Here is a 66042-nt window from a genome sequence, read left to right as displayed (position 1 = left end):
AGCTGGGAAGTTACAATGGTTGACTTTTCTTTCAGTCTACATCTTCAGCAGGTAGTCTTCTTCCAGGTCCTGCTCTGTTGGCTTTGCCTCTCTAGGGCTGCCGGGGAACAACCTCCCCATGCTCCTCACTACAACATAAGAAGATAAAGACAGATCACACCACATGAAGAAACAAAACAGGGAAACAAGTGACTTCATAACCAATCTTTAAATAAAATACCTTTGGGTTGAACAGGGTCGGTCCAAGATTCACCTGAGCCTGTCTCACTTTCAGCTCCTGTGGGCCCATCAGCGAAAGGCAAGTAATCTGTTGCAGAACCTTCATAACCAGAGCCTTCATCTAGTGGATGGAACCAAGGTGACTCCCCATCTTCACCCTTCATTGGTGCTTCATCCTCTACCACCTCCTCGTTCTCTTCCTCCCTAGATGGACTCTCACCCTCAACTGATTTTGCCTCTCTGCAAACAGAATTGAAGTCACATTTAGAAAAATGTTTAGCTTGTTTTTTTTTTTTATTACTTTGCTTTCTGTTCTGTTTCTTTCAGGTTTTAGAACAAAGAAGATTAATGATTTCTATTTGCTTTATAACAAATAAAACACGTGACATGGCAGGGAAAGTCAAGATTATCTTTCTGCTGATTGTTTGATTTACACTGCTGTTGACAGCTCACAAACCTACCTGGCTCCAGTCCTCTCACCTATGCTATTTCCAGCCCCCTGCTGCTTACAGACATACCACCCAAGTTAATTTTATCTTGATTGCACCACTGGAGGTTAAAGGGGAGTGCGCAGGTTGGAAAAGTTTAGTAGCCTTATTTAGCTTCAGTAAGAACAGAGGGAAATTCTAGGCTACAATAAGTGAAAACACTTTTTTTTCTTTCTTTTTTTTAAGATAATTTCGAGTACATCATTGCCATAAAGCTTTGTAAGGGTGGTCAGAAAGGGGAGCCTGTATTAATCTTGGGCTGGCAGACCAAAACTGAAAACTGTAACTGAATTTCTAGAGTTTTATTTTTGCATGCTGCTGTGGTGAGATTCAGGATCCTTCTTGGGGATTTGTTAAAAAACTTTAGAGTCGGTAAGTTTATGTTTTCAAGTACCTATGTACCAAAACGCAGCTGATTTCAAATATAACATACTTTTAAAGCCTGGGCAAAATAGGGAGTCCATGATTTTAAAATACTGTAAAATACTGTTTAAGGAACTGCTCCAGCTTCTTAAAAGTGACAACCTCATCTTCTCTTTGTTCACTTTAAACTGTGGAGAGGCAACCTTTGAATTCCTAATTTAGGAATTGAATTATGTCTTAACAGTCAGCAGCAGGTACTAACGTAGATTATTGTTAGTAAAAACAGACATTTGATCAGAAATAAATAAAAAGGTCAGAAACAACAGCCTGAAGAAGCTGCTTTTTCTTTTTTTTCCTGCTCTCGGTGGAGGAGGACGCTTTTTCTTTGTCTCCCGCACCCCTCCCATATCTGCCCTGCTTCAGCTCTGTGTCTTGTCTTTTTTTGGAGCCTCTTTTTGCACATCTTCCAAATTCTTCCAAATTATGGATTTGGTCAGCTGGTCTCTCAATGCAATTGATCAAATTTTCTCGACGAGAAGACAGGGGTCGGGAGAGCCCACTTCCCTGGACGGGACATTTTTCTCCGGATACACAATGGACTCCTGGCAGAAGTGGAGGATTGTGTGTCTGTCGATAATGTCAGTCGAGGATGTGGAAGATGTGTATATAATTGGATGTTTGATATCAGAATTTCTGCTTTTTGGAGTCAGCGGTTACCTGGCATATCGAGAAATTCGGAGAATGTCAGCAGCTGCTCTGGCCATTGTAAGGCTGCCTGGCATGTGTGATGGGATCTTCAGAGCGATCAACACTCAGACTGAGATGTTACGTGAGCTGAATCGCAGACTGGATGTGATCCTTATACAGGATCGCAAGCGGGTTGCGGTTCCTGGACTCAGGGGTGAAATGGTATAAATCTTGGAGAAAGTTGTTCGCTTGGATCTGGCAGAAAGACCAGGAATTTGTCTATTTGGATTCGCCTTTGAGAAGCACCAGTGAGACTCTCAAGGCTGACGGAAAATTAAGAGTCAGCCTAACCCAAATAATTATTGTTTTTCTGAATCTGGCTCCCCTGCACGGCCTTGATGGCTGGCTATCTTCAACTTCTCCTGGAAGTTATGTAAACATGACGCTCTGGTCCCTCTACCCCCTCCCTTCCCTGAGGACACCTGTGGACCTGCTCAGAACTTTGTGGCCGGTTGATGAACATTCCAACGAACCATCAAGGACAATGGCCTCTGTGACAGTGCTTCATGGACTTACTTGCACACACTCACTTGCACACACACACATGCTCAAAATAAACATATGCACCCCTCACACCACCTTCACCGTTCCCAGCATGATGTTGTTTTGTAAATTTGTTGCTTCTTTGTGCTGAGGTGTTTTGCAATCTCAAACTGTATCCTGCTAAGGATAAAGTGTGAAATATGATTTTTTTTTTTTTTCCCTCTACTTACCTAATGTGGCCTCTTTTCTCATCTAGCAAGGGCAGCGCCTGTGAGCGGGCAGCAAGGCCTCGGTGACCCGTCCCCCCATTGTCTTGTGTCATGATGTATGTTTGGATGGGTTGTACTGGAATTCTAATTTCCCCTCGGGGATCAATAAAGTATCTTTGAATTGAATTGAATTGAAATGCATTTTGAAAGTGCTGTTTCTACATAGCTGCAAAATGTTTCTATATAATTTAGCTGTTACTCTTCAAACTTTTGTATCTGACTACCCCGTGACATACGTAGCAATGAAACAATAGACCAGAAGCAGCAACCCATGAAGCGTTGCAGCCCACTTCCTCCAAACATTTCCTCTGACTTCCTGTTCAAAGTTAGCTGAGAAACTGTGGAGGCCTGAAGTGTTCTGACAAGCTCCAGATCTCATGGAGAAAAGAAAACATTTAGAAGAGCAATCTTTAGTCTTCTAGGAAAAGTTAGTTCAATAGAATTTTTTATATTATTTGATTACCTTCTGACCTGTAATCTAATTTTACATTTCCAAGGAACTTCTGTAGCACAGCAGGATTGATAATGTCTGTATTTATTTCTTCGTTAGCATTCACAGATTTACAGCGTTGATCCGGAAAACAAATCCAAATAAAATATTTGTACTCTACATCATTAACTGGGAAAGTGTTTTGTTTTTTGATTACACTCCTGAATATTGGTTGGTTTGTCAAATCATCACTGTAGTTCACACAGTGCACTCTGATGATTAAATCTTGAGTCTTAACTGGACAAAATGTAGTCTGTGCTTCTGTTTTTGAGAACCTCCTTCTCAAAACTACAAGTCTACTATCAGAAAAAGATTGGTGGTTAAGAGGAACTTATAAAGAGGAAACTGTGGGTTAAGATCAAGATTGATGAACCTTTTTAAGCAATTACACTTCAGAAAATTGCAGGGTGTTGTTGAAGCTCAGCCAAAAAAATAACAGTTTAGAAAATATAGATCCAAATGATGGGTTCTTTCATTGCTTTGAATAAAATAACAAATATATATTTACTCCTTCACATGTCTGATCTCCCAGATTTGGAGGATTTTATCAACCATTTCATGTGAACTGTAAAGGAACCCTTAACACAAGTCTTCCTATCCTTTCAGAACACAGAATACATTTTTTTTTAAGTTGGCTGTGATAAAAACATGCTTTGAAGTATGATGATTTGACTTGTGTCTGAAAGATTTTCGTAAGAGTTGCTGCTAAGGAAGTCAAAAATTGTTAAATCTCTTAGCAGGCATCCTGTAATGTTTAGCACACAGCATCAGTCTTTTAGGGTGTCTCTACCAGCTTTGCACATCTAGATATTGAAAGTGTTGCCTGTTCTTCTGAACTAAATAGCTCAAGCTCAGACTAGATGGAGAGCGTCTGTGAACAGCAATTTCAAGTCTCGTCACAGATTCTCAATTGAATTTTGATTTGGACTTTGAGTAGGCCATTAGAGCACATGGATATTCGGTCTAAACCATTCCATTGTGGCTCTGGCTGTATGTTTAGGGCTGTTGTCCTGCTGGCAGGTTAACCGTTGCCCCAGTCTGAGGTCGTTTGCAGCCTCTAACAGGTTTTCTTCCAAGACTGCCTTGTATTTAGCTTCATCCATTTTCCCATTAAATCTCACATTCCTCCCTGTCCTGCTAAAGAAAAGCATCCACACAGCATGAGGCTGCCACCAACATGTTTCACAGTGGGCATGGTGTGCATAGGGTGATTTTCATTGTTACTTTTTCATCCCATATAGCCTTTGCACGTCTCATCTGAGCAGAGCATTTTCTTTGAAGTGCCTACATGGCTTGTGGCAAACGAAAGATCTTACTGCTTTCTTTCAACAATGGCTTTCCTTTTGTCATGTCATTTTGTCATGGAGTGCAGAACTAACTGCTGTTGTGATTCCCCCACGTGCACAGTGGACTTTTGTGGTTGCGACTTGACAAAATGCAGAAAGTAAAGTTTCAAGGATTATGTATAATTTTGCAATGCTATATGAACCTGATACTTTCTTAAATCACAAATAGCTTTTTTTACATCATGTCTCATGCAAGAATTATCAAATGATCATCCTACTCAGTAACAGATAAAAGTTAACCTAATGATGTTATACGTAGCCTAGACAGAAAAAGAAAACAGCAGATATGACAGAAACATTAAAGTAAGACATAAAATGAGTGCATTTTCACCCACAGCTTTATGACTCAAAGCTGCTTCAGATCCTGAACTGATATGTGCAGGATGCAAAGTCTCAGTTTGCATCCACAAAGAACTGGTCAGCAAAAAAGTTCCTTCATTACAACCCTACACTTATATTAAAATTGGAATCACCACAAATACATTTGTTTAATAAAGCATATTTTAGGGTTTCTTAATGATTTGAAAAAAAAAAAAGCTACTTCTATTTCCTAATGAAATGTAGATGGGCTAGAATTGATAATCTCCAGTAAAAAGATTTTTAAATTTTTAGATTATGTATAAAAGAAGCAAAAGAAGCTTCAGATTGACCTCTTTAAAGTGTAACTACTCATATTCTTTATGTCAATCAGAAATAAACTAGCTGCTCTTGAAATCTTTTCTGTTTAACTCCATCTCTACCATTTCTGGTTTTCTGTCTCTGTCTTTTGCCCTCCACATTGTCCTCTATTTTTGCCTTTCTTGGCCATGAACCTCACACTTAAAACCACTTTCAAGCAGAGATCACATGAATGCACACACACATACACACAGACAGAGATCAGGCTGCCTGAGGAGCATGTTAACCAAGGTAAAAGCTCCAATGCAACATCAGCATTTCTACATTTTACATCTGTGTTTGGGTGACAGCTGGACTGTATGGTGATTTTTGTTTTTCATTTGGTGAATTTACTTCTATAGAGAGACTCTCTCCTTCATCTAAGACACCTGTAATTAAAAGCAAGTTGCCAATCTAAGGTGTGAGCATTCACAGAAATGTAGAATACTCACAGATACTCTGCCTCAGAAGCCGGCAGCTTGGATGGGAGATCTGGGCTCCACGGCATCTCAGAACTCTGGTGGGTCACACAGTTGGCATCGCCGCCTTCAGGATTGCATCTTAAAAACTTATAAACAGCTGTCTTTGGTGCTCCTACAAAGATGAAGTAAATTCACAGATGTTTACTTTCCTTGTTGGCTCATACAAAACATTTAAGACACAATCTTATTTTACCCATTTGGATCCTTTCATTTATTGAGAATTTCAGGAGATTACAACATTATTCTGCAACTATGTAAAAAAAGGGTTGCTTTCACTGAGCCTTTATTGATTCTCTTCAGTTATATTTTAAAGAGGAAGTAACACCATCTCAGCTTTTTCTCAACACATTGCTGCAAGCTGCTCATGGAGTTTATCTGTTGCTGAAATTTGTTCGGTTATAATTGCACAAACAGCTTTTAATTGTTTAATCGCTACAACGGCCAAGATTTGTATTTCTACACAGAAATGATGTCCAATCCTCAGAAGCACCATGCTCTGTATCATTGATTCAAGTGTGCAGTCTCTTGGCGATTTATGCAAGCTTCGTGGCTCTTGAGAAATCTTAGGCTCGGTGAGGCAAACCTAGTAAAAAACGGATTTCACATGAAAGTGTTTTGCAACTCACTAATACTGCTGCCAGAGGCAGAGTTATCCCAAACGTATATTAAGCCCGAAGCAGAATTGAATGTGGCTGAGATTCCACCACCGGACCCCTGAAGTCCTGTTTAGACTGTCCATATTTGATCTTTTATTTCTATATTGCATTCTACAGCATGCATTTAACAATAGAGCTGACGTTTAATTGCATTCACAAGCAACCGCAGAAAAAAGGGAGTGCTGGTCTTTTTCAGGTATAAGATGGTGCTATCTATAGCAGACCTTTAGATATCCACCATGGATCAATTTGTACTTGTCATGGAGGACGTTTTGTACCCGGTTTGAGTAATTTCCTATTTTCTTATTATGGTCTGCTGTATGAAAATGTGGTTGCATGACTCCAATAAAAGATTTCTAGACAGGACGTCAATCAGAGTTAGTGTGCTTTGATCAAGGGTCATAATATGTCATATTTCATGAAGAGCAGCTTGCTCAAAATGAGATCAAAATAAGTGGAAACAGAGTTTAACACAACCCTAACCCCAGTTTCCAGATAGTAATATATACATGTAAATTTAAATACATGTGAGATTAGATCACCATTTATCTCTATAACTCTTAGAAAAACAAAATTACTATTAAAAATTAACTGGTACACAATGACGTGCATACATGGTTACAAAATGGCTTGTTTACAGACATAAGTAGTAAATCTGGTTACATTAAGCTACCTTTAAATTAGGGGAGAATGTTTAACTTATCTTTTAAAATACACTACATTGTTTCAGTGAGAATTCATTTTGTGCTGGGCCCCTGCTCCAGCCATGTAGGGGGCCCTAAAAAGTCACAACGTTACCATATTTTTTGGGCCAGCAATCTGTGAAAGATGTTAGTGACACCTCACATTTGGACGGGTAGGCCTACATATTTAAACTGTAGGCTTCTTTGTCAAAAAGTTGTGTAATATTCTTCTTTGGATATTGCTAGGTATGTATTTTTTTCAGCAACTAAAAGAAAACTGCTAAGTAAATTGCAAAACTAATGATAATAAGATTAAGTTGGACTTCATGTAAAGTTTGGCCTTAGACCATGACATAAAAAACCCTCTTGCATATTAAATTTGATCTAATAGGGGTTTCCTCACTGAGTTTCCATTCTCCTTACTGGGAGTCCTAAAAATGTTCCCCTTTACAAGTTCGCAGATCTCAACAAGCTTCATCGAAACCCAACTCGGAAACTGAAATGTGTTTGTTATTTCCGTTTGAACGCGATCTGATCTAGATCAACAGCGGAATGAACATATTTTTACCATAAAGGTGTGTTATTGTAAGGCAGACTGCCAGAATGTAGGACTGTTGGGTTTAAGCGAGTTTTTCCCTCTGCTTTTATGAGCGGTGGGTGAACTGAGTCATAGTCATTTACGGTAATCCAATTATGCTTGCGCAAATAATGCGTTACGAGGGAGTTAAAGCAGTTATTTCTTTTTGCCGCCTAATTTCTGTGTGGAGTAGCTCATGTTTACAATCTATTGGTGTTTTATGTATAAAACAACATGAAATCAAATAGAAACTGCGTATACTGTTTACAGCGCAAGTTGCCCATAAAGGAGTACAACTAACCCTTCTTTCTGCGCATTAAAGAGCTGTGAAGTCGCTAAAACCCATTAACGGACCTACCTTTTCCGTTATGTAAGGCGAGGCAGGCCACAACCAGAAGAAAAACCAGTTTCATCCTTAAATTTTAAAGTTATTTTTTTTTAAAAAAACAAGACGATGCAAATGCGCTCCTGTCTGAACCGAAGCCTCTGCGTAGCGAGGAACAGAAGTGTAAACTATGAACAACCTCAGGCTGACAAATTCCCCGTAAAAACAGCTCAGCCCTCCGTGTGCGTCATGGTTTCCTGAAGTCTTCTACTTATTCAGAACATCCTCAGTGGAAACTTCTATCTTAGATGTCACATATCACGCTTGGATTGAGGAAACCCATGAAGATAAGATGCCAAGATTCAATCTGTGTTTTTCTTCTGCTTGACAACAGGAAAGAGAGAGGAAACGATAATTGGACTTAATTGGCCACCGGCTCATTTTTAAAAACTTAATTAAGATAACTGTTATGGTTGAGAACTAAAAACTCTTAGATATGTGTTTTAGTTCAGCTTATTTTTTTTATTTACAGCTTTAAAGGTCATTTTAACAAAATCCTAATATGTCAGAGTTGTGAAATCCTCTTTTCATTTTCTGTCTTTACTTTCGGCATAGTTTCAGAAAGTTTTAACATAAAATGCAGATTGGACAGAGAAATGAAACATTTTACACTAAACGTCAAAACGTTGGCATTATTTATTGATGAGCAGAAAAAAAATGCTGGTCATTCCTCCCTGTTAGAGTACAAAATAATATCTAGTTGCTAAATGTCAGAATCGGGTGAAAAATGTATACATTTGTAAGGGTTACCTTCTTCAAATTCAGAATTTCACATCCACTAAGATGCCCAGACAATAATGTCATATCTTTCCAAGCTTCTGATTGGTTAGTTCACAACATTTGAGTTAACGTTAGGCAGATCTGTGGATGTATTTTAAGGCAACAGCTCAAACACACTGCTCTTGTGTGACATTATGGAAAAATCAAAACAAATCAGCCAAGATATCAGAAGGAGAATTGTGGAACTGCACAAATCTCGATCGTCCTTAAGTACAATTTATAGATGTCTGAATGTGCCACCTTTACATATTCAAACAAATATATGGATGTAAAAACACTCTGGGAATGTCCAGCAGTCGTACGGTTCAAGAATGGGACAGCTCTTTGTCCCAGAGATGAACAAGTTTTGGTGTAAAATGTGTACCCCCGAACAAAGCAAAAGATCTTTAGAAGATGCTGGGTGAAACTAGTAAGCTTCTGTATCTACAGTGAAACGAGTCTTGTACCAACATGGGCTGAAAGGCCCCTCAGAGAAGAAGAAGCCATTTGTTCAGAAGCAACATGAAAAGCCAGATTACAGATTGCAAATGCATTCAGGGATTAAGAGAATGGTTTCTGGATACATGTCCTGTGTCTGATGAAGCTAAAACTGAAATGTTTGGCCATGATGAGAATCATTACAGTCAGTCAGTCTTTTTCTACTGCTTCTTCCATAGTGGGTCACGGGGAAGCTGGTGCCTATCTCCAGCAGTCTATGGGTGGGAGGCAAGGTAGCATCATTACATGTGGAGGGAGGAAAAAGTAGGAAGACTGAGAAAGACTTTTTAAAATCCTTGTTATTTTCTTTTTATTTGATGACAGAAGTTTGTTGTGAAGTTAAACAATGCAAATTAAATGACTGACACATAGTTATGTTAACAAAATAACTGTGGCAGAGGATTTGGACCCTAAATGTCAGTGGTTTAATTATCTAATTTAGCTAAATCATAGTTTTTTGTAAATGTTAATAGATCCACCTTTTGCTGAAATCAGAGTTGCAACTCTTTTGGGGTACATCTTTGCCAGCTGTGCACACCTACAGACTGAAACATGCTTTTTTTTCTTTGCAAACTAGCTCAAGTGGATGGAGAGTCTCTGTGAACAGAATTTTTCAAGTCTTGCCACTGATTCTCAATCAAAAAGATTTAAGATTTGGACTTTGGGTCATCCTGTCACATGAATAAGTTTTCTTTTATACCATGTAAATTGTGTGTATGTTTAGAGTTGTTTTCCTGCTGGATGGTGAAAATCTGCTCTAATATCAGGTTTTTTAGCAGCCTTCCACCTAAGCTGTGGATCTTTGCAGCTCCTCCATAGTTTCCATGAGCCTTTTGGCTGCTTTTTTGTTATTTTTAAAATTATGTGGGTATATTTTTTAATTCTTGTTGAAAACATCAAAAGTGGTTCTGGGCCCAGAAAACTATCACTGCCACTCACTTTGTTTGGTGTTCTGCTTTTGTATATTATATTGAGGTAGACCTGGCCTAAAAGGGGGTTTTTCCTCTCCACTGTCGCTACATGCATGCTCAGTATGAGGGATTGCTGCAAAGTCAACGCCAGTGACTGACCACTGTCTCTACATGCTCATCCAGGAGGAGTGAATGCTACAAATCTCTGACTCGATGCAATCTGCTGGGTTTCCTTAGACAGAAAAACGTTTTATCCAATTTGAATAAATAACTAACTCTGACGGCACTGTTCAGTGGTTAGGATTAATTGGAATGTATGAACCTGACTGTTGTGAAGTGCCTTGAGATGACATGTGTTGTGAATTTGTGCTATATAAATGAACTGAATTGAATTGAATTATATCTGTTTCCAGAAGCAAAGACAACTTAGAGATAGAGAGAGAAAGAGAGAGAGATATATTTCTTTCAGCTGACACATCACTATGATGCTGAGGGAAGTGGTAACATCATTTGCTATCATTTTCCTCCAGGAAATGACATACTAGCCTGCCCAGCATCACCTCTTTGCACAACCACACATACACATAAACACACACTTAATTGCAGACTCTCTGCATAGCTGGCAAATTCATGAGGTACATATTGCATGCATCCTTTAAAGACTCTTGTTTTTCAAATGGTTCAGTAATCCAATTTTAAAGCTGACATCTATCAGTTTCTTAATGTTTTTCTATTTGACTTTTGTGTCATAATTGTAGATAGTTTGACATCCACTACTTTGCACTTCCCTGTAGTAGTCAGTATCGCACAATATCTAGAATAGCAATTTTCTCACAGTGTGGTTTTTGTTCCCACAGTATGTGGGATCAAGTCTATTGTCTGAATAACCAGTTTATAGTAGTGCAGACAGTGCTATTTTCACTCTCTCGGATAGAGCAACACAGCATCCACATATTAACATACATAACACAGAGAAGAGGTTTTATCAGGCACATTTAGCAGCAATAACTTTAAGTGACCATGTTCTGACTTCATCAGACTCTCACATCATTGTAGAGGAATTTTGGCCCACTCTTCTTTACAACAGCTCCAGTCCATTTCAGGTCAGCTGTTGGACAGATGGCTTCACATTTGACTCTGGAATATTTTGATATACAGAGAAATTTGTAGCTGATTCAATTGCTGCAATTTGCCCAAGTCCTAAACCTGCAAAACAAGCACTCATCGTCAGCCCTCAGCCATTATTTTCACCTGTCTAAAGGACACTGCTCCTGAAGTCATTCAGATGCAACTTTGTAAATTTAAGAAGTGCCGCCTTTAATATTTTCGTTGACGGCAACATTTCCATATAACCCACGCTGGTTGAGCATTGCTTACAAAAAGGTAAGAAAGACTTTGAGCTTCTGAGATATGGGTTTCGCTATGAATAGCATGGTTAAACCTTGTTAACTTGCTTAGGAACTGTCTTGAATGTTTTCTATTTGTGAGTATTGCTTTTCACTGCAAAATGATGGAACTCATTGTTTGGATATGTATAATCCTCCTGAGATGGGCAACAAAACTTGCTTCCTTGCTGATGTGTTTCCCTTCCAGCATTGTGTTAAAACAAACCTTTAGGACCAGCAATCTGCCAAACCCCTGCTTTGTTCATCCCACCTGCTGCCGATCACCTAATCAGCTACTTAGCAGCACCTGGCTGTTTCTTTCCTTTGTCAAACCCTTTGGAAGAAAGACTGTACTTTTCTTATTCTGCAATCTGCACACACACATATATATAGATTAATAGTTGATAGTACATGTAATTTTTTTATTTAAAGTTTTAGATATTCTATTTGCTGTATTAGTTCACTTTCTCAACCAATAGAAGCTGGTAATTGTGTATGAAGAACTATTTGTGGTATGTTTTAATAAAACTTGCTATAAGCAGCTATTAGTCACATTTTCCATTTGTAAAATTAGCTAATTTTACTTGGTGATTTGGGGGTGTTCTTAACTTAAACAAATTCAGGAGCCTTACTTCTGGTTTCTGAAACTCTTAACGTGTAATCCACCAGATAATTAACACTTCAGTTTGTCATCTGCCTCTACAGTGGCTACTGGGAGGATTTGTGGCTTCACTAAGATAGATACTTCAACTTTAGAATGTAAACATCAGTGATGTACACCATAATATCACAAGACTGCAGTGGTGTCAAGTCCAAACAATGTCTTCCACTACTAGCACTTGACCGCAAACCTCCAATGCCTGCACAGAGGAAGTAGCATCAGTCTGCAGGAACTCGTAATTTGCTGGAAATTAGTCAGGACGTCAGCCCACACATCTGACCTCTTTTGTAAATGCTCCCCTTCAACATGGAACAGAAATTCACGATAAGGTAATGGCACTTTATATTTGATGGCGATGCAGTTTAAATTCAGTTACACAGTCGTAGACACTGTGCACTTTGTAAAATAGGTTCAATTTGTTTAGGTTTATAAAACAGAAAACGAAGACGACACCAAACACTTAGCAGCAGCTATAAGAAAGGTTAACATTACAAAAAGGTGAACATAAGTTTATAGGCCATCAATAAATAGTTACTCTGTTTAAGATAAAGAGTCCTTATAGCTGAACTCCGAGGCATACGCCACCACTGTCAACAAAAGCTCAAGAAATCAGTTCTAATTTGCTCACAACTATGAAAACAAGCCAAAGAAGTTTGGAGATTCTGTTCTATAATTTAAATAATCAAAACTGCAACTTTGCCAGGTAAAGGATCAGCAAAGGAGAAAGAATGAAATATACGCTGAAAAGAGCACCATTCCTCTTGCACAGGAAACCCAGAGCATGTGGTGGGTAAGATGGAGTTTATCACATCAGGAAATCCTGGGAGAAAATGTTACTGTCTGTTAGAAAAGTAGAAGTCTGGGTGTCAGTGGACTTTCAAACAGCACAAAGATCCAATTATATCTCAGTCTACCAAGGCTTGGTGTCCGAAAATGTTCTGGAAGATATGGTTGTGTCCATCAGTCCTCTGACTCAAACTACATGGTTTCAGCACATAAACCCAAGAAAATGAATCAACCAAAGGCCATACCCCTAATGGTGTTGACACAAATTTCTCAGGAGTGCTCCCAGAGCTTGTGTCTGGCTAGAAGTCACATATATAGAAGCAAAGGTTGCAGCACAAAGTACTAACGATGCTTGTCATGAAGTTTCATTGTTTTTAAATTTACCATTCAAATTTTTCTATTTCTTGTTTGAGTTTTTCTTTAATTACAAACTGCTGCTACTTTGTGTATTTTGCCAATAAACCTAAATTTCAGTACGGGTTGAATAATTTTAGTTGTAGTTTGTAATATTTCAGAACATGTCAGTCTTTTTTATTTGTTTAAATGTTTTGTTGTAAATTGTTAAATCAAGATAAAATTTACTCTGGAAAAGTTTAATCTGATTTAATGTCAGACAGCAGGAAAATAAACTAATTGGTTAAGTCTTGGTATTCTGTGTTTGTAACTATCTGGTTTTCATCTGTAGATAATAATCAAAACAAATCTTAGAGAAGTCACTCATTGTGTACTTAAAAACTAAATAAATGCATGTTGAAATATATGACAAAATCCTTCAAATATCAATGCAGAAACTAAAAATTAAGCTTAAGCAGCTGATATTAACATTTTACTGATAAACCTAATACAGGCTGTGTTGTCCAGAGAGGGTTTGACATTGATGCTAGGAGGAACACCTTAATCTGAAGAGGCACACACATCTGTATCCAGTTAATTTCAGCATGTTTACAACAAATTCATGCTCTGGAAATATTCCAAACCATTGTTTCACTCTCTTATTTGCCATCTGCTACATATCTGAGCTGCGATCAAAGATGAATTAACCACAATATTTATTGCACAATATTGAGAGCACATTGCAGCAGTTACAGGCTGAGATGCATTCAAAAGCAGCATGCTAAATGCACAGAAAAATAAGCAATCACCAAATTAAATACATAAAGAACAAGAATCAGAATCTACATTTTGGCTTCTTTGACTGCAGAGAGTTCATCAACAGTGACAAGATACATTTTGATTGGTTAATTTAAGTTAACAAGATCAGTTAAGCAATATATCAGTCAATGAAGAGCGACATTTAAACTTGGTCCTTAGTTGTTTGCAGCCATCCTTGATTTAAGACGGTTGATTTTTAGAGGGAGGAGGCCAACCATCTCCGTACTCAGCTCCAGCTCCGTCTCCACAGCAGCGGCTGCTTCAGGATGCGCCTCGCAATACTGCACTACGTACCTAGACAGCGGTTTTAGCATTAGGAAAAACTACAACCGACGTGGGAGATCAATTGCTGCATATAAAAATGTATGTGATCTTACTTGTAGTTTTCCAGAGCTCTGTTGAGGTTTTCCAGTTGAACTGGGGGTGAGGAGCTGATCAGTTTGCTGTGAAGTCGGGCCACTCTGAATCGGGCCACCAGAGCTGGTCTGAGCACCTCCTCCTCCAGGTGTTCGGGTTGCTTCCCTTCTGGTGAGCACAGAGAATCTAGGAACATTTGGAAGTACCTGGACAGGAGAGGATTATAAATCATTTAGGAATAGGTCAAAGTCACAGAGACACTACGTAAATGGACACTTACTTAGCAGAGGCAGAGCAGAGATGGTTGAATTTCTTAATGGTGTGACTATCTAGGGAATGGTTATCTGCTTGTCTGTTGGCCAGAGTCAGCTTTAAGTCCATCATTTCATTGTAGGTCTCAGCCAGCTCAAACATCAGCTGTCTGCGGATCAGCAGATAGTATCGGGAGTTCAAGTCTACAGAAAAATACACCAATGGAACATCAATAAAGAGACCAAACTCTTCAAAGGCAGAACAAAAGATTAAACTGTGGGTCACGAGATTGGTACCGTTGCAGATCGGCTCCAACATGTCAACCCTTCGCTTGTGCATTTTGCAGCGACGCTCCAGATCTTCCTCAAAGAAGGCCAGGGCCCTGAACAGAGAGCTGTGGTCCTGCAGAATCTCTATGTGGTCCGTCACATATCCATCCATTTGAAAGTATTCCTTAGCCTTGGAATCACAGATAGGATGGACACACTAAATCTATTAGACACACATTTCATATGGCCTTACGTCATTTTACATGCAAAGCTTCAATGAGGTAACATAATGTAAAATGCATGGCTATAATGAGACCCAAACTAGATGCATATTTGACAAAAAAGGAAATGATCCAACTCTATAAAACTTTATGTTGTATTTTCAAAACGTCCCTTGTTTACATGTATATGTTTTAAGTATATTGGTTGGATGGTAAAAGAGGATATTAACAAGCTGATGTCTGCAGGGTTTGTCCTTAACAAATATGAGTACTATGAAGGCCTGTCCCCTAAAGTTGCTGTTCATGCACCATACCTGCATCACATAGTTCTGTCCCACCAAAAACACAGCTCTGGCCTCAGTGAAGCCCAAAGGCAACAAACACATCACCTGTAAACAGGAACATAAAGTAACTTTGATGTCGTCTACTACAATGAGATGAGGACTTCGGTGCAAAATGGCGCCCTCTAAAGAGAAGGTCATCTAATTTTCATCCACAGATTGTCCCTCCCCCCTACCCAGCATGCTCATGTTATTGATAAAATTTCTTACAAAAACATTAAACATGCAGAATCTTGTGAAAGTTAAAACAAAGATTAAATCTAATCCTTACTGAGAAACTTTTGGCAGAACATGACCTGATGCGAAAGAGTAACTTAACAACTTGTAAATATTACATATTAGGTTTATCTCATGCTATTCATTGAATATTTTAAAACCTATTTAAAAACCTATTTTAAAAAAAATGTATAAACTTCTATTTCTAAATATTAGTGTAGAGCTTCTAAAAAAACTGTTCAAAAAATAATATACAGGTCCTTCTCAAAATATTAGCATATTGTGATAAAGTTCATTATTTTCCATAATGTCATGATGAAAATTTAACATTCATATATTTTAGATTCATTGCACACTAACTGAAATATTTCAGGTCTTTTATTGTCTTAATACGGATGATTTTGGCATACAGCTCATGAAAACCCAAAATTCCTATCTCACAAAATTAGCATATTTCATCCAACCAATAAAAGAAAAGGGTTTTTAATACAAAAAACGTCAATCTTCAAATAATCATGTACAGTTATGCACTCAATACTTGGTCGGGAATTCTTTGGCAGAAATGACTGCTTCAATGCGGCGTGGCATGGAGGCAATCAGCCTGTGGCACTGCTGAGGTCTTATGGAGGCCCAGGATGCTTCGATAGCGGCCTTTAGCTCATCCAGAGTGTTGGGTCTTGAGTCTCTCAACGTTCTCTTCACAATATCCCACAGATTCTCTATGGGGTTCAGGTCAGGAGAGTTGGCAGGCCAATTGAGCACAGTGATACCATGGTCAGTAAACCATTTACCAGTGGTTTTGGCACTGTGAGCAGGTGCCAGGTCGTGCTGAAAAATGAAATCTTCATCTCCATAAAGCTTTTCAGCAGATGAAAGCATGAAGTGCTCCAAAATCTCCTGATAGCTAGCTGCATTGACCCTGCCCTTGATAAAACACAGTGGACCAACACCAGCAGCTGACACGGCACCCCAGACCATCACTGACTGTGGGTACTTGACACTGGACTTCTGGCATTTTGACATTTCCTTCTCCCCAGTCTTCCTCCAGACTCTGGCACCTTGATTTCCGAATGACATGCAGAATTTGCTTTCATCTGAAAAAAGTACTTTGGACCACTGAGCAACAGTCCAGTGCTGCTTCTCTGTAGCCCAGGTCAGGCGCTTCTGCTGCTGTTTCTGGTTCAAAAGTGGCTTGACCTGGGGAATGCGGCACCTGTAGCCCATTTCCTGCACACGCCTGTGCACGGTGGCTCTGGATGTTTCTACTCCAGACTGTACATGATTATTTGAAGGTTGACGTTTTTTGTATTAAAAACACTTTTCTTTTATTGGTCGGATGAAATATGCTAATTTTGTGAGATAGGAATTTTGGGTTTTCATGAGCTGTATGCCAAAATCATCCGTATTAAGACAATAAAAGACCTGAAATATTTCAGTTAGTGTGCAATGAATCTAAAATATATGAATGTTAAATTTTCATCATTACATTATGGAAAATAATTAACTTTATCACAATATGCTAATTTTTTGAGAAGGACCTGTATAATAACCATATGTTGAATGTAAAATGAAATGCTGGAATATAAGGAATGTTGCTCTGAGCAGCTCACAATCTACACTTCAGAGTCAGGGTTGTTGACATGGATGTATACGCAACAGAAAATGATCATACTTATGGAAATCTATTGTACAACATCAGGAGTTCAAACAAAGGGATGATTAAAAGCATCAGATACATACAAACCTTTTCTTCCACACTCGCAATAGAATCAAAGGTATCCTCAGATCCAAACAGCAAAGCGCTCTTCCTGCCCTTTTCTTCCTCCTCCTCCTCCTGGCGTCTTGCTCTCTTCAACTCATCTTGACGATCAGTATCCAACTCACCGATGTTATCCTGAAAATACGATCAAAAGAGTTTTTTTTAAGATTCAGTTCATGTTTATAGCGCATAAACCACAACACATCAAGTCAACTTTAAGAGACGATGTAAAGAGACAATCCAACGATGTTTTTGGAGATTCACATGCTCTGGATGCATCTACAGCTGGTTTCTGAAGGTGTGTACTCGCACAACTGTGCAGTACCTCCAGCAGCTTCTTGGCATCCTGCAGGAGATTGAGGCAGTATTTGATCCAACATCTGGCGATGTCTGCTCTCTTCTGCTGGAGCTGCTCCCTGCGCTCACTCTCTGACTCACCTGTGGAGAGACAGAAACAGGAAGAGATGTAAAGATGTCCCTCGGTGGAGGAAAGGAATGATAAACAGGCGGGGATAAAGTGGGCAGAAAACTGTGTAAATTCAAGGTTCGGTCAAAACACAGTTTTAACTAAAACTGCTTCAGTTCTTTTTATTTGGTTCAAATTACTGAAGTATAAAAACATTTTTATATATGCTGAATTAATTCTGAGCAATAATCTCAGTTTCTTACTTAGACTTAGGCTACAACACAAAAATAATTGTGCTGCATGTTAAGCGTACCATTTGCCTATCAGTGAAGTGTTTTCATGAGGAGATATTTACTTTCTCGGGCGGCAGCTTCAGAGGGAACCTCTCCAGCCAAACCCGATATAACAGTAGCTGCTGCAAGGCAATGTCTGCCTTCCATGTATTGGCCCTGAAAAATAACACAAGCACATTTAGGAGAAAAAAACACGGTTACAGAAACATTCTCAAAACAAATCTGATCCGCTTTAAGCCCCCCACAAAGAAAAACAACAAGTTAAAACAAATTCACGCAGACCATTTGGGCTGATTACATTTCAGATTAAAGTCATGCATGCCCCACCTTTGTGATATAATACTGAGACAGTGTAGCAGCATTCAGGGCCCACTCCATTGGACTGAACTGGTTTAACTGTAATTGTCTCTGCAGTGTGCTGTGGCAGTAGGTGGCAGCACGCTCATTTTCACCTGACACATAAAACAGATTGGTTGACATCAAACAAGGCATGACCTGAATACTCAGCTTTATTATTGTTACAAAATTACATTCAGTTTCAATTTACAGGCATTTTATCTACATATTTCATCGACACTAATCAATAACTACAAAATCTGCCTCAGTAGAAAACTTACCAAGGTTTCTATAAACTTGAGCAAGGTAGTACATGGTATGGGTGTAAGCCAACTCAAACCTGGCAACAGGGAAGATGCAATAAGAGACACAATGACAAAGCAAAAATCTACATTCACATGCACAAAGCAATGCAGGAGTAGTAATACTCCTTCACTTTTCTTCACTTTGTTTCGCATCACAACCGCAAACTCCAACGTTTTGTTTCAGGATTTTATGAGGCAGGCCAGCAGCAACATTGGTGAACATTAGTGAACAAACAGCATCACACAGACCAAGGAACACAGAAGACGTTTAAAGAGAAGTTAAAAGTCAGTCAGTCATTTTCTACCACTTATTCCATAGTGGGTCACGGGGGAGCTGGTGCCTATCTCCAGCAGTCTATGGGCGAGAGGCAGGGTACACCCTGGACACGTCGCCAGTCCATCGCAGGGCAACACACAATCAACCATGCACAAACTCATTCACACACCTAAGGGCAATTTAGAGTGACCAATTAACCTAACAGGCATGTCTTTGGACTGTGGGAGGAAGCCGGAGTACCCGGTGAGAACCCACGCATGCATGGGGAGAACATGCAAACTCCATGCAGAAAGACCCCCGGTTGGGAATTGAACCCAGGACCTTCTTGCTGCAAAGCAACAGTGCTACCAACTGCGCCACCGTGCAGCCCAGAAGTTAAAAGTAGAGTTAGGTTATAAAACAATATCTCAAACTTTGAACATCTCATGGACAAGGCCAGGAAAGGAGAGCGTTAATCAGGAAGCAACTCAGAGGCCCATGGTTACTCTGGAGGAGCTGCAAGAGATCCACAGCTCAGGTTGGAGAAACAGTTAACAGGACATTATTAGTTGTGCACTCCACAACTGTAGGCTTTATGGAAGAGTGGCAAGAAAAAAATACGTGAAAAGAAGGATGTAAGAAGTCCTGTTTGCAGTTTGTCACAAGTCATGTAGGGGGGACAGGAAACGTGTGAAGAGAAGAAGCAGTTCTGCTCAGAACACAAAAAATGAACTATTTTTGTGGAAAATGCTACATGCAGAGGTGGGTGAGTAGCCAATATTTGTACTCAGGTAAGAGTAGCATTACTTCAATATATGTTTTACTCAAGTAGAACGTAATCATCCCAAAAAATTATTTGAGAGTAAAAAAGTGGTATAAAGGCTACTTAAGTACTAAGTACCACTGAACACACCATCCACTGTGAAACATGGCTGTGGCGGCATCATGCTGTGGGATTCTTATCTTCAGTAGAGACATGGAAGCAAAGTAGATTTAGAAAACGAGCCTAAACATCGTTAGAGCTACTATGGACTGGTTTAGATCAGAGCATATTGATTTGTTAGAATGTCCCAGTCAAAGGATGACTCAGGATAGATCAGTCTTACTGCAGATTAAAGTAATCATCCCTATTTGAGCATTTTTGGGCTTTAACATGATACAAACTGAGTTAAGCACCTGGGCTGGGGTAATAATGAACCACTGCATTTGCATTGAATGAAAAGTAGACATAGGTTTCATTTTGCTTTGATGCATTGAAAACACAGAATAGTTTATTCTAGTTGAAGGCCTCAGAGAAATCAGAATTGTTGTGTGAATTTTCAATAAAACTTTATTTTAGGGTAGCAAACATTATGTCAAAATTTCTCTTTTCAAATTTTAGAAATTGGAAATATTAAAATAATGTTATTCTTCTTCCTTGAATATTAGTACTAATGATGCTGCAGCTTAAATGTGAAACAAAAAAATATTTGAAGCTCTATATGAACTTCCTCCTCCATACCTAACACTGTATAGCTATGAGAGTAGAAGTTTTTCTGCAACCGTACATCAAGCCTTCTCTCCAGAAGCGAGCTGTCTGCCATTAGCAGGATTCAGTCATTCTACACCAACCGCAGTGAGGTTATTGGACCAGCGAAGCAGGAGACATCGAAGGTCCAAACACGAACAGGGGCTGTTCCAAGGTGCTGCTGGCGACTCCAACAATGGTCTTTAACTGTAGACGGGTTCCTAATCCACCAAGCAAGCACGAGAGACATCAGCCCAAGCCAATGGGATACAGCATTAGAGCTGCTCCAACGATCACAGGATAAAAGGAAAGGAGATCATGCAATGAAGGACAGTGGCCCACCACCCAATCAAAAGAACTGTAAGTTTATCACTGAAGAGTGAATGAAGAGGACGGGTGAAGAACACTGACTCTTACCAGTGCATAATAATCCCTTGGGCAGAGCAACGCTTGTTTTAGAAGATCCAGGACAAAAGATGATGCCTCATATCCACATTTCTCATTATGTTATCATCTCATTGTGGTATTATTGTTTTTATTTATTTTTTTGTGGCCATCCTTCTACCATGTGGTGGCTAATGGACGTAAGAGTCGTGTTTTATAAACTATGTTTGTAGGTTTCATCTGGTAGGGTTTTTGCTCACACAAAGGATGACGACTATAATTTTCTTTTACTATTCAATCTCATTATATATATATGTACACACACAGTACAGACCAAAAGTTTGAACACACCTTCTCATTCAAAGAGTTGTATTTGTTTTTATGACTATAAATATTGTAGCTTCACACTGAAGGCATCAAAACTATGAATTAAAACATGTGGAATTATATACTGAACAAAAAAGTGTGAAACAACTGAAAATATGTTTTATATTCTAGGTTCTTCAAAGTAGCCACCTTTTACTTTGATTACTGCTCCACACACTCTTGGCATTCTGTTGATGAGCTTCAAGAGGTAGTCACCTGAAATGGTTTTCGAACAGTCTTGAAGAAGGTCCCAGAGATGCTTAGCACTTGTTGGCCCTTTTGCCTTCACTCTGCGGTCCAGCTCACCAAAACCATCTCGATTGGGTTCAGATCCGGTGACTGTGGATGCCAGGTCATCTGGCGCAGCACCCCATCACTCTCCTTCTTGGTCAAATAGCCCTTACACAGCCTGGAGGTGTGTTTGGATCATTATCCTGTTGAAAAATAAATGATGGTCCAACTAAACGCAAACCAGATGGAATAGCATGCCGCTGCAAGATGTTGTGGTAGCCATGCTGGTTCAGTATGCCTTCAATTTTGAATAAATCCCCAACAGTGTCACCAGCAAAGCACCCCCACACCATCACACCTCCTCCTCCATGCTTCACGGTGGGAACCAGGCATGCAGAGTCCATCCGTTCACCTCTTCTGCACCGCACAAAGACACGGTGGTTGGAACCAAAGATCTCAAACTTGGATTCATCAGACCAAAGCACAGATTTCCACTGGTCTAATGTCCATTCCTTGTGTTCTTTAGTCCAAACAAGTCTCTTCTGCTTGTTACCTGTCCTCAGCAGTGGTTTCCTAGCAGCTATTTTACCATGAAGGCCTGATTCACACAGTCTCCTCTTAACAGTTGTTCTAGAGATGTGTCTGCTGCTAGAACTCTGTGTGGCATTGACCTGTTCTCTAATCTGAGCTGCTGTTAACCTGCAATTTCTGAGGCTGGTGACTCGGATGAACTTATTGTCCACAGCAGAGGTGACTCTTGGTCTTCCTTTCCTGGGGCGGTCCTCATGTGAGCCAGTTTCTTTGTAGCGCTTGATGGTTTTTGCGACTGCACTTGGGGACACTTTCAAAGTTTTCCCAATTGTTCGGACTGACTGATCTTCATTTCTTAAAGTAATGATTGCCACTCGTTTTTCTTTAGTTAGCTGCTTTTTTCTTGCCATAATACAAATTATAACAGTCTATTCAGTAGGACTATCAGCTGTGTACTGTATCCACCTCCTGCACAACACAACTGATGTTACCAACCCCATTTACAAGGCTTGAAATCCCACTTATTAAACCTGACAGGGCACACCTGTGAAGTGAAAACCATTTCAGGTGACTACCTCTTGAAGCTCATCAACAGAATGCCAAGAGTGTGCGGAGCAGTAATCAAAGCAAAAGGTGAAGAACCTAGAATATAAGTAAGTAAGTAAAATTTTATTTATATAGCACCTCTCAAGACACAGATCACAAAGTGCTTCACAACACTAATACAAAGTACAATTGGAATAATATATTTATAAATGTAAAATAGAAGATAAGATAAAATCAAAAATAAACTAACCAAACGCAAGCCTAAAAAGATGAGTTTTTAGCTGTTTTTTAAAAGACACCACCGAATCCGCAGTCCTTATGCACAAGGGGATAGAGTTCCAGAGTCGGGGAGCTACTGTTGCAAAAGCTCTATCACCCTTAGTTTTCAGCCTTGCGTGATGTACTGCCAGTAGGACTTTATCGCATGACCTCAGAGACCTGGGGGGATTGTACGGATATAAGAGTTCACTGATATAAGTTGGGGCTTGACCATGAAGACCTCTATAAGTCAGGACCAGAATCTTAAACAGAGCTCTGAATTTAATGGGGAGCCAGTGCAGCTGGATGAGTAACGGTGTGGAGTGACATATTTTCAGTTGTTTCACACTTTTTTGTTCAGTATATAATTCCACATGTGTTAATTCATAGTTTTGATGCCTTCAGTGTGAAGCTACAATATTCATAGTCATGAAAATAAAGAAAACTCTTTGAATGAGAAGGTGTGTCCACACTTTTGGTCTGTACTGTATATGTTTTAATTGTCACTCACTTACTTGGGTTTTAATCAGTGTCGATCACACACGAAACATGTTTCATGTATGATCGAGAAGGTGAAATGTTGATGAAAACTTTGCTGCTTTTTGATAAGAGCCCTTGTCATAACAAGATACTCTGCATGACATGTAGTAATCACCCCTCTCCCTGTCACTTCATCTATGGCCTAATGTATAATCAGGGCCCAGAGCAATGGATCAACAAAAGGCTCAATTTGTCCCAGAGAGGGTTCCAGGGACGAAGAGTCCCAGATAACCATGCCACTGTGTTAGGGCTTCAGTTCCAACAATTATTGTGTCTTGAACCAGTTACAAAGGGATGTTTGCTGTTTGTCCAGGTAGAGCAGTTTTGACAGGGTGCTGGAATACATGTCTGACTGCACAACAGTTTAGACCTAAATTCAACAGAGAACCTGTGGCAAGACTTGAAATCTGATTTCCATTCAGTCTGAGAGTTTGAGCTATTTTCCAGAGATGAAATGCCAAAGATTCTGTATTTTGGATGTTTAAAGTTGAGATGCAGACTTGCAGATGTCACTGCAGCAAAGCTGTCCCAACATAAGTATCGACTCATTGGGGCTGAATACAAATGCACGCCTCACTTATATGATTTCAATTTGTAAAAACGTTTTGAAAATCATGCATCCTTAACCTTCATTTTCTTAATTATATGCTTCTTTGTGTTTGCATACCACTTAAATTCCCAACAAAATGAGGTTTGTGGTTGTAATCTGACAACACACGAGAAACAGTTCAAGCTGTATTAATCCTTTTCAGGGGGCACTGTAAGGGCAGGCAGTGCACCTGGATGCAAGATGCTACCTCTTAGTTCTTTCCTGATGTGTCAGCAGGTTCTCCTCCGTACTGAAGTACTCCGTCATGTCAGTTGGAGGCCTCCCATCCTGGATGAAGAAAACAACAACAATCATAGGTGTTCATGAGAATTATAACTTTAATGGGACATTGCTCTTCAGACCAGCCTCACCTCCTTCATGTAGCGTTGGTAGATGGACTCCGCTGTTTCCAGGAAGCCATGAGCTGTCTCTGTCTCATCACGGCCGGCCCAAAGGATGCCCAGCTGGTTCTGAGAGCACAGAGAACCAATACATCAGCACCAGCTCATAAAATCCACACAGCATGCAGCAGTCTTCCCCAAATCTAGTATATTATATTTATTATGGAGAAACATTTATGAAAAAATAAAGGGAGACATTATTTTTACCCTGACATGGATGAACAGGGATACATTCTCCGAGGACACCCTGCATCTGTCCAGCATTTTCAAGCAGTTCATCAGATGCTCCTGCCCGGCTGGCAGCTCCTCCGTGTCCACATGATTAACCCCCAGGTAGTACTCCACAGCCCCGAGCTTGGCTGCCCGCATCCCGGCTGGAGAGTCACCGCTGAGTCCCTGGCTGAACGCATCCTCCCTCTGGCCGTCCACTGGCTGGTCTGTGGGCCGTTGCTCGCAGTTGTCTCCGCCGGTGTCTTCCTCTCCGTCCCCGGCCTCGAAGCTCTTTAGCGAGCAGTAGATTTCTCTTAGACACTCCCTGGCTTTGTATTTGGAACGGAACGGGTCGTTTTCGGGGTCATTTCGCGACTCTGTTTCAGTAAGAAGTTGGGCGTTGGTGAATTTTTCGCAAATGGATCTCCACTCAACGCTGTTAATGGAGGCCATGTTTGTTTTCTAAGGCCGTATGACACAGATTTTTTGTCTCCATCTACTGGAGTAATAGAGTCATTCTTCTTCTTTCGGTTTTATAGCAAGGTGCATACCGCCACCTACTATATCGGAGTATGAAGCATGAACTATGTTCAATGGCATTACGTTATATCATAAAGAAACAAAATCCTGTAATGTCTCCCTATATTTTTCAGATATTGTATAGCAGCTTTCTGTGTTTCCTTTACCTTTTCATCATACTGTTCCTAATAAACCTTCATGGTTCCAGTTCCTTCCTGCCTGACTTATCTTTTGATTTACTCTAGTCCTCTCATCCTTATACTTCCTACAATGTAATGATATATGTTCTGCACTTTCTGTGACTTTACATTCCAGATATTAATCTGTTTGACTTTTACCTAATACAAACAATGTTTTATTTAATCTTAACCTGGTTAAAACACTCTCCTCTTCTCTTCTTTCTAGTCACACCCTTGGCATTAATAGATTTCTGTACACTATAATATTTCCTTGCACTTTAATCAATGCCCCATCTGTCCTGCCATTTCTTCATCATTTATTTTTTAATCTTTGCCTTTGGTATATTTTTAATATTATTCATCCTGGTTGATCTTTTAGCAATTTTTTCTGCTCCCTCATTCCCTTTTATACCTTCACAGGTAAGTACCCAACAAAATCTCATATCTAGGTGAAGCATTAGTAGCCTATATAAACTTTGATGAATTTCTAGCATTAGATCTTCTCTGTTAGATTTCATAGTCTGAATACTGTAAAGGGCTGCTACAGAATCAACACAACATACCACTTTATCCGGTCTTACTTCTTTAACCCATTGCAATCCTTCAATAATAACCATAATCTGTGTTGTATACAATGATGCCTGATCAGGCAATCGTTTCCCAATACTTACATTAATTGTTGGTATGTATATTCATGTTCTTATCTTATCTTCTTCATCATTGGACCCATCGGTATAAATGTCTACACCTGTAATATTTGTTTATTATATATTGATTTGCCAGATGTCCTTTGCAACTCTCAGGCCGCTCTTTCTTTAGTTTCATCATATTTAAATCTCAGTTTTTGAAAACAACCAGATGGCGATGTTACTTATAGGTGTAGGGGAGTTAAAGCATTTATTCTCTATTCTATATTCTCATAATTTAGCCTTTATTACCCATCCAAAACCATTACCTTTAAAAGAACTATATTCCCAGCACTCCTGAATACCACTCCTTGCAGGGTTTTCAAACCACGTTAACGGCACCAGTATGTAAGCATGAGCTTATCTCTTCTCAGATCTGAAGGCATTTCTCCCAACTCAACCTGTATTGCCTTAGTGGGATAGATTTTATTGTACTGGCACAAATCCTCAATGCTTTATTGGTAAATGTTTCCAATTTCAGTAAATGTGTTTTAGCTGCTGCTCTATATACAAAGCACCCATAATCTATTGTTGATCTCATTATAGCTTTATAAATATATATCAATGATTGTTTATTCGCTCCCCAGTCTTTCTCTACTATTATTCTCATCGGATTTATGATTTTGTTGCATTTTGATTCCACCTTTTCGATATGTATTTTCCATGTTCCTTTTTGGTCTAACCACATTCCCAGATATTTAAAATGATCTACTGTTTCCATATTGTGGCAATATAGTTTCAAGGTTTGTTTGTCTATTCCTTTCTTCTTGGTGCATATCATATGGCAAGATTTACTTGGACAGAGCTTAAAGTCCCAATTACATAACCAGTGTTGGATCTTACTTTTTGCTTCCTTAATTTTATTTCTTACTCTTATGGGATTATGTGCTCTTATCCAAATGCCCCCATCTTCTGCATACAAAGCTGACCCAATCCCCAGGTTGAGATTCATAAAGTTATAATTTATCAACATTAAATAACACTGAAGTAATAACAGTCTCTTGTGGAATTCCATTATTAATTTCATATTCCTTAGATACTTCTGATCCCACTTTAACTCAAATTTTTCTTTCTGACAGGAAATCTAATACCCAGTTATAAAACATGCCTGTAATTCCCATAATGTTCAATTTTATTAGTAACCCTTCCCTCCACATTGAGTCATAATCCGTTTCAATATCAAAGAACACAATTCTCATTAATTCTTTCATTTTTAATGTTTTCTCTGGCTCATTGCTTACTTTCACAACAGCATCTACGGTAGAATGCCCTTTTCTGAACCCACTTTGGTACGGTGCAAATAATCCTTTTTCCTCTAGGGTGTAATTAAGTCTTGTGGCTAATATCTTCTCCATCCACTTGCATAGATGGGACGTTAGGGCAATAGGTCTATGATTACCAGCATCTTTCCTAGATTTATTAAATTGCAGTATTAACGCACTCTTCCAGCTTTTTGACATTTTACCTTCTTTCCATATCTTGTTAAATAACTGTAATACTATCTCTAGCACAATTTCAGGTAAATTCTGGAACATGACGTAACTCAGCTGATCTTCTGGGGCAGTATTTCTAATACTATTTAACACTATTACTAATTAATTTAGGGGCTGCACGGTGGTGCAGTTGGTAGCACTGTTGCCTTGCAGCAAGAAGGTCCTGGGTTCAATTCCCAGCCAGGGATCTTTCTGCATGGAGTTTCCATGTTCTCCCTGTGCATGTGTGGGTTCTCACTGGGTACTCTGGCTTCACTCTAAATTGCCCTTAGGTGTATGAAAGTGTGTGCATGGTTGTTTCTGTGTTGCCCTGCGATGGACTGGCGACCTGTCCAGGGTGTACCCTGCCTCTCGCCCATAGATTGCTGGAGATAGGCACCAGCTCTCCCGTGACCCACTGTGGAATAAGCGGTAGAAAATGACTGACTGACTAATTCATATTGATTTCTGCATCCATGGCACTTTTCCTCACTTTCTTTTGGCTGCCATTCCTGATATATGCACTTTAATCTTTCTTCAACCAAGGTCCCTCATTTTCAAAATCATTTCCTGCTGCTTCTTACTTATAGCTGAGATTAAAATTATTTTGTTATCCAAACATTTAGCATATTTAATCATCCCTATTTCCTTCTCAATTGCTTTGGTCACCTGGACTAAATAAATTGACCTCTCTCATTATTTAAAGTAATTTTGGTTTTCCACTCTTACTGTTTGCCATCATCAGGCCTAACACTCCCACCAGGGTTTAGCTTTTATCTTCTTGATAGTTTAGCTTGGAGTACTCTCTTCTTCAATACTTGCTTCCGACCATGCATTTTTCCATGCCCTTAAGTTTGGCTAATTTCCATATGTGAGATTCCTCTATCACCATCACCATCAGAACTATGGTCCATTGCTACAGTCACGGTAGTTTGGTTACAATCCACTCCGCTAATTGCTTCTCGTGTGCACACATCAGTACTTCCAATTTCCGCTACCACCACCGCTCTGATGCCCTCTTCATGCTCAGTTTGAACCTCAACATCGTAATCTAGTCATGACTGCCAAATAACATTTTAAAACTTTTTTCAGTTCACCTTCAGACAAAATTTTGAGATATATCCTTTTATTAGGATTCAAATCCTGCTCATTCACATCCAAGTGAAAAATTAAACACAAAAAATAAACAAATATGGCAGATTTTAGATTTGTAGAAGATTTGATTTGTGTTCGCAAACACTTTACAGGAAATAAATCAGCACAAAATGTCATTGTTCATGTTGAAACATTATTCATTTTGCCAAGTTTGAAAAATTTACAAGTATAGCTTGAAAAAAATAAATTCTGAATATCTTTTAAAAGTAAATTTATTTTACTAATTCAATTTAAAAAAGTGAAACTTAACATATTTTTATGACATAGTTATATTTTTCAAGTAAATTTTGATTACAGCTTATTAAATCTTTAAATCAGTTTTAAGAAAAAATAGATAATGCAAAGGACCGAAAATGGATTAAAAAAGGACTAAAAATGTTTGTTTACACAGAAATGGTAAATTGCATCAATGTTTTGGCCTACACACTAATGGGAGAAGACAGCCAACTTGATAGTTGTCCAGCAGGCAGTCATTGATACCCTCCACAAGGAGGGTAAGCCACAAAGACCAAGAAGTGTGAAAGAAGCTGGATGCTTAGAGTTCTGTGTCCATACATATTAATGAGAAGTCGAGTAGAAGGAAAAAGTCCATTAGAAAGGGCCACACAACCAGCAGGTTGTATCCAAGACATACGCTACAACTATCACATTCTTCGAGTTATGCCACTTCTGAATAAGAGACATCAGAGGCGTCTTACCTGGACTAATGAGGAACAGGTATGGGCTGTTGCTCGGTGTTTCCAGGTGAAAGTACATTTTGGATTTCATTATTATATTAAGATCCCAGAGTCTAAAGGAAGTGTGGAGAGGCACAGACTCCAAGCTGCTTGATGTCCACTGTAAAGTTTCAAGCCAGTGATTATTTGGGGAGCCATGTGAACTGCTGGTGTTGTCCACAATGTAGATGAAAGACACCAGATCCAACAATGTAGATGAGCTGAAAGCAGCTTTTAACACAACCCTGGCTTCCTTAACACCTCAGCAGAGCTAATGGCTGATAACATCTATGCCACACTGCGTAGATGCAGGAGGACCTCTAACCAAATATTGAGAATGTATACTGCACAGAAAATGGACACACTTTAAGGAAGGCCAACAGTTCTGTATTAAAATATGCATAAATCTTCACAGTATGTGGTATACTGTATGTATTGAAATGCATAAGAATGACCAATGACAATTACTCTACAAAATTGGCCGTTATGCATCATTAAAAGAAGAAAACCCCTGAAAACATTGTTTTTCCAGTCCAGTTTATTTAAACAAGTCTAAAGAATCCAAACAATCACCAGGAAAAATTAGAGCAATCATACAAGGACATTAAATGTGACCTGGATGTGACTACATGTGTGGTCAGCACTTAACAGAAGCCCCTTAGTTGGATCAGTCTTACAGGATGATAATGTGAACAGTCTTAGCTTTTTAACAAAGCCTTATGTTTTCCATATTTACATCTGTTCATTCAAATATTTTCTAATTCTCACTTTTTCTCATAGTGAAATAAAATCATCCCAAACTGAAACCATAATCACAGATTAATTTTGTTTTCAGCTGAACACATTTCCATGCATTTAAAAAAAAGGTGGCAATATGGATGACAAAGTTTCTCCAGAATTACAATCATATCTCAAACTGACCTCCAATCAGTTAAAATGTCCATGTTTTAAAAGGATACAGTGTAACAATATTATTTTACTAATGGTGTATAATTAATTAATAATAAAAACTGAATGTGTGAGTCTATTTTAAAAGTTTGCAGCAGCTGTGTATAAAGCACCTGTCGCCAGTTTAATTAAATTAGATCATACTCCATGTAAAACCTTAAAATAATGAAATCACAGCAGTTGATCTTAATTACTGGAGAAAAACTTGTATTTTTTATTGTTTTGTGCATTAAAGTGAACATTGAAATGTGATCAATTATGGTACAATCCAGTTAAAACAAAAAACTGGCATAGGTGCAACAACTTCGCAGATCAGATAAGATGTTTAATGAAGGAGTTACGGAGTCCCAATTTAGTAGGTTGTTGAAGAAGCCTTCTGCAATATTGCACTGATTTCACCTCACCACTAAGATCCGATCTTCTTCTCCATGCTGAAATAAAACAAAAACACACCATACAATTGTATGGGTTAGAATGCAGTTTTTCTCATTAAATGTCATATTATTATATGCTCTAAGTGTGTTCTTGTCAATCGTATAATATCACTATTGCTTTTTGTCACATATTCCATGTGAAGTGATCCAAGGTTTGAGCTAGAGCTGCGCAACTGTAACCAGAATTATAATATGTGCAATATTGCAACTGCTTTGGTTCAATATCTGGTGTGCTATAATAATTTCGGGTGCCATGCATTGAAATGTGCTTCTCAATAATAAATGTTGCCAGTTCGACAGAGTTTCACTGTGTTTTCTGAACACACCTGACATAGATACTAATGCTACTGCTTTGGTAAAAAGTCTTAATGTTGAAAAGATTTATGAAAAATAACACAGAGAAACCATCATAGCCATTGCATAGCAAATAAGCAGGAAACGAAGACACCAAACTGCATAAAACAACATTGCAATATTGGATTTGAATAATATTTTGTTTCATTGCCTTGCATTTTATTAAACAAAATGAAATTTTCGGCAGTAAAAGAAATATTCGGAACATCGTGTACATATAGCTCACTTGTATTTGATGAGACGACTTCCCTGGATCAGTTGTGCCGATTCGTTGGTCAAATGGCAGGCAAAGAGGAGCCAGTTGCGAGGCTGAACCTTGTAAGCAAATCTCATGAAGAGCAGAGAGTAACAGCACAGAGCTGAAAGCAGAAAGGAAACATGCAAACATCAGTTTATTAACGTATCTTCCTCCTATAAACCTCTCACTGTCCCTAAACTCTCTCTCCTGCATCTTAATTAATCAGCAGCACAAAGTTTGGCCATAATAATTTGAGATTTAGTAACTGAACAGGGGAGGTTCTAGATCAGTTGATGCAAATCTGGGTTCTAATCCAGAAAAAAAAAAAAAACTTTTTTTAAAAACTAACTGGACGGTACAACTCTGGTCAAAGTGAAAGCCCTTAGTTTAGAGTCCGAAACAATTTCTCAATATAGCTATAACCTGAACCAGGATCAGATACAAGAAAACAACTGTGTGAACCAGGTGCTATCTGTCCATGTGTTTGTATTTCTTACCGAAGGTCATCCTGCCACTGATAATTTCAGGGCTCTTCTTCATATCTGAGATGGCAGCGATGGGAAGACCCCAGTTTGCAATAGGACCCCAGAAATGCTGCAAAAGTAACATTTTTCTTAGGCTGATTAACCAGGACAACAGAACTGTAAGCACTGGTATTTTCAATAGTCACCACAAACATATTTTTATTACAAATACTGAAAAACCTATTAATAAACATCTATAGAGCTGCAAATGTATGAACACCACTATATGTCAGGGTGGAAAACCTTAAAGTGAGATAACACTGTAGAAAGACACTGATGAGGAGAAACTCCGAAAGTATAACTAGACAGAAAGAGCAGGACTTACCGTGCTGTCATGTGTTTATGTTTTCATTTTTAGGTCCGACATGGAAGAAAGAAAAACAAACTTAAGGAAGACAGTAGACAAAAAATTTCAAGCAATTACTGTCAGATAAGAAAGGATTTTAGTTTCCGATGTGTGTGATATAAACCTAGCCATTCAAACTCTTGAGAAAGTGACACAAAGATGAACATTCTGTGATGAAAAAGCAAACAAAAGCAGCTTCTTGCATCACAATACCCTAGTTTGACCTTTACTCTGGATTTCAGGAATGACCCTGGTTTGTGGGAAGTATTTGCTTCCCACGGTAAAGCAACATATAGGCTTGAATTTCCTTACAATGTCTTGTTTTATACAGTAACTAAAGTAGTTCTTACGAAAAAGCGAGTCAAACAGGGGCTGGGGTTAACTTGAAAGCACAACCCACATAAGCATTGTTTTCAGGACACAAAACAGGACTTTCCAATGACAGCTTCACACTTACCCTCTAGATGTTTTGGAAAACATTTCTGAAACAACTCAGTATGGCTTAAAATCATAGTGTTTAGCAAACACTAGTATTTCCTACTATTAAAATAATGATACACATTTCAAAAATAACAATTATCCTAAACAAACAGCAGAGAACAAGCGCCCTTGAGTTTTCAATACAAATCCACATAGAAAGCAATACCAAACACGAACATATAAGAGGTAAATGTATCATTTACTGTCGTTAATGTGTAGATTGGGTTATTTAAGTACATTTCAACCAGCTGGCATTTCTCAGAGTTGCAGCTCAACAGTCAGCTAGCTTAATTAGCATCCTTGCTAACAGTGAATATTTCACTTTTTTATATACGAACCTCATCAAATAATCCCGGAACTCTTTACTCTTCAGGTGGTCGATGGCCTTGCGTGCAATTGTCCCAGCCATGGTTTAAAGTTAAAAGCTGTATTTGTTTTAAAGGAGACGTGGACTGTCCCTGACAGGACTGAAGGGCGACTGAAAGCTGGAGAGCTGAGCAACCAGAGGACGAAAGATAATATCCGGGGGTGTTGTGCCGAATAGAGTTGCCCTGTAAAAATGCCTGTACCTGCTGTCAAGTCAATATGGCGCTTCTACACCGCGTTTTACGGCTAACGGGTCATTACCTCGTGGTGCGTTCAAGTACACCTCATTCACTAGATAACTTGTATCGACGCAACTGTAAAACGAGTTTAATCTTTTTTTTTTAAATGCCAAGTCTATTGACCGTTTTAACTCTATGCTGCATTCAAGTCAAGACATGTACTAGATTATCTATTTTAAGACCGCTTAATTTGTCTGATAGTGATTACTATTTGTTTTTTTTAGCATCTGAATATTACAAAACTGACACAAGTGTTGGTCAGATTGTTCCTTTTTATAAAGTAGGTGGACCCACTATCAAGAATGTTATTACTAAAGTAATAATTAGGACCATGGTGACCTTTGCTGATTTTTAAATAAAATGTTTAATAATTTTTTAGGTTAATCAATAATAAATCCAGTATACGACAGGAAAACACATATCAACGGGAGGACCAAGCTCGACACAACACCGGCAAAGCGCATGCGCAAAAGTAGAAAAGCTGAGTTCTCTTCCGGTTCACGGCTTCGACTGCACGATGGCTGTGCGTGGTGAAAATGTGTCTCAGACTACCGAAAAGGCAGTCTATCAGCTTGAAGACAGCCACCAACAGAGCGACTCTGAAGGAGGAACTATTGATGGAGTCTCAGATGAAGGAGAAAACACAGACAACCACGATGGCGACGAAGCGGACAGGGAAGAGGATGAAGACGCCGTCGGTGGATGGGCCGACGCCATGGCAAAGATCCTGGGGAAGAAAACTACGCTGAACAAAAGCAGCATCCTGGTTAAAAACAAAAACGCAACGGAGAGAAAGGAGCAGCTGGAGAAAAAGCAACAGGTTGACAAGAAGAAAATGTGGGAAATGATGTTTCGAGAAAAACCTGACATCGTGCGGGATCGTGAGACTGAGAGAGCGCTGCAGAGGACCGCCACCAGAGGGGTGGTGCAGCTCTTCAACGCTGTGAGAAAACATCAGAAAAACACGGGTGAAGCGCTGAGAGAGGTGGGCGGCTCTGAGAGAAAGAAGGCAAAGATTATATCTTCTATCTCAAAGAAGGACTTCATCGGTGTTCTCAGGAGGACAGAAGAAGGAAACAGAGTCTCTGTCAAGACTGAGAATAATCTTCCTCCAGCTTCGGAGAAGAAGCCCGCGTGGAGTGTCCTGAGAGAGGATTTCATGATGGAAGCCAGCATGAAAGACTGGGACAAAAATAGTGACACAGAGGAGGCTGATCCCAACAAAGGAGTAAGGAAGGGTTCAAGTGATTTGGATTGAATCTTCCCGTACAGAAGGACTGAATACTGACGCTTCTGATGCCCTGAGACACAGTCTAATAAAGGGGGACACTGAACTGCAATATAATGCAAAACTAATCGTTAACATCTCAGTTTGGATGTTAATTTGCAACATTTTATTATTTCGTTGTCACCTTCTTTGTTTATGACCCAAAAGAATGTAAATATTCTAAAATCATCGTTTTCATTAAGCACCACTGCAAAATAGATTTGTAGCATTGGGTATTTCTATGTTGTGATGTTCTACAGGATGCTGCTGAAAACATGTCGGATAAAATCAAAGAAATGCAAACTTTGTATCCTCAGTCTATTCCCTGGTTAATAAATGACTCAAACTTCATTTAAAAACAGATTTATTCTTTTTTTTTATCCAGAAAGTGTAAAATATTGTTCATACATGCTGAAACGTATACAAACAACCTCTTTGTTTGATTAAATACCCCTTGGCAAATTATTTTTGACTATAGCAGGAGCGTCCAAAGTGTGGCCCTTGGAATAGCTTTTATTGTTGCCCCTGACCAAAGTTCAAGGAAGGTACAAATATGGCCTTCCAGCAAAAGGAGAAAATGCAGGCGGATGCTTTTCTTATATCATTTTTTTTTTTCAGGATGAGATTTCCAGCTACAAATTTGTATCTTCTTAATATAACAGTAGGTAGGGCCAAAGATATCCAGATACTTTTTACTCCAAAGGCCTGGGGCATGCCCATTCAGTAAACATGTTGAATACAGCATGGCTTTTAGAAAGAAGTCCTGGTTTGTCTTACTGGGATTAGTTTGAAAACATTTTCTAGAGCACAAAAAGAAAATATTTAACCCGAAAAGTTAGGAAACTACACATTTTATAAAAGCAAACATGTAAAAAGAAAAGAATTCACAAAATAATTTAGTTTGAAAAAAATAATTGGCCCCGAGTTGTTTCAACTGTCCTATTTTGGCTCACGGTGCAAAAACTTTGGACACCTCTAGAATATAGAGTGATTTATTGTTTCTACCAAGCTTGTGGTAGGTTTTTGTTTCGGTCTAGTTCATTTTAATGGCTTGGTTTCCTGATATGGACCAAGCTTTTAAGCATAGTTTGTGTTCGATTGGATTTAGGTCAGGGTTTTGGGAAGGTCATTCCAGAGATGTATCCTTGTTAAAACACCATAATGTGTCCATGAGTCCAGTAGAGGTTAAACACATTGTGAAGTAGACCTCCATTATTACATCACCTTTATGTAATACAAATGTACCAGTGTCTGCATAAATACCCACATCATGATTCTGCCAAGACCATGCTTGAAAGTACAATGTACTTGGGTTTGAAAGCCTTCAATCGTGGCCAAAAAGCTCAATCTGTCTCATCTGATTAAAAAACTTTAAGAAAGATTTCCATGTCGGCAGCTGCAAATTGCAGTCAAGTTTAAAAGTATTAATTTAGCAGAAGATGTCTTTTAAACTTAAGTTAATCTTTATTGTCCACATATGTGGAAATGTGTCTTTGGCTTCACATGGTGGTTAAAAGAAAACAAAAAACAAGGCACAGAGGAAACATTGACACTTAATGATAAAGCACACTAAAATCATAAACACACAATGGGCACAATGTCTAGACAATGGTTGAGTTCCTATATGTGTTCTTGGTTGCTCTTACTGCTCTAAATCTCCTTCCAGATAGCGGGTGACCTGGGTTACCCACCAATTGTTGGGCCTTTTGTTTTGTTTGTCTTTTGTACAAATCTCCAAGCATCCTTCGTTTAGTGCCAATGATCTTATTGGCCATGCTGATGATTCTAGACAGTCTGTTTTTATCCTTCACTCCCAAATGTCCATACCAGGTGCACATGTTTAAAGTTAAAACACTTTCAATAAGATTTTTATAAACTGTATCCAAAATGCCTGTGCCTACATTGTATATACTCAATTACCTAATTAAATGCATACCCTGAATAGCTTTTTAAAAAAAATGTAATCCACATTGGCTGAAAAGCATAAAGTAGTATCAATTAAGGTTCCCATATATTTGAATTCATGAACTAATTCAACTGGATGATCGTTTATGAAAACCGGTGACCAATGTGTGCATTTGCATACAATTAAAAGGTGAACTAAAATCCATAAATAATAACTTGGCATAACTCTTAGGCCGCTGCAGATGTTTACTGCTTGTATTTATTAGAGTTAATATAGCATCTGCAGTACCTCTACCCCTTTTGTATGCAAACTGATTTGGCTCCAAACATCCACTCAGAGACAACTGATTACTAATGACCCCTTCCATGCCCTTGCAAAGAATACTAGTCAGTGCTATAGGTCGAAAGTCATCCAACCCTGATGATTTGGGCCTCTTTGGGACAGGAGTTATATTTGTAAATTTCCAAAGCTTTGGAACAATATGTTTATTTAAAAAAAACACTGAAATAATCTTGTAAAAGCTGCTGTTAATTGAAATCTACATGAATTAATCACCCTGCCTTTCAAACCATCTGGTCCAGGTTGTAATATGTGATGTTACTGTTTAATTGTGAAAGGTAAGTTCTGGGAAGGAATAATAAAATACAGAAGCTGGCTTTTGCACAATATACTCGTGTTGGTTTATGGAGTAACTTTACATCGTGTCAGAAGTTTGAATGGGAGAGACACAGCGAGCAGGGCACACTTTACTAAACTTAAATCGGCATGGGAATCTGCCAGAAAACTGGAAGACATGGCTTCAGGACTGTCAGAAATAGGTGCCTATGTGACAGATCTAAAAAACAAAGCGAATGGATGTGAATTCGGAGGCCTGTGTGATTTACTAAAACGTGACAGAATTGTCTGCGGTGTACATGATGATCATATTAGATAGAGCCAGATTGCTCAGAAAGGCAAGTCTCACACTGACCAAAGCGCTTGATGTGCACCGAGCCAGTGAAATCCACACAAATGAAAGTCCTGCATGAAGAAGCCGAGGTGCTGAAAATCAGCACAAGAGCAAACAAAAACCATGGGTACACAAAAGAAGTGCCCAGTGAGAGGAAATTAAGACTGTGACAGGTATGGTTATAAACATGAGCTGAAGAAGTCTCCAGCCTACAGGCAAACGTAAGAAATGTGAAAAGAAAAATCATTTTGCAAACGTGTCAAATGAGCAAGCAGAAAAAAATGCAAAAGCTGCACACTGTTGAACAAAGTCAGGAAAGTAAGGAAGATGGGGGAAGACGTTCATCGTCTCAATTGAAATGAAAAGCATAGCTGTTGGAAAATCACAGTGACACTGTTACAACTGTGGTCGTAAGGTGTTTGTTTTTCCTTTTTTTCACAATGATGTAAATCTGAGTATGCAGGTGCCTCTCCGTGATTTGTGGAAGCAGAAGAAAAAGAAGAACACAGATTGGTTACCTTGGTGGAGATTGCACTTCTGTCGGCTGCTCGTCATTCATTCCTCTGCTCATCCCAACCAGCCACGCCTTTGTCTGAGATGTCTTGTAGATGCAAATACTTTCAGGAGTCCGTAGGGGTGAACTGCCTTTTATGTTTACACCAGTTTTCTCCTGTTTATGTTAGTTAAGGAGGTAAGTTATTGTCATGTGGTTTTATTTATTTCCAAGAAAGTTAGTTCATTTAAAATATCAGATAGTTTCCGTTTGTTTGTTGTTTTGGCCTAAAGTTCACCCTGAAGTCATTCTGCTCCTGCTGCAGCGTTAAAACATTTAAGTATTTACATCATTGTAAATAAAATCACTGTGAAACTGCACTAACAGTTTTGTGGCTGCTTGAGGTCTAACAAGGATGGATTATTATTCATTTTATGGTCTGGCCACCCCTAGACAGGTTATAACATGAATTAGGGGCTCGTCTGGGATTTGAACCCAGGACGGCTCGCAAAAAGTTGTTCAAACTGATCAAGAGACAAATTTCATGTCCAAGGTATTTGCTCAGGTTTTGAATGAACTAAAAATTAAGCATCAAACATCTAGTCCCTATCATCCACTCTCAAGGCACACGGGAACGATTTCCTCAAACTTCCAACCATCCTGCCCAAATACTGCCTAAATAGGAATCCCTTGGATTCAGTTCAGCTAATTTAGTTTTACGACACACCGTGCCCGGTCTTCTCCGACCGCTTAAAGAAAAGTGGTTATGAGAGTAGCATCAAACTGAACATAATGTGTTGGATTATGTTTGCAGTTTTAAAGAGCGTCTTTTTAATGCATGTCAGCTGACCCAGGAAAATCTGTCAAAAGCTCAGTCCAAGATGAAAGCCGGCTATGATGAAAAGTCTGTGATCCGAAACTTCACCCCGGGAGAAAAGGTTTTGGTGTTAGTCGCATCTAGCCTACATGCTCAAGATTCTGGTCCATATGAGGTGGACAGAAAAACAAATGACCCCAGCTATGTCATAAAAACTCCTAATTGGAAGAGAAAACCGTCACATTTGTCACATCAACATGCTTAAACGGTATGTTTCCAGAGAGGGCGTGACAAATAATGAAAACACTTCTGTTGCTCCTGTTTCTGCTTGCTTGGCACCACCATTATGTCATTGTGCAGGTAATGGATTGATGGAGAAAACTAGCTGCATGCCTGTAGCTCTTTTAAGGAACTCAGAAGCGTTGGGGAATTTAGAACCTTTTCTGTCCCATTTGTCAGTCTGCTTGTAAAGACATCATTGATCTTATTGAAGCAAATATGCTACTATTTACTGATCATCCCCGTCAAACATCAGTGTTATTTCATGACATTGATGTGGAAACTGACAAGCCTATAAAACAACACGCTTACAGAGTAAATCCCACTGAGTGGGTTGTAATGCAGCAGGAAGTTGACTATTTGGTTAAACATGGTTTGGCAGTGCCCAATAATAGTGCATGGAATTCTCCCTGTATTTTAGTGTCTAAGCCAGATAACACATCTCGTTTCTACACTGATTAAAGAAACATTAATGCAGTCACAATGCCTGATTCTTTTCCACTTCTAAAGATGGAGGACTGTGTTGATCGTGTTGGTCTAGCTAAATTTGTCACCAAGTTGGATCTGTTAAAAGGGTATTGGCAAGTGTCGTTAACACACAGGGCTTCTAAAATTTCTGCTTTTGTAACACCAGATCATTTTCCCCAATATACTGTTATGCCATTTGGGTTGTGAAATGCACCTGCTTCATTTCAATGCCTAAGGCAAGAGGTATTCATTCATTTCAGCGATGCTTCTCTCACACCAAATCTCTCTAAATGCGAGTGTGATAAAGCCGCTATTTCTTATTTAGGGAGACAGGTTTGACAGGAACATGTGCGCCCCATTGCTGCTAAAGTGGAAGCAGTTATTAATTTTCCTGTTCTTCTGCATTAGTGTTAAAACGTTTAAATATTTACATCATTGTAAATAAATCACTGTAAAACTGCACTAACTGTTGTGGCTGCTTGAGGTCTGACAAGCATGGATCATTATTTATGTTATGGTCTGGCCACCCCTAGACAGGTCATAACAGATACTGATAAGTGGTCTGAAGAAATGATTATAACTATGAAGAAAGTGGAATTTTGACTTGACACACGGGCCAATTGTAATGTAATTGGGCAGAAAGATTTATGCATCTCACTGCAAGTTGGTCACATACTCTGGCCACAAGATGGTGCTGTTGGGCAGAACATCACTGACAAGTAAAGAGGTTGGACAATGAAACTGAAACACCTGTCATTTTATTGTGGGAGGTTTTATGGCTAAATGGGACCAGCCTGGTAGCCAGTCTTCATTGATTGCACATTGCACCAGTAAGAGCAGAGTGTGAAGGTTCAATTAGCAGGGTAAGAGCAAAGTTTTGCTCAAAATATTGAAATGCACACAACATTATGGGTGACATACCAGAGTTCAAAAGAGGACAAATTGTTGGTGCATGTCTTGCTGGCGCATCTGTGACCAAGACAGCAAGTCTTTGTGATGTATCAAGAGCCACGGTATCCAGGGTAATGTCAGCATACCACCAAGAAGGACGAACCACATCCAACAGGATTAACTGTGGACGCAAGAGGAAGCTGTCTGAAAGGGATGTTCGGGTGCTAACCCGGATTGTATCCAAAAAACATAAAACCACGGCTGCCCAAATCATGGCAGAATTAAATGTGCACCTCAACTCTCCTGTTTCCACCAGAACTGTCCGTTGGGAGCTCCACAGGGTCAATATACACGGCCGGGCTGCTATAGCCAAACCTTTGGTCACTCATGCCAATGCCAAACGTCGGTTTCAATGGTGCAAGGAGCGCAAATCTTGGGCTGTGGACAATGTGAAACATGTATTGTTCTCTGATGAGTCCACCTTTACTGTTTTCCCCACATCCAGGAGAGTTACGGTGTGGAGAAGCCCCAAAGAAGCGTACCACCCAGACTGTTGCATGGCCAGAGTGAAGCATGGGGGTGGATCAGTGATGGTTTGGGCTGCCATATCATGGCATTCCCTTGGCCCAATACTTGTGCTAGATGGGCGTGTCACTGCCAAGGACTACCAAACCATTCTTGAGGACCATGTACATCCAATGGTTCAAACATTGTATCCTGAAGGCGGTGCCGTGTATCAGGATGACAATGCACCAACACACACAGCAAGACTGGTGAAAGATTGGTTTGATGAACATGAAAGTGAAGTTGAACATCTCCCATGGCCTGCACAGTCACCAGATCTAAATATTATTGAGCCACTTTGGGGTGTTTTGGAGGAGCGAGTCAGGAAACGTTTTCCTCCACCAGTATCACGTAGTAACCTGGCCACTATCCTGCAAGAAGAATGGCTTAAAATCTCTCTGACCACTGTGCAGGACTTGTATATGTCATTCCTAAGACGAATTGACGCTGTATTGGCCGCAAAAGGAGGCCCTACACCATACTAATAAATTATTGTGGTCTAAAACCAGGTGTTTCAGTTTCATTGTCCAACCCCTGTACATACAAGGGTCAAAAACACAAAATTGACTTTGAAATAATACAGAAGGTTGCTCCTGCTATACTTGGAAGAGAGACTTGCACAAAGTTAAAGATGTTGAAAAGACTCTACAGTGTAAAAGAAAGTAATGTCATTCCGAAAGAATTTCAACATCTGTTTACAGGACTGGGATGCTTGCCAGTGGAACACACCACTGAACTGAACCCAGAGGTAAAACATGTGATTCATGCACAGAGCAGGATCCCAGTTGCTATCAGGGACAGAGTTATAGAACAGCTTCACAAGACGGAGAAATCAGGTATCATCACAAAGCAGGCAGACCCGACTCAGTGGGTGAACAGCATGGTGACAATTGTTACTCCAACAAAAATAAGGATTTGTATGGATCCTAAATATCTGAACACAGCAAAGAAAAGAGAACATTATCTGCTTCTCATGGTAGAGGAAGTTGTACCACAAATGCCCAGCAACAAGTATTTCTCTGTATTGCATGCCAACCCCTAATTTTATCAAAAATAAAGTTAGATGAAGAAAGCTCCAAAATGCACACCCTTAACATGCCTATTGGCTGGTACCGCTTTAAGCTCCTTCCCTCTGGCATAACATCTCACAGTGAAGTGTTTCAGAGTCATGGCCCAGATGATTGAAGGGTTGGATGATCTGCTGGTCTGGGGTGATACACTGAGGCAACATGATCAGATACTTCTAAAACTGCTAAAAAGGGCAGATGAAAATGGCCTGAGATTCAACAAAAGCAAACTCAAATTCAAAATGACAGAGGTCAAATATATAGGCAACACACAGTGCAGAAGGTCTGAGACCTGATGATGAAAAGATCCAAGCCATTGTGCAAATGCCAACACCAGTAGACAAGCCAGGATTGATGCAGTTCATGGTAATGGTGCAATATCTGGTGAAATTCATTCATTCATTTTGCCTGAAGTTTCTGAACCACTAAGAAAGCTGCTCCAGGCTGACGCAGAATATCATTGGGAATAACAACAACAAAGCTTTAAGAAACTCATCACTGGAGCTCTCCCTCTAAAGCATTATGATTTCACCAAACCTATGAAACGGTCTGTTGATGCTAGCTCTGAGGGTGCCATGCTTACATTAAAGAGCACAAAGAGGATCTCCTTGAGAAAGAGCTGCAGATCAATTGAGTCACTCCACAGTTACCTATAGAATTTCTTCTGTGTTTCGACTACTTCTCCAAATATCCCGAGATAATGAAGCAAACGGATACAACAGGCAAGGGTCTAATAGAAGCCATGAAGTCCATTTTCACAGTACATGGAATCCCAGACATTGTTATCTCTGAGGAATTCAGGAACTTAGCTGGGAGTTTGTGCATCTCACTTCAAGCCAACAGTATGCACAGTCAAATGGACAGGCTTAAAGAGCAGCGCAAACTGTTAAATGGATGTTGAAAAAGTCTCAAAATGATGCAGAGGACCCTTACATAGCACTTCTGGAGTACAGAAATACGCCACTGGAGGGTGTGGGACTGCCGCCAGCTCAGATGCCAATGGGTGCTAAAGGGACATCGATTAAAGACAAAGCTTCTAGCATCCACTTCACTACTCATCCCTGAAAGGACACATGGTGTGCATGAATGGTTAAAAGACAAACAGTCAAAACAAAAGAGCTACTATGATCGTCATGCTAGACGGCTGCCTGAGCTTAATGCTGGAGAAAATGTTAGAGTGCATTATGGTGGAAAGTGGAAGCCTGCAGTGGTTCTGAAAGAGCATGAGCAGCCATGTTTCTATGTAATTTGCACACAGGAAGACTTTGAGAAAGACTGAGAAAGACTACTGAAACATTGCTTCCACCTCCACTGAGCACAGTGTCTGCTGATTTGGACTGTGATGACTCTGCTGATAAGATTGAGACATACACACAGTCTTCTACACCAGTTCAAAGCAAGGACAGTGGTGAACTGCCTGGGTTTACACAGCTTTACCACACTAGATCGTGTAGATTGGTCAGAACTCTACTGAGATATAGAGTGAAAATATGGTAGTGGACACTGAGTTAACTTTATAACTGATTGGAAGCTAGTTATGCTATAGAGCGCACAAAGAGCTATGTTATGGTTGATTTAGAAGGCCTGGTTTACACAGAGGTTCTTTAAAGGAAGTGTTTTATGGCCTTCACTTGTTAATTATTTGGTTGGTATTGTTTCTTTACATTTGAAGAAAGCTATATCTGTTACCATATTACATATGTACCATATGTACATGGACTATTGTTCTATACACATTTATATATGCACTTAAAGTTTGTTCAAGAAAAAGAAAATCTGAAGAAAGGGCATGTAATGTATGATGTTACTGTTTTATGTGAAAGGCAACGGACCTCCGGAAGGGGAGTTCAGGGAAGGAATATTAAAAGTACTGAAGCTGTCTACTGCACGGTACACTGGTCTGTCGTGTTGGTTCATAGAATAGAAGATAAAATAAGAAAGACTTTACTGATCTCACGATGGAGAAATTAACTAGTTACAGCAGCTCTTAGTGACACACAAGTAGGGTGCAGATAGTTAGGAAAAAATGTGCAATAAGACTAAACTTTACACAGGTGTTTTATTGGGTTTAATTTTTGCAAGAGTAGCTGCGACATCTGCCTCAGAAATGATGATTAAGGAATGACCATTGTGTTATAATGTCCCCTGACATGTAGGATGCAGTGGCTTATCAAACCTTAAATAAAAAATATTTAGGTTATTGGCAAAAGATAAAGATCAATTTGTTGGGACTGCTGTTCTTTCTCCCACTTCGCCCATCATGACATGTAACCCTTTCCAAGCCTCCTTAGCGTTTCCAATAATGAACTGCCTCTCTGTCGGGCTCTGGGTTCAGTGTGAGTGTTTTGTTTGTGTCTTTGTTTTCGGTTTCCAGATGGTGCGGTTTCTCAGGTGTGCTGGGTGACAGGTGCGACTGATCTGCCTATTGCTTGGAGGAGTATTTAAGCAGGAAGCTGCCAGCACTTCGTTGCCAGTGTTTGCTTATTGTGGTAACAAGCTCAACCACTTCTAAGTCTCATCTCGTTCTTCAGTTTCAGTTTTGTTTATTTATATAACGCCAATTCACAACCCATGTTGTCTCAAGGCACTTCACAACAGTCAGGTACATACAGGTCCTTCTCAAAATATTAGCATATTGTGATAAAGTTCATTATTTTCCATAATGTCATGATGAAAATTTAACATTCATATATTTTAGATTCATTGCACACTAACTGAAATATTTCAGGTCTTTTATTGTCTTAATACGGATGATTTTGGCATACAGCTCATGAAAACCCAAAATTACTATCTCACAAAATTAGCATATTTCATCCGACCAATAAAAGAAAAGTGTTTTTAATACAAAAAATGTCAACCTTCAAATAATCATGTACAGTTATGCACTCAATACTTGGTCGGGAATCCTTTGGCAGAAATGACTGCTTCAATGCGGCGTGGCATGGAGGCAATCAGCCTGTGGCACTGCTGAGGTCTTATGGAGGCCCAGGATGCTTCGATAGCGGCCTTTAGCTCATCCAGAGTGTTGGGTCTTGAGTCTCTCAACGTTCTCTTCACAATATCCCACAGATTCTCTATGGGGTTCAGGTCAGGAGAGGTGGCATGCCAATTGAGCACAGTGATACCATGGTCAGTAAACCATTTACCAGTGGTTTTGGCACTGTGAGCAGGTGCCAGGTCGTGCTGAAAAATGAAATCTTCATCTCCATAAAGCTTTTCAGCAGATGGAAGCATGAAGTGCTCCAAAATCTCCTGATAGCTAGCTGCATTGACCCTGCCCTTGATAAAACACAGTGGACCAACACCAGCAGCTGACACGGCATCCCAGACCATCACTGACTGTGGGTACTTGACACTGGACTTCTGGCATTTTGGCATTTACTTCTCCCCAGTCTTCCTCCAGACTCTGGCACCTTGATTTCCGAATGACATGCAGAATTTGCTTTCATCCGAAAAAAGTACTTTGGACCACTGAGCAACAGTCCAGTGCTGCTTCTCTGTAGCCCAGGTCAGGCGCTTCTGCCGCTGTTTCTGGTTCAAAAGTGGCTTGACCTGGGGAATGCGGCACCTGTAGCCCATTTCCTGCACACGCCTGTGCACGGTGGCTCTGGATGTTTCTACTCCAGACTCAGTCCACTGCTTCCGCAGGTCCCCCAAGGTTTGGAATCGGCCCTTTTCCACAATCTTCCTCAGGGTCCGGTCACCTCTTCTCGTTGTGCAGCGTTTTCTGCCACACTTTTTCCTTCCCACAGACTTCCCACTGAGGTGCCTTGATACAGCACTCTGGGAACAGCCTATTCGTTCAGAAATTTCTTTCTGTGTCTTACTCTCTTGCTTGAGGGTGTCAATAGTGGCCTTCTGGACAGCAGTCAGGTCGGCAGTCTTACCCATGATTGGGGTTTTGAGTGATGAACCAGGCTGGGAGTTTTAAAGGCCTCAGGAATCTTTTGCAGGTATTTAGAGTTCACTCGTTGATTCAGATGATTAGGTTCATAGCTCGTTTAGAGACTCTTTTAATGATATGCTAATTTTGTGAGATAGGAATTTTGGGTTTTCATGAGCTGTATGCTAAAATCATCCGTATTAAGACAATAAAAGACCTGAAATATTTCAGTTAGTGTGCAATGAATCTAAAATATATGAATGTTAAATTTTCATCATTACATTATGGAAAATAATGAACTTTATCACAATATGCTAATATTTTGAGAAGGACCTGTACATTCCAATTAATCGTAACCACTGAACAGTGCAGTCGGATTCAGTTATTTATTCAAATTGGATAAAAAGTTTTTCTGTCCAAGGAAACCCAGCAGATTGCATCCAGTCAGTGACTTGCAGCATTCCCTCCTCCTGGATGAGCATGTAGAGACAGTGGACAGTCACTGGCGTTGACTTTGCAGTAATCCCTCATACTGAGGGATGCATGTAGCGACAGTGGAGAGGAAAAACTCCCTTTTAACAGGAAGAAACCTCCAGCTGAACCAGGCTCAGTGTGAGCGGCCATCTGCCACGACCGACTGGGGGTTTGAGAGAACAGAGCAGAGACACAAAGAGAACAAAGAAGCACTGATCCAGGAGTACTTTCTATGGGAAGGAAAAGTAAATGTTAATGGATGTAGCTCCTTTAGTCGTTTCACCTAGAAAGAAAGAACAGAAACTCTGAGCCAGTTTTCAAGGTTAGAGTCTGAAAGAGAGCACACAGAGTTAGTCACAGTAAACAATTGCCATGTCTAGGAGAGAGAAAGGTTTAAACACTGAAAGACAGGGCCATGTGGATCATCAGTAGAGGGTGAGCATTAAGTTGTTGCCAGCAGAAGCTTGGACGATGCCCCTCTCCAGAAAGGTGTCACAGGTAGACACAGAGTCAGGCCAGGTGTAGCTTCTAGGAAGAGAATAGAGAGAACATAAAGTTAAAAGCTGAAATAACAGCAAATTATGCAAAATTGGAGAATAGTGCGAGAATGTAGCGAAGAGGGTGAAAGTGGTCATTATGTCCTCCAGCAGCCTAAGCCTATAGCAGCATAACTACAGAGATAGCTCAGGATAACCTAAGCCACTCTAACTATAAGCTTTATTAAAAAGGAAAGTTTTAAGCCTAGCCTTAAAAGTAGACAGTTTGTCCATCTAGAGCCCACTGATGGCCATGGTTATACTAAAAACCACAACGATTGGGATACCTCTCTCTGTCAGATTGACCATAACCATTGGAAAAGAGAGGGGGTCATACAGGTAACATAAATGGAGGGTGTGTTTGCACCTCAACCATAACTGAGCCGGTTTAGGCTAAACTTGACTCCCCCTTACTCCATCCAACAGGGAGGGAAGAAGATGGAGGTAAAAAATAAGGAAGATAGCTCAGGATAACCTAAGCCACTCCAACTATAAGCTTTTTAAAAAAGGAAAGTTTTAAGCCTTCTTTGTTCTAAGCTGACTTTTTGTATGTTCTTTCGAAGGTTAAAAACCTGAATTTATGATCGACTTCGCTGAACACAGACTTCGTTCCCAGAAGTTTCTGGACAACCAAGATTACCTACATTTTGTGGATTTTGCTCCCAAGGATCGAGCTGGCAGCTTCCTGTTTTTCTCCATCTCTTGAACCAGGGCATAAGCGTACCCTGTCCACCCTCCAACGCAAGTACTTGAACATTGTACTAATTTCTGATCTCAACCAAGCATACTCAACAGTACAAGAAGAAACTATCTGGATTTCTCTGCGTTGCCAACCTGGACCCCGAATCCTTCTACCCCTGGCGACCTGACTGCATCTACTTAGTAAGCCATTTCCCTGAGTGTTATTATAGTAACTTTTCGTTAATTCAGCAATATAATAGTTCTTGTTTTCACCAGTTCTCTTCCCCCTCTTTCCACACAGTTGGCGATTCACCTGTTCACCTTCCAGATATACTTGCTGTGTACCCTAGTTTTCAACCGTTCTTCACGTTCCTTTCCCCATGATGATGTTAAGATTTATTATGTTATTGGTTTGTTGACAGGCAAAACCTTACAATGGGCAGAGGCCCATTTCTCTGATTGCAGAGTTTTTGGTTGTACTTTTGAAGAATTTGTTAAGGAATTTAAGCAGAGTTTTTCCCCAGACAAAACTAGTACTGGGCGGCAGTTGAGAGCTTTAAAGCAACGTAATCGACATCTCACCGAGTTTTCAATAGAATTTCGTACTTTGGCTGCTGCCTCAGGTTGGAATAACGAAGCTTTGAAGTCAACATTTTTTCACGCTTTAAACGACTCTTTAAAGGATAAGTTTTCGGCTCATCCAACCAGTTGTCATTCAGAGTGTTCTTCTGTATGTGGGACAGCTCTATTACGACAACAATGACACTCTCCACCTTTTCTTCATATTTCATTTTAGTCCTCTTCAAAATTGTCGTCAGCTCATTCTTTTTTTTTGTCCGACTACTTCAAGATTCCCATCTTTAAAAGCAGCTCTCCTTTCCATGATGCATCAATGTACCTCAGCAGAGATCACACATTTGTTATTTGAGTAAACTCTGATGCTTTTCTTATTAATAACATTAGCCTCACATAATTTTTTATACTCAGTTATTGTCTCTATCAGTTCACAATCACCATAGCTGTCAAAGAACACCTGCCAATCTGTGTCATCAAAGCAGCCCTGCAGCATCTCCTCACTTCTCACATCCCGCAGCTGAATGTCTTCGAGAATAGGCTTTTTTCTTTTTACTGTAGCTCGATATTTGGGTAACAGATGAATATTATCATCGGGCTTGCCCAAAGCTGCACCGCACAGCGCTCTATACACTTCTGGTATGTTATGTTGAGGTAGGAAAACTGGCCGTCAGTTAATTCTTACATTACTCCTCACCTCTCCCCGACTCTTTTTATTTGGCACCCAAAGGACAATCCTCAGTCAGAGATCAGTTGTACGTTTCCACAAGTTTATTAAAACCAATCTGAATTCAGAGAGGGAACACACACTTACACTGGTACCTGGAAACGTCTGTGTGTTGTCTCACTGGGGGTGCGCCACATTACATTTTATACCCCACGCTGCTATGCAGTACACATACACAATCATTCTGTCTGTGGATGTCTCCCCAGCAACAGTATCAAAGAAACAGAGATACATTTAATCATTTAATTAAAGAATTGTTTCCCACACGTCTTCAGGAATCTTCAGTGAGAGGAGTACCATGCCTCCCTAATCCACTGCCAGCTTCTCACGATACAGACAGAAAACACCTGCAAGCTTTAACCTTGAATAATAAACACTCATTGTGTGACCACATTAGAAGCTACTGTTTAAGGATTTTTCTAACTCTCAAAAGCATAACTAAAAACTCCTAATAATAATCAATCTATAAGCAGCAAATTCCAAATATATCTTAGCTTTAGCTACTAATGACAAGGCACTTATATTTCCACAGTTACCATAGCAATGATCAAGCGTTCTGCTGTGTCTTGTAGGACCATCTATACAGTGGCTTTTCCACATATTGTCACATTACACATTATGTTTTGTTTTAAAACATTATATTGTAGACCTGGCTTTATGTTCAGGGTTATTGTTCTGCTGGAAGGTGAACCTCCACCCCAGTCTTTTGCAGACTGAAACAGGTTTTCTTCCAAGATTGCTCTATATTTGGCTCCATCCATCTTCCCATCAACTCTGATCACCTTCCCTGTCCCTGCTGAAGAGAGGCACCCCCAGAGCATGATGCTGCCACCACCATATTTGACAGTGGGGATGCTGTGTTCAGAGTGATGTGCAGTGTTAGTTCTCCGCCACACATAGCATTTTGCATTTTGGCCAAAAAGTTCAATTTTGGTCTCGTCTGACCAAAGCACCTTCTTCCACATGTTTGCTGTGTCCCCAACATTGCTTCTGGTAAACTGCAAATGGGACTTCTTATGGTTCTCTTTTAACAATGGCTTTCTTCTTGCCACTCTTCCATTAAGACCACATTTGTGCAGTGCACGAATAATAGTTGTCTTGTGGACAGATTCGCCCACCCGAGCTGTGGATCTCCACAGTTCGTCCAGAGTCACCATGGGCCTCTTGGCTGCATCTCTGATCAGTGCTCTCCTTGTTCAGCCGGTAAGTTTAAGTGGATGGACGGCCTTGTCTTGGTCGGTTTACAGTGGTGCCATACTCTTTCCATTTCCAGATGATGGATTGAACAATGCTCCGTGAGACGTTCAAAGCTTGGGAAATCTTTTTATAGCCTAAGCCTGCTTTAAACTTCTCCACAGCTTTATCTCTGACCTGTCTGATATGTTCCTTGGACTTCATGATGTTGTTTGCTCCCCAATATTCTCTTAACTAACTTCTGAGGCTGTCACAGAGCAGCTGTATTTGTACTGAGACTATATTACACACAGGTGGACTCTATTTAGTCATTAGCAATCATCGGGCAACTTCTGAAGGCAATTGGTTGCACTCAGAGTAAATGGGGCTGAATACTATTGCACACATAATTTCTGTTATTTATTTGTAAATAATGTTTTAAATCATGTATAATTTTCTTTACACGTCACAATTGTATACCACTTTGTGTTGGTTTTTCACATAAAATTCCAATAAAATATATTTATGTTTTGGTTGTAATGTGACAATATGTGGAAACTTCATGGGGTATGAGTACTTTTACAAGTCACTGTATTCTGGTAGAGTGTTGGAAGGAGGGGTGCAAGATCACAGTTATTAAAATCACCGAGAATAAACACTGGCTGGTCAGATGACCGTGACACTGCCATGTTGTGTAGCTTTCAGCAAGCCTACCTGCCGCCTCTGGTCCTGGTACATGCATCAAAATGACGGTGATCTGTCCGAACTCCCGCAGCAGACAGAACGGTCTAAATATGGGGTAAGAACGCTGTCAAAAACAATGTGTATGTAAAGACGGAAATGTGTGCATATTAGTCAATAGTTGTGCATAAGTAAAATCCAAAAGAGGTATTGTTTATTTTCTCTATAAAAATATAAAATGTTACAGCTTCAAGAAATTGCAAACACAAAGTTCAAGTTTACAGTTGTGGTTTATTCTTTATGAATACAATATGCTATAAGAGTTCGTGAATACGATTTTTTTTCTTTGAGAATACGAATTTACGTCAGCGACTTGGTGTCACGTGATCTCAGGCTCAGAATATAGTGGGTGGAGTTATACAATGATGTACAGTAGGTGGCAGTATGCACCTCTGAATTTGTTGCGAACCGCCAGCAGAGGAAGAGAAGAAGAAGATGCAGCAGCACTAGCGCCAAAAGAACGGACCAAGAGCATATACAGGTCCTTCTCAAAATATTAGCATATTGTCATAAAGTTCATTATTTTCCATAATGTCATGATGAAAATTTTACATTCATATATTTTAGATTCATTGCACATTAACTGAAATATTTCAGGTCTTTTATTGTCTTAATACGGATGATTTTGGCATACAGCTCATGAAAACCCAAAATTCCTATTTCACAAAATTAGCATATCATTAAAAGGGTCTCTAAACGAGCTATGAACCTAATCATCTGAATCAACGAGTTAACTCTAAACACCTGCAAAAGATTCCTGAGGCCTTTAAAACTCCCAGCCTGGTTCATCACTCAAAACCCCAATCATGGGTAAGACTGCCGACCTGACTGCTGTCCAGAAGGCCACTATTGACACCCTCAAGCAAGAGGGTAAGACACAGAAAGAAATTTCTGAACGAATAGGCTGTTCCCAGAGTGCTGTATCAAGGCACCTCAGTGGGAAGTCTGTGGGAAGGAAAAAGTGTGGCAGAAAACGCTGCACAACGAGAAGAGGTGACCGGACCCTGAGGAAGATTGTGGAGAAGGGCCAATTCCAGACCTCGGGGGACCTGCAGAAGCAGTGGACTGAGTGTGGAGTAGAAACATCCAGAGCCACCGTGCACAGGCGTGTGCAGGAATGGGCTACAGGTGCCACATTACCCAGGTCAAGCCACTTTTGAACCAGAAACAGCGGCAGAAGCGCCTGACCTGGGCTACAGAGAAGCAGCACTGGACTGTTGCTCAGTGGTCCAAAGTACTTTTTTCAGATGAAAGCAAATTCTGCATGTCATTCGGAAATCAAGGTGCCAGAGTCTGGAGGAAGACTGGGGAGAAGGAAATGCCAAAATGCCAGATGTCCAGTGTCAAGTACCCACAGTTAGTGATGGTCTGGGGTGCCGTGTCAGCTGCTGGTGTTGGTCCACTGTGTTTTATCAAGGGCAGGGTCAATGCAGCTAGCTATCAGGAGATTTTGGAGCACTTCATGCTTCCATCTGCTGAAAAGCTTTATGGAGATGAAGATTTCATTTTTCAGCACGACCTGGCACCTGCTCACAGTGCCAAAACCACTGGTAAATGGTTTACTGACCATGGTATCACTGTGCTCAATTGGCCTGCCAACTCTCCTGACCTGAACCCCATAGAGAATCTGTGGGATATTGTGAAGAGAACGTTGTGAGACTCAAGACCCAACACTCTGGATGAGCTAAAGGCCGCTATCGAAGCATCCTGTGCCTCCATAAGACCTCAGCAGTGCCACAGGCTGATTGCCTCCATGCCACGCCGCATTGAAGCAGTCATTTCTGCCAAAGGATTCCCGACCAAGTATTGAGTGCATAACTGTACATGATTATTTGAAGGTTGACGTTTTTTGTATTAAAAACACTTTTCTTTTATTGGTCGGATGAAATATGCTAATTTTGTGAGATAGGAATTTTGGGTTTTCATGAGCTGTATGCCAAAATCATCCGTATTAAGACAATAAAAGACCTGAAATATTTCAGTTATTGTGCAATGAATCTAAAATATATTAATGTTAAATTTTCATCAATACATTATGGAAAATAATGAACTTTATCACAATATGCTAATGTTTTGAGAAGGACCTGTATTAACGACATTAAGACATATATAAACTTTTTAACATTACCTGGCTTTGTACCGTAGTTTCTTGGAATTAAAATGTTTCAGACTATTTCAGTTACAGAACATGCCTACAGCTTAGAAGAGTATTATTGCTTTTATAGTGAATCAAACAACAAATAGGACAAAGAAACAAAACTTCAGTGTTCATAACTGTTCTTCCCCCCCTAAAGTCAGTACTTTGTAGAGCCACCTTTTGCAGCAATAACAGCTGCAAGTTGATGTAAGTCTTTTTGAGCTTGCCACATCTATGCATTCCCATTCCTCAAAGCAAAACTACTTCTGCTACTTCTCAAATCTACAATGGAATGGTTCACAAATAAACGTATCCAAGTGTTGGAATGGCCAAGTCAAAGTCCAGACCTGAATCCAATCGAGAATCTGTGGAAAGAGTTGAAGACTGCTGTTCACAAACGCTCTCCATCCAACCTCACTGAGCTCGAGTTGTTTTGCAAGGAAAAATGGGCAAGAATTTCAGTCTCTCGATGTGCAAAACTGATAGAGACATACCCCAAGCGACTTGCAGCTGTAATTGACCTTTCGCAAAAGCCCCGCCCCCTTAGTTACTGTTACTACGCCCGTCAAGCTTTCTGTAGCCGACGGAGTGTTAGCGCATGTCATGACAGGGATAGCTTCTTTACCAGTGCGTGTTAGTGACTCGTTTTGGAGCAATACTTGCGCGATATCCTCCAGATCGAGGCAAAAGGGGTTACAATATGCCGTGGAGGGTTATATTCAAAATATTACAATACGTAATGAAGGGGACACAACAACTCTCGAGGCTAAAGCATACCGGTCTCAAGTTGCTCTTCAAAGTGGTGTAATGAGAAGTGCAACTTATAAGCATTCACTGCTCATTCTACCTAACTGGTCAGTGCAACCCTTTTTTTAAATAAAATATTAGCATGTAGCCCTACCGATGTTTGGGTGGCTTTCGACAGGCTCCGAGCTGCTCCCTAATCTGGTTCAGCACTTGTACAGCAACTACAGGGTTTGGATACTCAGGGGTGGGCTTCCCATTCAGGAAATGCTAAATGAAAGATGAAAACAAAATGATTTCAAGTTGCTTGTTAGGAGGCTAACATTAAATGTTAGTTAGCTAATTACTTTTATGTAGTTAAACTGAAAAAACATAACTTTAGAGGGTTACCAGCATTAAGAGCCAACACGACAGTGAACATCTACTTAGACATTTACCAAAGTTAGGTAATGGACTTACTAAACGTAAGAGGGTAATCTTCTGGCAACAATATCCTAAATAATACACAATATTAACGAATATTATTCATAACCGTGATATTATCACCTCTAGAGCAGGACAATACTTGCCCTACCTTTGAGCAGACGTACGTGTTAATTTTGTTAATTTTCGAGACATTCAGCTGGGAGTGAGGCCTTCCACACCGTTTTATCCATTGTAGGCACCGCTCCAGTTGTGTTTTTGGCTTTGGGAAGGGAAAAAACACAACTCCCCCAGACAAACTCTTGGGATACCTAATGTCTGATTTACATAAAGCATAAGCGCATCGCTTCACCATCTTTGGGGAATGTCGGACCTAGCTTACATAGCTAGAAATGCTAATGATGTGTGATTGGACAAGGACCGTTTGGGGGTGGGGTTTTGCAAAAGGTCAATTGCAGTAAAGGGTGGTGCTACAAAGTATTAACGCAAGGGGGCCGAATAATATTGCACGCCACACTTTTCAGTTTTTTATTTGTTAAAAAAGTTTGACACATCCAATAAATTTAATTTCACTTCACGATTGTGTCCCACTTGTTGTTGATTCTTCACAAAAAATTAGAATTTTATATCTTTATGTTTGAAGCCTGAAATGTGGCAAGAGGTTGACCAGTTCTAGGGGGCCGAGTACTTTCGCAAGGCACTGTACAATTTTAATTGACAGTATAAATATGTTAAAATAGATTGGTTGTGTGAATAAGAAACAGGACACCATGAAAAAGCTGACCAAAGAGGAACTAAGAGATGGGTGGGAAGGGCATTTCCAGTAATATGCAAAAGAAAATAAACTCCCAACTGAAAGGATGCCACAGTAGGGTGCAGCCTGCTATTTTTGTGCCTTTAATACACCTTCAGTTTAGCCAGTTTAGTGCTTTGTTGAAGCAATCTCTATTAGACTTTTATGTGGATTAGTAAGTTGTCATAGGAAAATTAGCTGTTCATGAACATATTTAAACAGAAATAATAGCAACACCAATTAAAAATTGTAGCTGGGACTGCTGGAACTCTAACTCCATATATTTGGAGAGAAAGATAGAGGATAGGGTTTGATGTGAAGGCTTCGAGTTTTGTTAGTAGAAAAGTACTTGATGTTAAGCAGGTTCTAATATATAAATTTAACAAAATATACAAAAAACAGATTCACCTTTATTTTTGCATAGGTAAATATGCTTCAAAATTAGAAACCATTTAAGATAGCTGCAAAGCTAATTTACCCCAGACTGTAGAATCCACAGAAAAACTGAAAACACAAAACAGCTCTATCTCAGACACCCCTACAGGCCTCACTTTGCATGCCAAATATTCAGGTACTTGTCTGTACAAGTAAAGACTTAACAAGAATGGCATGTTAGGAAGGATTATCATGCGCCTTTTCTCCAAAAAGACTTTTGGAACAATGTTTTTTAGGTGATTAAGAACACTGGAAGGATGTTTGTTAAAAACCAAGCTCAGCATATCTGCACGTCAATCCTACTTGTGGAGAGCTCATAATTTTATTTTATTGATCTCAGGACCTGAGGATTTTTCAGTCAGTACTTCTACCATGGGCTCCTGTACACTAAAGTATCCTAGAGTGAAATGTGAGGCTGTTTTTCAGGGTTGGGCATAGTTGAGCCATAAAATTGCAATAACAGAATGACCGAAAAAGAAAATAATCAAGGTGTTGCAAAGACCCAGTGCAAGTCTAGGCCATAAACTGACTCAAATGCTTTTACTGCATCTTAGGAGAGGTGTGCAGAAACGATGAGAGATATTTACGAGTCATACAAAAGAAAACTACAGAAAAAAAAAAAGACTGAATCATAGGATCTAATTGGCTTCCTCTTTCTTTACTCAGTAATGGCAGTATAGAATGTGTTTTGTGTTTTTCTTACATAGTGCATTATCTTGCCTGCCTGTCTCCTACCTGCATTTGGGTCCGACTACCTTTGTGTTTCAATGTCATAAAGAAAAGCATTTTTTAATGTGACTGATGTTCCAAAATTACCTTTCTACACGTGTAGAAAGGCACATTGCGTATACTATAGCATACACAATGTGATCTCAAGCTAAATCAGACTGGATTTTAAGTAAAGTAAGTTGCTCATCCAAGTATGGTGGCTGACACCTGTCTGTCAGGGTTTGGACATTTTGGACTTTGTTTGTGGTTTTGTGTTTTTTTTGTACTTTTAGCTAGATTTTTCTTGTTTGTGTTATGTATTCATGTTGTTTGTGGTTTCTGTTTTCTGACAGTTTTGGTTTTCTTCTGCCCCAGTGTGTTCTCCTCTCGCTCCTAGATCCCTTTCCTGTTTATTTTCTTAGAATGGTTTCCTTATTATTATCATAGTTCTCTGGTTCCCTTGCACTCTCTTATTTATTAGTTTCTTTTCTGTTACTCCTCTCGTCATTAGTTTTCCTGTTTTAGTTATTTATTACTCGTTTTTAGTTCCCTTTATTCTCCAGTCCCTCCTTTATCGGTTAGCTTTAGTTATTGTTTACTTTTATTCTAGTCCTTGTTTCTCTGCTTCATTCTCAGTTTGTTCTATCGGTGTTGGTTTAGGTTTGTTTACTTTTGTAGTCAGGGTTTCCTTGTGGTTTCTATTTTGCTAAGTTCTTAGGTTGTTGTGTTCCCTCCAGTTTCTCTGTTTCCTTTAGTTCATGTTTATTCTTGATTCTTATCTTGTCTTGGCGCTGGTCTGAGGACGTGGATGCTCTGGGTAACGTCACTTCCTGTTTTCGCTGTTGGTGAATTGGTTGGTGTGTGAAGGCTCTCTCGTTTGATGATTTCTCTCTACTGTGATATCTCTTACTTGTTCTATTACATAAGCACGTTAAAACACTTACTTTCTGTTGGTACTTTTAACGTTTGGGGACTCCGTGTTTTACACGGTTTTTCTAGTAGTGGTAAGGGGTCGCTAGCTTAGCTTTAGCTCCACCATGGCTACCCGTTCTACTGTTTCTCTCTCTGAGTCTCCTCTCTCCTGCTCTCTGTGTCAGATGTTCAGTTACTCCTCTGCCTCCTTTAGTGATAATGGTACGTGTAATAAATGTAGCATTTTTGTAGCTTTGAAGGCGAGGGTGTCGGAATTGGAGGCCCAGCTCCGCGCTGTTGAAAAACCAGCAGATAGCCGAGGCCCCTTAGCCAGCGCAGAGCGAGGGTAGCTCCCCGTAGCAGTCCTCCAGCAGAGCCCGCGCAGCCGGGGCTTCAGGCCGGCTGGGTGACAGTACGTAGAAAGCATAGTCCTAGATCCCAGCCCACAGGTCAACACCAACCCGTCTGCGTTTCTAACAGATTTTCCCCGCTCAGCGACACACCCGCTGAGAAACCAACTCTGGTAATTGGCAGATCCATAGTCAGAAACGTGGCACTAGAGACACCAGCGACCATAGTCAAATGTCTGCCAGGGGCCAGAACGGGCGACATCAAATCATACCTGAAACTGCTGGCTAAGGATAAGCGTAAATACAGTAAGATTGTTATTCATGCTGGTGGTAATACGTCAATCGTAGGTCACCAAAGTGACGTAATTTTCTCTGGTCCCCTCCCCGATCTGACCAGTGACGACATGTTTAGCCGCATGCTGTCATTCAACCGCTGGCTGTCTAGGTGGTGTCCAGAAAACAATGTGGGCTACATTGATAACTGGCGAAAATTTTGGGGAAAACCTGGTCTGATCCGGAGAGACGGCATCCATCCCACTTTGGATGGAGCAGCTCTTCTTTCTAGGAATCTGGCCGAATTTATTAGTTCTCCAAACCACTGACAACCCAGGGTTCAGACCAGGAAGCAGGGTCGTAGTTTAACACTCCTCTCTGCAGCTTCTGTACTGCTACCCACCCATTACCCTATTAAGACAGTGTCTCGCCCACAGCCAAAATTTAATAGATTAAAAAATAATCTAAAAGGAGGAAATCAGGAAAATCTCATAAAAATAAAACAACTAAATGTGGCTTACTGAACATAAGATCTCTCTCTTCAAAGACATTGCTAGTTAGTGACCTGATTTGTGACAATCAGATTGATTTATTTTGCCTCACAGAAACCTGGCTGCAGCAAGAAGATTATGTTACTATAAATGAGTCAACTCCTACTAATTATTTAAATTTTCACATTCCTTGAATTACTGGGTGAGGAGGAGGAGTAGCAACCATCTTTCAGTCAAATATATTGATTAGTCCCAGACCAATCAATAGCTACAACTCTTTTGAATATTTAATCCTTAGTTTTCCTCATCCAAATTGCAAATCACTAAAACCTCTTCTGTTTGTTGTTTTGTACTGTCCACCAGGTCCTTACTCTCAATTTGTAGATCAGTTTTCAGACCTTTTATCTGATTTAGTGTTAAATACAGATAAAGTTATTATAGTGGGGGACATTAACATGTTGACGCTGAAAGTGATAGCCTAAATATAGCGTTTAATGCTATCTTAGACTCAATTGGCTTTGCTCAAAACATTAACAAACCTACCCACCTTTGTCTTCATTCTCTGGACCTTGTGCTGACATATGGCATTGAGTGTAAAGACATAACAATATTCTCTCATAACCCTGTCCTGTCTGACCATTTCTTAATAACCTTTGAGTTTAATTTAACCGAGTACTCCACACCTGAAATAAAATTTCATTATAGTAGATCATTATCAGACAATGCTGTAACAACCTTAACGAATCTGTTCCTCATTATCACTGAAAAGCATAATGGAGGGCAATAATTCTGTTTCTGCCCCTTCATCATTGCGTGATGCATTAGACAATGCAGCCCCCTTGAAAAATAAGGTAATCATTAATAGGAGGCTAGCTCCTTGGTTTAATTCAGAGCTGCGTACTTTAAAAGCACAATGTTAGAAAATTGGAGAGAAAATGGCGCTCTACACACCTAGAGGATTCCTACTTAATATGGAAAAATAGCCTACTGTTGTATAAAAAGACACTTCACCAAGCTAGAACAGCTTATTTCTCATCATTAATAGAAGACAACAAGAATAATCCTAGGTTTCTCTTTGCACAGTTGCTAAACTTACACAGAGTCATAGCTCTGTTGAGCCATCCATTCCCTTAGCTCTTAGCAGCCATGACTTTATGGGATTCTTCTTAAATAAAATTGATTCTATTAAAAAGAAAATCTTTGACATACTCCCGAAGATGATTACTTCATCCTCAGCAAGTGAGACAACATCGGAAATAACTGCAGAACCTGATTTGTGTTTGGACTGTTTTGATCCTGTGAAGCTTCCTGAGTTATCAGAAATATTAGCTTCATCTAAACCTTCAACTTGTATGTTAGACCCAATCCCAACCAAATTATTTAAGGAAGTGTTCCCTCTGATTACCAGCCCCATTTTAGATATGATTAATCTATCTTTAGTAAATGGATATGTACCACAGGCTTTTAAGTTAGCTGTAATTAAACCATTACTTAAGAAACCTTCGCTTGATCGAGATGACATGAAAAATTACAGACCTATATCCAATCTTCCATTCTTATCTAAAATTCTTGAGAAAATAGTTGCTAATCAAATGTGTGAGCATTTACACAGCAATGACCTGTTTGAAGAGTTTCAGTCAGGTTTCAGAGCTCATCATAGCACTGAAACAACTCTGCTGAAAGTCACTAATGATATTCTTATGGCCTCAGATAATGGACTTGTCTGTTCTGGTTCTTTTAGATCTCAATGCTGCATTTGATACAGTCGACCATAATATTCTCTTAAAAAGGCCGTAGGGATCAGGGGAACAGCGCTAGGCTGGTTTAAATCTTATCTGACTGACAAATTCCAGTTTGTTCATGTAAATGATAAAATCATCTTTAAACTCCAGGGTTAATTGTGGAGTACCACAGGGTTCATTACTTGGGCCAATTCTCTTTACTATATACAGGGGTTGGACAATGAAACTGAAACACCATGTTTTAGACCACAATAATTTGTTAATATGGTGTAGGGCCTCCCTTTGTGTCCAATACAGCGTCAATATGTCTTGCGAATGACATATACAAGTCCTGCACAGTGGTCAGAGGGATTTTAAACCATTCTTCTTGCAGAATAGTGGCTAGGTCACTACATGATACTGGTGGAGAAAAACGTTTCCTGACTCGCTCCTCCAAAACATCCCAAAGTGGCTCAATAATACAGGTCCTTCTCAAAAAATTAGCATATTGTGATAAAGTTCATTATTTTCCATAATGTCATGATGAAAATTTAACATTCATATATTTTAGATTCATTGCACACTAACTGAAATATTTCAGGTCTTTTATTGTCTTAATACGGATGATTTTGGCATACAGCTCATGAAAACCCAAAATTCCTATCTCACAAAATTAGCATATCATCAAAAGGGTCTCTAAACGAGCTATGAACCTAATCATCTGAATCTGAACGAGTTAACTCTAAACACCTGCAAAAGATTCCTGAGGCTTTTAAAACTCCCAGCCTGGTTCATCACTCAAAACCCCAATCATGGGTAAGACTGCCGACATGACTGCTGTCCAGAAGGCCACTATTGACACCCTCAAGCAAGAGGGTAAGACACAGAAATACATTTCTGAACGAATAGGCTGTTCCCAGAGTGCTGTATCAAGGCACCTCAGTGGGAAGTCTGTGGGAAGGAAAAAGTGTGGCAGAAAACGCTGCACAACGAGAAGAGGTGACCGGACCCTGAGGAAGATTGTGGAGAAGGGCCGATTCCAGACCTTGGGGGACCTGCGGAAGCAGTGGACTGAGTCTGGAGTAGAAACATCCAGAGCCACCGTGCACAGGCGTGTGCAGGAAATGGGCTACAGGTGCCGCATTCCCCAGACCTGGGCTACAGAGAAGCAGCACTGGACTGTTGCTCAGTGGTCCAAAGTACTTTTTTCGGATGAAAGCAAATTCTGCATGTCATTCGGAAATCAAGGTGCCAGAGTCTGGAGGAAGACTGGGGAGAAGAAAATGCCAAAATGCCAGAAGTCCAGTGTCAAGTACCCACAGTCAGTGATGGTCTGGGGTGCCGTGTCAGCTGCTGGTGTTGGTCCACTGTGTTTTATCAAGGGCAGGGTCAATGCAGCTAGCTATCAGGAGATTTTGGAGCACTTCATGCTTCCATCTGCTGAAAAGCTTTATGGAGATGAAGATTTCATTTTTCAGCACGACCTGGTACCTGCTCACAGTGCCAAAACCACTGGTAAATGGTTTACTGACCATGGTACCACTGTGCTCAATTGGCCTGCCAACTCTCCTGACCTGAACCCCATAGAGAATCTGTGGGATATTGTGAAGAGAACGTTGAGAGACTCAAGACCCAACACTCTGGATGAGCTAAAGGCCGCTATCGAAGCATCCTAGGCCTCCATAAGACCTCAGCAGTGCCACAGGCTGATTGCCTCCATGCCACGCCGCATTGAAGCAGTCATTTCTGCAAAAGGATTCCCGACCAAGTATTGAGTGCATAACTGTACATGATTATTTGAAGGTTGACGTTTTTTGTATTAAAAACACTTTTCTTTTATTGGTTGGATGAAATATGCTAATTTTGTGAGATAGGAATTTTGGGTTTTCATGAGCTGTATGCCAAAATCATCCGTATTAAGACAATAAAAGACCTGAAATATTTCAGTTAGTGTGCAATGAATCTAAAATATATGAATATTAAATTTTCATCATTACATTATAGAAAATAATGAACTTTATCACAATATGCAAATTTTTTGAGAAGGACCTGTATTTAGATCTGGTGACTGTGCAGGCCATGGGAGATGTTCAACTTCACTTTCATGTTCATCAAACCAATCTTTCACCAGTCTTGCTGTGTGTATTGGTGCATTGTCATCCTGATACAAGGCACCGCCTTCAGGATACAATGTTTGAACCATTGGTTGCACATGGTCCTCAAGAATGGTTCGGTAGTCCTTGGCAGTGACGTGCCCATCTAGCACAAGTATTGGGCCAAGGAAATGCCATGATATGGCAGCCCAAACCATCACTGATCCACCCCCATGCTTCACTCTGGGCATGCAACAGTCTGGGTGGTACGCTTCTTTGGGGCTTCACACCATAACTCTCCCCAATGTGGGGAAAACAGTAAAGGTGGACTCATCAGAGAATAATACATGTTTCACATTGTCCACAGCCCAAGATTTGCGCTCCTTGCACCATTGAAACCGACGTTTGGCATTGGCATGAGTGACCAAAGGTTTGGCTATAGCAGCCCGGCCGTGTATATTGACCCTGTGGAGCTCCCGACAGACAGTTCTGGTGGAAACAGGAGAGTTGAGGTGCACATTTAATTCTGCCGTGATTTGGGCAGCCGTGGTTTTATGTTTTTTTGGATACAATCCGGGTTAGCACCCGAACATCCCTTTCAGACAGCTTCCTCTTGCATCCACAGTTAATCCTGTTGGATGTGGTTCGTCCTTCTTGGTGGTATGCTGACATTACCCTGGATACCGTGGCTCTTGATACATCACAAAGACTTGCTGTCTTGGTCACAGATGCGCCAGCAAGACGTGCACCAACAATTTGTCCTCTTTTGAACTCTGGTATGTCACCCATAATGTTGTGTGCATTTCAATATTTTGAGCAAAACTGTGCTCTTACCCTGCTAATTAAACCTTCACACTCTGCTCTTACTGGTGCAATGTGCAATCAATGAAGACTGGCTACCAGGCTGGTCCAATTTAGCCATGAAACCCCCCACACTAAAATGACAGGTGTTTCAGTTTCTTTGTCCAACCCCTGTATATGCTTTCAATAGGTCAAATTTTCAGGCAGCATGGGATACATTTTCACTATTACGCTGATGATACTCAGCTTTACTTATCCATAAATCCTGATGAGCCCAACCAGTTAGATAGACTACAAGCATGTCTTGAAGATATAAAAACTTGGATGACTTTACATTTTTTGCTTCTAAATTCAGACAAGACAGAAGTTGTCGTCTTTGGACCGAAGTCTTTAAAAAAGAAACTGCTTAGTCAATCACTTAACGTGGATGGCATTAAATTGACCTCCAGTAATAAAGTAAAAAACCTTGGTGTTATTTTTGACCTGGACATGTCATTTAAATCCTATATTAAACAGGGATCATATTTCTCCTATTTTAGCTTCCCTTCATTGGCTCCGTTAAATCCAGAATAGAATTTAAAATTCTCCTCCTCACATATAAAGCCCTTAATGATCTAGCTCCATCATACATCAGAGATCTGATGGTTCCATATGTTCTTAACAGAGCACTTCGTTCTCAGACTGCAGGTTTACTGGTGGTTCCTAGAGTCTCTAGAAGTAGAATGGGAGGCAGATCCTTTAGTTATCAGGCTCCTCTCCTGTGGAACCAGTTCCCAGCTTTAGTCCGTGAGGCAGACACCCTGTCTACTTTTAAGGCTAGGCTTACAACTTTCCTTTTTGATAAAGCTTATAGTTAGAGTGGCTTAGTTTATCAGGGAGGGAGCCTTCCTCCCTCCCTGTTGGATGGAGTAAGGGGGAGTCAGGTTTAGCCTAAACCGGCTCAGTTATGGTTGAGGTGCAAACACACCCTCCATTTCTGCTACCTGTGTGATCCCTTCTCTTTTCCAATGGTTATAATCAGTCTGACAGAGAGAAGTATCCCAATCCTTGTGGTTTTTAGCAGCGCCGTAGAAAGAGAGAGTTACGACACTCCTATTGACTTCTATAGAAAGAATGGAATGCGGAAGTCACGTGGTTCATGGAGCTGCTAATAGGTCCAAACACCAGCATCTCCAGCATTGGACGTAGTTCATTCTTGGCGCTTCGTAAGGATTTTTTACGGTAAGTTGATGAAAATACAACTTTATATTGATATTGTGAGGCTTTAGTTTACTGTTCCATATCCCAGTTTAGCATTAATATATTATATCGCCAAGTTTAGTTAATTAAGCATGTTAACTAGCTTGTTGTATTTTAACTGCAGCCAGCTCATTGCAAGCATGACGGGTTTAGACGGGTCTATCTCATTGTGTCTGATTCAGCATTTTAAAATGTCCATTACAGCTTACATTTTTAGCGTTGATAATTTTCTAATTTTTATTGTAATTCCAGCTACTGAACTAGCACATCTTGAAAAATACTGTGATATTGGCATGGTTAATTTAGTTAAAGTTATAGATTGTTTGTCAACGATGGCCACATAAATAGGGACATTATCATTAAACGTGATTGTGAAGATGAGTAATTTTTTATTATTCTTTTCCAGATAAACCACACAAGAATGGCTTAAGTGAACTGCTGAACCATGTTGCATACAAAGCACCACAAAGGTAACACAATTTCTGTCCTTAAAAACAATAAGAGCTGAATCAAGATGTCTGAACAAAATGATTTTAACATTTTAAGACCTTCACAAAGTTGGTATTTACAGTCATGGGAGAAGTTGAAGTAGGTATCAGAATCTATCTCAAGACAGAAAAAGAAATTAAGAATTATTATTGGAACATATCAGCAACATTGTTTGTTGGGGTGCAAGATGAGGTTTGACATTGTTTTTTCTTTGTGTTTTTCGCCTGGCTTTTACTTCCAAGATGTCCAGCATTGGCCAGAATTTGTTTTTTCTTTCATTAAAGAAATGTTTTGCTGCAATTCTTAGTCTCAGCCTGATGAATCTGATGGTTATTTTTCTTTGCACTTCGTGACATGAAGGAAGCATGCTTTCTAATAGATTTGCTTCTCTCTCTAGAGTATCTATGGCATTTGGGAGCTCCATGACAGATTTACTGGACCTCGTTCTGAAAAGTTTTCAACTTTCTGGTCCAGACTGAAGGCTTCATGTGATGGCCGACACAGCACTCCTGGTTTGAATTCCTTCAGTATCAATAGGGTACTGTGCTCTCCTTCCAAAGTGTCATCATTTTGCTTAATTGAACTTGAGCATCCATCACAGATGTTGGAATGTTTGATAACTTTATTCACAATGTGTCCTGTAAGATGGTACAGAATACATGTTTCGCTGTTGGTGAGGTCAGGAGTATCTGTGTTTCCAATCAGCTGCTCCACACGAAGGCCAGGACTGGGAAATGTCTCCTTAATGTCCAGGAACTCTGCCAGAAGACTGCCGCCATCCTCCTGATAGCTTCCTGATTTTACAGTTGTAAGGAACTGCCCAACTGAGATTGATCTCAGTGCCTGGTGAAACTCCACTGGTGTTGGGACTAGATTCCTTTGCCTTATGCAGCTGAACAAGTTTTCAAGGCAGTCCTGAGTAAACCTGCTTGTCAACACAAACACGAGTCCATGGTCAAGCATGTCTTTCTGAATACCTACAATTGTAGATGTTGCCATCACAATTCCTGTTTGCACTGGTTTCCAGCTTCCTGTAGGACCTATTCTAAGTCCACTGAAGAGTGCTAACATGTCTTGGAGGAATTTAATAGCTTTGTTGTACTCTTCCATCTTATGCCTGCTGAGTCCCATCACAGGGTGGCGAGAGGACATGAGATCAAACCAGTGGTTCACCTGCTCCAGAAACCAGGCTGTTGTCAGATTAGAGGTGGGTCGCTGCTCCGGCTCCACCATGTATTTCAGACCTGCACTTACTGACTTACTAAAGACATTCAATGCAGGCCCCACCTTCATTTTGTCAAAATGACTGGGCTGAAGGGTTTTTTGTGAAAGATTTGGAGCAATTTTCAAAGGCATTTGTTCCTGAAAATCTACCAAATCTTTCAAAGGACCCGGTGAAACCTCATTGTGTGGCAGACTCTCTTTTTGTACAATCTCTGGTGGAATTGTGAAGGTCTGACCACTCTTCAAATTCTTCACCAGATGAGAGACATCTGGCATGAAGTACAGCCTTTTGTCTGGTCTTACTGGGTGTTGGACAAATGTTTTCTTGTGGCCTACTCCAAAAGCCCGCCACATCGCTCGGTTAGCACTGCCCATGTCAGTGGTGATGTTTACCACAACAAGACCTATGGAAGCTGCTCTCTCAATGATGTCTAGGATGACTGGCTTGTAATTAGCTCCATTAGTGGAATTGCCACTAAAATGGTACCCCACA

General features: G+C 40.0%; 3 protein-coding genes across 3 annotated transcripts; 1 reads left to right on the top strand and 2 right to left on the bottom strand.

Moving 5' to 3' along the window:
* Positions 1 to 13877: 13877 nt before the first annotated feature.
* On the bottom strand, positions 13878 to 25081 carry LOC124866489 (kinesin family binding protein). Its single transcript, XM_047362289.1, has 13 exons — positions 24569 to 25081; positions 24332 to 24430; positions 24169 to 24248; positions 18729 to 18787; positions 18439 to 18563; positions 18174 to 18267; positions 17738 to 17850; positions 17398 to 17547; positions 15411 to 15485; positions 14903 to 15065; positions 14635 to 14809; positions 14375 to 14560; positions 13878 to 14291 (listed from the first exon to the last, which is right to left on the bottom strand). Exons 1-13 carry the CDS (start codon positions 25022 to 25024, stop codon positions 14153 to 14155), a joined length of 1914 nt encoding a protein of 637 aa, XP_047218245.1. The 5' UTR covers positions 25025 to 25081; the 3' UTR covers positions 13878 to 14152.
* A 4737-nt stretch (positions 25082 to 29818) lies between these two features.
* Positions 29819 to 33203, bottom strand: mpc1 (mitochondrial pyruvate carrier 1). The gene is made up of 5 exons (XM_047363951.1): positions 32961 to 33203; positions 32122 to 32125; positions 31770 to 31866; positions 31261 to 31393; positions 29819 to 30677 (listed from the first exon to the last, which is right to left on the bottom strand). Exons 1-5 carry the CDS (start codon positions 33029 to 33031, stop codon positions 30653 to 30655), a joined length of 330 nt encoding a protein of 109 aa, XP_047219907.1. The 5' UTR covers positions 33032 to 33203; the 3' UTR covers positions 29819 to 30652.
* Positions 33204 to 33689: 486 nt separating this feature from the next.
* On the top strand, positions 33690 to 34845 carry rrp15 (ribosomal RNA processing 15 homolog). The gene has a single exon (XM_047363949.1). The coding sequence runs from the start codon at positions 33745 to 33747 to the stop codon at positions 34483 to 34485; it is 741 nt and encodes a 246-aa protein (XP_047219905.1). The 5' UTR covers positions 33690 to 33744; the 3' UTR covers positions 34486 to 34845.
* The last annotated feature ends 31197 nt before the right edge of the window (positions 34846 to 66042 follow it).

The sequence above is a fragment of the Girardinichthys multiradiatus genome, chromosome 4 (assembly GCF_021462225.1).
Source record: "Girardinichthys multiradiatus isolate DD_20200921_A chromosome 4, DD_fGirMul_XY1, whole genome shotgun sequence".
Lineage (NCBI taxonomy): Eukaryota > Metazoa > Chordata > Actinopteri > Cyprinodontiformes > Goodeidae > Girardinichthys > Girardinichthys multiradiatus.
This window is presented reverse-complemented; position numbering and strand designations above follow the sequence as displayed.

Bases quoted from the DNA above. Each gene is read 5' to 3' on its own strand.
- LOC124866489 (XM_047362289.1), bottom strand. From the start codon at position 25,024: ATGGCCTCCATTAACAGCGTTGAGTGGAGATCCATTTGCGAAAAATTC. The intron at 15,066-15,410 runs GTATGGTGCATG...TGTGATTCCAAG, and splicing joins GACAGAACTATGTGATGCAG to GCTAAGGAATACTTTCAAAT. The intron at 14,561-14,634 runs GTAAGTGTCCAT...TCTCCTGTCCAG, and splicing joins CTCTGCTCTGCCTCTGCTAA to GTACTTCCAAATGTTCCTAG.
- mpc1 (XM_047363951.1), bottom strand. From the start codon at position 33,031: ATGGCTGGGACAATTGCACGCAAGGCCATCGACCACCTGAAGAGTAAA. The intron at 31,394-31,769 runs GTAAGAAATACA...TTCTGCTTTCAG, and splicing joins CAGTGGCAGGATGACCTTCG to CTCTGTGCTGTTACTCTCTG. The intron at 30,678-31,260 runs GTGAGCTATATG...GTTTTATTTCAG, and splicing joins AGTCGTCTCATCAAATACAA to CATGGAGAAGAAGATCGGAT.
- rrp15 (XM_047363949.1), top strand. From the start codon at position 33,745: ATGGCTGTGCGTGGTGAAAATGTGTCTCAGACTACCGAAAAGGCAGTC.